The sequence below is a fragment of the Lepisosteus oculatus genome, chromosome 14 (genome assembly GCF_040954835.1).
Source record: "Lepisosteus oculatus isolate fLepOcu1 chromosome 14, fLepOcu1.hap2, whole genome shotgun sequence".
Taxonomy (NCBI): domain Eukaryota; kingdom Metazoa; phylum Chordata; class Actinopteri; order Semionotiformes; family Lepisosteidae; genus Lepisosteus; species Lepisosteus oculatus.
In genome coordinates, this window is record NC_090709.1 from 46,620,299 (window position 1) to 46,691,854 (window position 71,556).

General features: G+C 44.7%; 1 protein-coding gene, 1 long non-coding RNA gene, 4 other non-coding genes and 2 pseudogenes across 9 annotated transcripts; 3 read left to right on the forward strand and 5 right to left on the reverse strand.

Moving 5' to 3' along the window:
- The first annotated feature begins 8,902 nt into the window (after positions 1–8,902).
- trnak-uuu (transfer RNA lysine (anticodon UUU)) lies at positions 8,903–8,975 on the forward strand. Its single transcript has one exon. It is a non-coding gene; the product is annotated as a tRNA-Lys (tRNA).
- A 16,281-nt stretch (positions 8,976–25,256) lies between these two features.
- trnat-agu (transfer RNA threonine (anticodon AGU)) lies at positions 25,257–25,330 on the forward strand. Its single transcript has one exon. It is a non-coding gene; the product is annotated as a tRNA-Thr (tRNA).
- A 1,012-nt stretch (positions 25,331–26,342) lies between these two features.
- trnal-aag (transfer RNA leucine (anticodon AAG)) lies at positions 26,343–26,424 on the reverse strand. The gene has a single exon. It is a non-coding gene; the product is annotated as a tRNA-Leu (tRNA).
- A 5,330-nt stretch (positions 26,425–31,754) lies between these two features.
- LOC138218438 (5S ribosomal RNA) lies at positions 31,755–31,873 on the reverse strand (annotated as a pseudogene).
- Positions 31,874–37,639: 5,766 nt separating this feature from the next.
- On the forward strand, positions 37,640–37,810 carry LOC138243666 (U1 spliceosomal RNA). Its single transcript, XR_011192314.1, has one exon. It is a non-coding gene; the product is annotated as a U1 spliceosomal RNA (small nuclear RNA).
- Positions 37,811–38,450: 640 nt separating this feature from the next.
- Positions 38,451–38,564, reverse strand: LOC138219192 (5S ribosomal RNA; annotated as a pseudogene).
- A 24,480-nt stretch (positions 38,565–63,044) lies between these two features.
- On the reverse strand, positions 63,045–66,511 carry LOC138242992 (uncharacterized). 2 transcript variants are annotated; one of them, XM_069198496.1, is made up of 4 exons: positions 66,425–66,511; positions 66,056–66,136; positions 63,710–64,078; positions 63,045–63,264 (listed from the first exon to the last, which is right to left on the reverse strand). In XM_069198496.1, the coding sequence occupies exons 1-4, from the start codon at positions 66,479–66,481 to the stop codon at positions 63,079–63,081; spliced, it is 693 nt and encodes a 230-aa protein (XP_069054597.1). In that variant the 5' UTR covers positions 66,482–66,511; the 3' UTR covers positions 63,045–63,078. The 2 variants fall into 2 exon arrangements, with proteins under 2 accessions (XP_069054597.1, XP_069054598.1); XM_069198497.1 differs by lacking the exon at positions 66,056–66,136.
- A 627-nt stretch (positions 66,512–67,138) lies between these two features.
- Positions 67,139–69,046, reverse strand: LOC138242998 (uncharacterized). 3 transcript variants are annotated; one of them, XR_011191866.1, is made up of 3 exons: positions 68,971–69,046; positions 67,830–67,897; positions 67,139–67,201 (listed from the first exon to the last, which is right to left on the reverse strand). It is a non-coding gene; the product is annotated as an uncharacterized lncRNA (long non-coding RNA). The 3 variants fall into 3 exon arrangements; XR_011191865.1 differs by lacking the exon at positions 68,971–69,046 and adding an exon at positions 68,578–68,622; XR_011191864.1 differs by lacking the exon at positions 68,971–69,046 and adding an exon at positions 68,565–68,607.
- Positions 69,047–71,556: the final 2,510 nt, after the last annotated feature.

The following is a 71,556-nucleotide window of genomic DNA, read 5'->3' on the forward strand; positions in this document are numbered from 1 at the left end:
CACTGAGCTCGAGCTGTTTTGCAAGGAAGAATGGGCAAGAATTTCAGTCTCTCGATGTGCAAAACTGATAGAGACATACCCCAAGCGACTTGCAGCTGTAATCGCAGCAAAAGGTGGCTCTACAAAGTATTAACGCAAGGGGGCCGAATAATTTTGCACGCCCCACTTTTCATTTTTTTATTAGTTAAAAAAGTTTCAAAAATCCAATAGATTTCGTTCCACTTCACAATTGTGTCCCACTTGTTGGTGATTCTTCACATAAAATAAAAAATTTATATCTTTATGTTTGAAGCCTGAAATGTGGCAAAAGGTTGAAAAGTTCAAGGGGGCCGAATACTTTCGCAAGGCACTGTAAAGACACTACTCTAGGTGAGGCTTGAACTCAACCTCAGCATGACTCTGCTGTGCACTGCTGTATAAGTGCCACACGCGAACCGATTGCGCCACTGGAACTGTGCAAGGTGCGCAGGAACAGGGTGAAAACGGTTTCGGTTGTGGATCCATCTATACATGGGGAACACTAAAATAGCAAGGAAAATACAAGAAAAGAAACTGAAAGAATTGTGCTAACAGCAAAGGGGGACGGAGGGAGGTGGTAGGACAAGTAAATCAACCTGGCAGATTATTTGTATCGACATTTTTTGAGTCAATCAGCAAACAGATTTCTCTTCATGTGCCTTAAACTGTGCGGTTTGTATCTTCGTTGTAGATAGGTTTCTTCAGAAGTCCAGTAAACTGACAATAATGGAGAACTAGCTGACGCACCCCATCGTGAAGACCTTCTGTAAGGTGATTACACGTTTCATTTTCAAGTCGCCTCCTTTACACGCAATTGCAGCCTGGACACTGAGAGAAAGTATGAGAAATGGCTTCAATTTCACTGTGAAAGCGCAGTACAGGCACGATGGCTTCACATCTCCCATCAATCAAATAAAATTGCAGTAAAGCGATCTAAATATGACTCTGAAGTACTGGGAAAGATGATTATTTTGAGTGTGCCTCCCAGGGTCTGCTACGAGGCTGAAGTTACAGTAGCTTCTTATTCGCCAGCTTCTTATGCGTGTTTTTCGTTCCACCTTAAATGGTGCTGCTGTGATGTTACGTCGCCTTTCGCCTGTAGATGGCTCTCTTTGATCAGTACTAATTCGGGTGGAATACTGCAGACATCTTCACTGAAAGGGAATATCCAAATAAATAGCGACTGTCCAAATTATATTTTTGTACGGAATATATTTCAGAAAATCGCAAACCAATTTTAAAAACTCACCACAACACGGACTTACACTGGGAAAAGGTGATTGCACTTTCTGCTTATTGCTACAGCCTTCCCCCCGATTATGAAAATGTCTCACAGTTCTGACACCGACGTGTGAAAGACAATGTAACAGACTATCAAAATCCTGAAGTACAAGAAACTTTAATGCACCAGTTTTTTAAATATGACCCTCTGATCCTGGCATGTCAAAATACATTTCGAAAAAGTATGGCACGAATTGCACGAATTGAAATGGCAGAAATTGTTGAGAATATCACTGACCTTGCCGATATTTGCAGGGGATACGAATGTTTTGCTCATGTTCAACTACAACAAGTAAAAATTGAGCTCCTTAGTCAATATCACCGGGAATGTCCAATAATAACGAACATCAGTAGCTTCAAGGAAACTTAGACTCGCACATGGAGTTTTATCTTCGAATGGAGGGTGGGAGAATTTATTTGTACTCTCGTTGCGCATTAGCTAAACTATTTTAAAAATATGACACAGATTTGTTCGAGAAACTTGTAATCGCCTTAAAGAGAGTCTTCTTGAAGATGTGCACCAGCTAGCTCTCCACTGTCAATTGACAGGACTTTAGAAGAACATGTTCTCATACAACCAACATAAAAATTACACATCTTAAGGAACATGAAGAGAAATCCGTGTACTAAATAACATAAAACTGTCGCTGCAAATTATCACCAAGCTATTTTATGTGTCTGACCACCTCTTTGCTACTTTGCAACGAGCACAAATCTTTGTTTCTTCATCGCTATTTTACTGTCTCCTTCCCCTATGTGGAGATGGATCCACAGCCGAAACTTTAGGTCAGTTCCTGTTACTCTGTCTGATTGAAAGAGCTGTATTAAAGGAACTTCCATCTCTGCAGGAACGTTATTGCTGCTCTCAACACAATATACTGCAGCCAAATATAGCGATACTGTCACTGCCTGTGGGCCACGTGTTCCTGCTGTCAGTCTCTAATTTAATGTTCATCCACACCCAGAAACATTACTGCTGTAGCACAAGAGTTATATAGTCGAAGTCCATAGAAGAAGAATCTCTTAATCTCAGAACTGTGGGTTCAGCCCCCACATTGGGTCCCTCTGTGTCAATTTGATCCCCCCAATCCTCCTAGCATGACCTGATGGCGGAAGTGAAGATTTTGATCTGAAATCATCGGCCGAACAAGAGTTTGTCTAAATCGAGGGAGATCTGCTCACAAGCAAGTATTAAACACTTCAGCATTTTCTGTTCGAATACCACACTTTGTCAAAACACTGCCGCTTCTTAAGCTAATAAGTAACGGTTTGTGAGCACGCATTGTATTGTTAATGCTTATATTAAAAAAGCATACATTCACATAATGGAATTTGGACTGAACAAAGTAGTCCAGCCCCTTTACAACATTACATACCCACTGATTAAAGCTTAAAACTACAGCAGCAGGAGTAACAATAATGGCAACAACATGTTTGGAGTTCGGCATTTCATTTATTCTGCGGAAACATCGTATGGGAATGAACTGCCTGAGATAAAAGAGTAATTGCGGCTTCAGATCATTTTTACAGAGCATTGCGTTGTTCTGTTCATGCTGACTACACGCTTTAGATATGTCATTTACTGCAAGCGTTGCTTTTCCAGGTTTTTCTGAAATTCCTCGCATTTGAGCCAGCACTAAAATATTTCATTCCCGTCGCTGAATACATCGTGGAAACGGTATTTGCAACGGAATGCTGTCACACATGAAACCTCTTTGTTATTCGGTTCTGAAGTTTAAAAATGAAAATAAAACGGGGGTCACTTCATAGGCTTGAAAGAAGTCCAAGCAGCATAAAAACCCGCGAATTCTCACAAAGGCTGCACCTTTCTTCTGCTGCTTTTATAAATCAGCCTTAAACATTTGAATGCATACCTTACTGCTGCTAATCACATTCACGTGTTTACAAAGCATTTTTCTGTCCGTTCTGTTTTTGCTAAGCAGTTTCTCCGTTTTCCTCGTACTGTGATTGTCAGCGAGCACAACAAGACTGAAAGAGTGTAAAGGCAGGTAAAAAAGACAGGGTAAAACGCCTAATTGTCGGGAGTGGGATTTGAACCCATGCCTCTATTTGGAGAGCGAAACACAAAGCTTAAAAGACACGAAGCTGTGAATTTGCTGTTTTAAACCGCTCGACTATCCTGAAAAAATGTGTGCTGATTGCACCAGTCGCATCCGATTTTCCGTAACTTTAGGACAATTGATACGACTGGACGAACACAATTTGTGGCGTTTAGCATGACATGGAAAACGGTACCGGAGCATTTGGGTCTGGACTACCAGTCTCAGAAACAGTTTTTACCCCCGCACTATTAAACTATTAAACTCCCAGCCTCTCTCACTCTCACCTCACCTCTCACCTATGATCTGAACCTCACAGTGCCTTTTTTCTTATCAAAAACCCAAACACACATTGAAAATCTACCTCTACCATACATGTCAAAAGCTCACTCCCCATCATTTCTATCCCTTTATTTCATTCTTTTGATGCATGTTTTTGCACATAACCTGTTACCTTTTTGTTGTTTTGCACACTGCCTGTTGTTGTTTTTTGCACATCGGCTGTTGTCTCTGTCTTTCTTTTGTTATACAATTGTATTGTTGTTGTGTTTTTTTCTTTGTACTACTTATGTCCGAGAGCTAGCTAAATAGCATTTCGTTATACCATATACCTGCGTATGAGTATAATGACAATAAACTTGAACTTGAACTTGACTTAGTCTTGCAGGCAGTATATTATTTTATATTATTTATTTACTCATTTTAAAAAACACGGTCTTCTCGTTCCTAAGTCAGATTCTTAGTGCTTTAGTTACTTCCAACCTGGACTGACAGCTCACCAGATCTGTTTGTGATCAGACCATGGAGTGGGGGGCTGTACCAAGCACACGTCATTCAGAAGATGGGTGTGAAGAGAGACAAGCTTTGTTGACTAAAAAACAAGGCAGGATATGCACAAATACTAGTCACTGGCAACAGTTATGTTCCCTTACTATTGAGACTCCCACATTGCTAGTTTTTTTGAAGACTTTGAAACAGGCACAGGTGGGCCACGGCACCTTCAAGCAAGCATAGGAATAATGTTGTACAAATTATTTTTTTTCTGAATCTGGTTTCCATCGCCTGGAGGTAGTGTAGCGGCGAGGCTTAATAATAAGGCAGAATTAAGTGTTTCTGAGCTTCCCAAATGAGGCCCCATTTCTCTGTTCATCTCTGTGGTGCAGCCACAGAGAGACTATTCATGCAGGGTGATTTAAGGTCCTAGGACAGCTCCCAAAGGGGGATGCACTTAGCTAAGCCTGGCTATCATGATCAATGGTCATCCATTGGCGCCTATCCGTCTAGGGAGTGCCAGTTGGACATCTGGACTGCATTACTAAGTGTCAGGAGTAAGTGACTCATATCTCACCTTGATCAACCAATCAGGGACTGGTAGGGCCGAGTAACCCACGTGGGACTCTGATGCCCATGGAACTTTCAGCCAATCAATGAGCTGAAGTTCCTCCAGGTAAAAACAGGCAACACAGAGAGCCTGAGAGATTCAGTGAGATTCAGTAAGATTCTGGAGAGGATTCTGTGGACTGTTCTAAAGGGAATTCAAAGGAGAATTCCAGGGCAGGACGGCCCAAGAGCAGAAGGCTCCCAAGGGCAGGACATTCTCGCAGCGCGCCTCCTGACCATCCTGAGACTCAGCCCGGACAACCACGGAACGGCCAGTGTGTCTGAGTGCCAGAACTTTCCTTTGTTCTAAGAGTCTAGAGTGGAGGTTGCCAGAGAGTAACCAGCAGCAGGCCTCGTGAACAGGTCGGAACTGTGGACAGCTGAATCACTATTCAGAACTAGCTCTTCATCAGGAACGAACCGGTCCTCATCCTGACTTGCTGGGACCCACAGTCATCTTTTCTCCTGTGCACAAACTTTGCTAGTTAAAGCCAACACTAACTAGCCGGTCAGTGAGCATCAGCAGCGCACCGTCGCAAGCCGCACAGCACAGCCTGGCACCGAGCCAGAGAGCGCGGATTGGACAGCAACAAGCCTGCAACTGTTTCTTTGTGCCCGCAGGAGATCTGAATCCCCAGAGATTGGATGAGTATTCAACTTCAATGCATTACAGCTCGAGAATTCAATTGTTATCCCAACCAGTTGATATCAATTTAATTCCTAAGAGTTATGTACTTGTTTTGAGTATTTAATGTAGAAGTTATAACCAAGTGCATTTACGAAACGGTCTTAATGAATGATATACTGAACGTATGTCCTCTTGGTGTGTGTAATACTTTGTAACTGACTGAATATACCTTTTGTATTCTGATAACCCTCTCGATAAGATCTGTTAGTTTTATATGCATATTCTATGTATTAATAAATGTATCCTCGTGTATTAGTACCTGTGTGTGTGCGTTGTTTGAGTTATATCGCATGGTTGGATTCTAAAGCCATCAAAAGAATCAACTTTGTGATTTACTGCTACAATTAATAATTGTTCCAGTAAATGCCCAAACCCTACAGAACTGGTGCCTTCAGAGAGCCACTACAGTTACATATTTGGCGTCCCTGAGCCGGTTTTCTTACAGTAGCAACAACAATAAAAGGGATACTTAACAAGGAGATACGCTGTAGCAGTGTGACTCCAACAGATGCTCCTGAAGAGGCTGGAGGTTTAAGCCAGCTCCTTAGAGCGCTCGGCCGTGTTACTTTCAACAGCGGCTCTTCAGCTCTTGTCGTTTGACCTAGTGGTTTAATAACATGTGGAAATGACCGCAACTTCGTTTTCTGAGATGCTTTCTCTCACGTGGTGAAATCTCAACCTCTTTGGCATCTCTGGCTTTAGTTCTTCTGTAGAGAAGGCTTTCACACCTCTGCTTATAGTGCCCTTGAAGTCATTTTATTTTTACAGGAAGACGCATTCCCTGATGATCTCTCCTGTTTTAGAAATGCTTCATAAGGCGTGTTTGATTCAACGGCCAAACTATACTAATTGTACAATGCAGATCTATGCGGCATTCGTACTGTCTTTGACTGGGATTCTGAAATACGTCTTGAAAAGGTATTCAGATTTTCTTGAACCTATAATAAAAACACAGACCTGAAACTCCCTAGCTTCCAATCTCTGATGTTGCTGTCCTTAAACTTGGACGTGATGTTCTGCAGACGTGCAGTGTCCCTTTACTCTCGTTGTTTTCAAAACGACCTCCGTTGTCGGGCGCAGTTAAAGTGGAACTGGCCTGACCGCACAGGAAAGTACGGAATGATAAAATGTTTCTACGGCTCAAAATGTCCCTTTAGACCCTCGTCATGTTTCTGTGAGGAACGGGCAGGTAGAGAGGTTTAACAGATGCTCATGATGTTTTACACGGGGTGTTACCTGTTGTAGTGTTTCAAAAGATGTGTTAGCGGACCACAGATTATCTTGAAAAGATTTGGGTTTGCACTGGCTGGGATTCAAACCTGACTCAATTATTTGGAAGGCGCCTGTACCACCAACGCACTCCCGAGAAGCACCTGCAAATTATTACAATCCTCTCTCTCACCTACAAAGTTATGGAGACACAGACTTCCAATGAAAACTCAAGGCTCCACTCAAGGCTTTATTCACTCAAGGCTCCACTCTTTTGTTGTGATGTCATTTTAATTAATATTAGCTTTGATAAGGTGTCATTTTGCCTCTTAAAGTAAAGTCTGCTCCTTTCTTCCTGGTATAGAAAGAACGTGTTCCATCTTTGTTTAAAAACACCACTAAAAGTAAATTATTCAGCTCTACCGCCTGTGTGCATTGACAAGACATCTCAAAAGGACATATTAAATAAGAACACGATCCTTCCTGTTACCATTCCTGTGGTTGGGGCATTGTTTCACCCTTTTACGTTAAATCATCAGTACTGCTGTTTTTCTATGCATAGTTTAATCAAGAGCACTTAAAAGATGCAAAAAGCTTTCAAATAAAATAGAATTGAAAGACAGTCGAGTAAGGAGGTAGAAAAAAGCACTCCCCCGTCTGGGAATCAACCACCGTCGCCCATGTAACTGGATACAAAAATAACAGATTAATTTGTGCCCAGTCTCTTGAAGCTTCGATGCGATTATTTTTCCTTGTTTATTTCTTCATTCCTATGAATTTACTCTGTAGTAGAAGAAACGCGAAAGTGGGAAACTGCAGGCATTCTTCGTGATTGGTGTGATCAGTGAGCATTTGCACATCTCTAAGTCTGTTCCACAAACTTTTTCCATCAGGGATGTAGCTCAGTGGTAGAGCGCATGCTTTGCATGTATGAGGTCCTGGGTTCAATCTCTGGTATCTCCAGGTGCTTTATGTTATAGTACTCACATCGCAATCTTCTGTTGAGTGAGAACTCTTTGCTCGTGTTCAGAGAGAGCCAGGTTTACAAAATTAAATGCAGGCACACTCGACGTGCTGCAGAGTTGCGCTGCTGTTTTAAATGTACCTCATTTAGTTCTGTTAAATCCTAAATTATTTGAACTAATAATTTAGTTCAAATTCAGGAAATCTAGAGATTGCTTCACACTTGTCGTGGCTGTTGCAGAAAACACCTGTTGAATCTCACCCGGGATTTCCTGAGAGATTATTCAGCGAGCGAATCCTCCTTCTGAACTCCGCACTAAACTAAACTAAACTGAAAGCTTCACGAACTTCTCACTGCGTGTCCTGCGTGTCCTGTACTGCTCTCGTGTAGATGTGAAGCACAGCCATAAACACACTTTGAACTTTTTCAGTTTGTTAAGGAAAATGCAAAGAGCATGATAAGTATTGATCGTATAAAATATCCATGGCACAACTGGAGAAAGTACTGAAGGACTACACATCGACTTTTGATGATTACAAGAGATTCAAGAAACACAACCGTCCGCACCTGGGTTTGGATCCTGAACGCTAGAGTTAAAAGAACATAAGCGACGTTTATGACCTATAAACTCTCTAAATTGTCTTATAGTTTATGAAATAAAACAATTTCTCAATAATTACTTACTGATGATAGACGATTTATTGAATTTTAACAAAATCACAATTACAAACTTTTTCAGTTAAACTGTTATTCACATACTCTAACGTAAATAAACGTTAGTGTCTTCCGGTGTGTGAGCCAATTTCTCCCAAAAATATGCGTTAGTCTGTCGGGAGGCTGTGCAGGGTGTTAAGAAATAGAATTTCTAAAGACAGGCTCCTTAAGCTTAACATCAAGGCAGAAAAAATGCTGTTTTCTCTACAGAAATGCTCTTTACATTTCAGCACTGTTGCAACTCCCTTTATAAAGGGTGTGCACACGTATACAACCAAGGCATTGAAAGATTTTTTTAAATTATTGTTCCAAAAATGTTTTTCTTTTGTTTTTTTTTTTGTTTTCTTTTTAATGTTGTTGATTAAAAGATTTTATTAAATGTGAAAAAAGGTCAAAATGCTATTGAAAAAAAACAGTAATGTGAGGAAAGATGGGTTGTGGGAGCCCCTTAACTACCCATGTCATGCTGTATTTCTTACTCATTCTACTTCTGTCAGTGGTCATTCCAGACGGGTCAAGTATGACTACTCTTCGGCACAAGAGACACGTGACTTGCGAGGATCCCGACAGTGTTGAATTTCTTTCAGGGCCCGGATAGCTCAGTCGGTAGAGCATCAGACTTTTAATCTGAGGGCCCAGGGTTCAAGTCCCTGTTCGGGCGATTGTGCCATTCCTAAGTCTATTGTGAATGTCATTCTAAGTAGTCTTTTATCTTTCACTCTTCTAGCTGTACTGTGGTTATTTTAAATGTCCATTACTTGTATTTACAGTAGTGTATTTAGTGTTTCGTTTCACAAACCGAAAATGTTCAAGTAGATCTTGTCACTCTACTCCACGTAATCATCTAAATTAAATCACAGTAGAGTACAGAACACGCAGTGAGGAGCTCACACAGTGAGTACTCTTGAATACGACAAGAGGAAAGGCACACTGCACATCTGCAGAACATCACGTCCGAGTTTACAGTGAGAGCAGAGGTTGGAAGCGACGTAGTTTTTTAATACTCGCTCGCTGAACGATCTCTCAAGAAACCTCGGTTGAGATTTAACGGGTGTCTAATAATCACGTTCAAAAAGGTGACGATAAGATTTTTTTAAACTAGGTAGCCTTAATGGCAACACGGTGTGAGTAGATCTTAAAGCAGCTGCAGACAGAGTACCTGTAATGGCACCACAGTGCTTTGAGTTCGGCTTTTCTTATTTCTTCTGCAGAACCAGTGGTTTCGGAATATACTGATCCACATAAGAAGCGCTTTCTGTTTCTGATCATTTTTATTGAGCGTTGCTCTAAACTTTACATTTGCTCGGGCTAGTTTTCCCATGAAAAAAAGACATATCCCTAATTACATGATTTCACTTTTTTTCTTATCAACGAGTAGAAAGAAATAAAATACATACTTCATTATAAGTACCACAGGCAAGATGGCTGGTGGTCTAAGGCGATGCGTTCAGGTCGTAGTTAACCTTGGAGACGTTTGTTAAAATCTCACTTCTAATAAAGAGTTCTTTCTCGTTAGAGTAGAAACGATAGAAGCCTTAAGCGGGAAAAAAATCACAACATCTCGCATTTCACGTGTTTCATGTTAACTGTCTCAGTGGTTGCCTCGGTGATTGATGGCTCTTCTCCCTCGCAGGGTGACGGCAAACACCAGGGTAAAGTTAGCTTGAAGTTCGAAAACGATTTTGGCACGCCTGTAGCGCTTTCACGAAATCTCTTAGAGTTACAAAAACACTTGCTTTGTGTATAAAATACATTGTGGATGCTTTCTCAGCCTTTACTTTTTCGTTTATATGACATTTTTTTGACCAAGCACGAATATTCTTTTGTCCAGATCTCCGCAATGGAAGCACAGAACACCTTCAAACCAAAAGCATTTTAAAGACCACGACTCATGGATATTTCCACAGACTTTACATCAAACTATCAGTGAGCTAATTATCTTTTTTTAAACCTCCGGTTTTTCATCGATGCGTAATTACGCACGAACTGGAACCCGGGGGACCGCTGTGTGCACACGTTCACAACGCGAGAAATACTATTCAATACGGCTTCATGCGAAAAACCCGTATATGACCACAGGAAGCAGAACAGCACAGTCTCCAATTACCCAGACTGTAAGCACGGGAATAAAGCTTTGTTTGATTTCTGAAACCCTTCTTTTACGCCCTGTTTTCGTTCAGGTAAGGGTCAACTATATTGAAAATACTACTGACAGCAGGAAGATTAAAATATTCTTTACTCAGCAGCTTATTAAAAACAGATCCCATGATGTTCAAACCGATTTTTTACACAGAACACTGACACAGCTTTGCATTCTGAATCTCTTTTTCTCATGCTTTTATTTAATATAGCACAATGCACTGGGATAGGGGTATTCTGTTCACAAACCAATAGCATTTAAATCACAGAACCCACAATGCTGCAAGTGTTTTGCACACTAAACAGGTCCTCTGACTTTTCCCAGCTTTGTTTTGGGTTGTGGAACCTTTATTTTTAATGATTTTTTTAAAATAACACTACAGGTAATACACTAGGATAGGTGGGTCATCTTCATGGCTCAAAAGCATTTCAAATACTACAGCCACACTGCTGTACCCAAGTGTTTTACACACCAGACAGGCCCCCGAACCTCATACAACCTTGCTGTGGCTGTGGCCCCTTTCTTTATTTTGCAATGATTTTCTGAAGATAACACTACAGGTAACACAGTCCGATAGGTGGGTCTTCTCCATGGCTCAATAGCATTTCAAATACAACAGCTACACTGCTGAAACCAAGTGTTTTACACACCAGACAGGCCCCCTAACTTTAGTTAGGTCCGCGTGACAGGTCCTATACTAACGAGGAAGACATCGATCTCTCCGACACCCGGCATCGTGTCCCGACCCAGCGTGCTGGAAGCCGACGCGTGCTGTGATTCCTTTACGGAGCAGAAATGACAACCGAGGAGCCGAGAGATCATTTCAGCATTTCGTGTCTGAACGGAAAACACAAACGACCAACTCGGAATGACTTGCCTTTGACGCTTATCAAACCGTTCTTTGTGCGTCGAACAGACCCACTCACCTCTTAGTGTGGCGGGATCTGCACAGTGCATGTCGCAGCGCTCCCTGCTTTCACTTCAATGCGCGTCCTGATGTCGAGTTGTGTGCCGTGCGGAGGCTCTGAAAGCGAGAGCAATGAAAAGGTGCACGACGCTGTCAAAGAAAACAGAGAAGTGAAAGGCAGTCCTTTCTCTAAGGAGGTAAAAGAAAAGCTACTCCCCAGCGGGGAATCGAATCCCGGTCTCCCACGTGACAGGCGGGGATACTTGTCACTATACTAATGTAGTATTTGGGCACTTAAGGGGACAATTATTAATTGTAGCTGTAAATCACGAAATTGATTCTTTTAATGGCCTTAGAATCAAACCATGCGATATAACTCAAACAACGCACACACAGAGGTACTAATACACGAGGATACATTTATTAATACATAAAATATGCATGTAAACATAACAGATCTTATTGTGACGGTTTTCAGAATACAAAAGATATATATTCATTCAGTTACAAAGAGTTACATATATCAAGAGGACATACGTTCAGTATATCATTCATTAAGACCGTTTCGTAATTGAACTTGGTTACAACCTCTACATTAGATACTCAAAACAAGTACATAACTCTTAGGAATTAAATTGATATCAACTGGTTGGGATAACAATTGAATTCTTGAGCTGTAATGCATTGAAGTTGAATACTCATCCAATTTCTGGGGATTCAGATCTCCTGCGGGCTCTCTGGCTCCGTGCCAGGCTGTGCTGTGCTGCTTGTGACGGTGCGCTGCTGATGCTCACTGACCGACTAGTTATTGTTGGCTTTAACTAGCAAAGTTTGTGCACAGGAGAAGAGATGACTGTGGGTCCCAGCAAGTCATGAAGCGCTAGTTCTGAATAGTGATTCAGCTGTCCACAGTTCCGACCTGTTCACGAGGCTTGCTGCTGATGCTAACCTCGGGTGGATCCTTTGGTTACTCTCTGTCAACCTCCGCTCTCGACTCTTAGAACAGAGGAAAGTTCTGGCACTTGGACACACTGGCCGTTCCGTGGTTGTCCAGGCTCAGGATGGTCAGGAGGCACGCTGCGAGAATGTCCTGCCCTTGGGAGCCTTCTGCTCCTGGGCCATCTTGTCCTGGAATTCTCTTTGGATTCCCATTAGAAAAGTCTCAGAAGTCCACCGAATCTCTGTGTTGCCTGTTTTTAACTGGAGGAAGTTCAGCTCATTCATTGGCTGAAAGTTCCATGGGCATCAGAATCCCACGTGGGTTACTCGGCTCACCAGTCCCTGATTGGTTGATCAAGGTGAGATATGAGTCACTTACTCCTGACACTTAGGAATGTAGTCCACATGTCCATCTGGCACTACCTAGACAGATAGGCGCCAATGGATGACCATTGATCAAGATAGCCATGCCTACAGATGCAGCCATTCAAAATGCGCGGGCGATACCGCATTATTTTGCGGTACGCTGTACGCAGTCTACCGCAAGCTAAATACCGCGAGTTACCGTAAATTCTCCTATAATACGACAAGCAAAATAATAGTATCCGGAATTTCCGCAAGGTGGAGCTAATAAAGCTCAACCTTTCATGTTTGAGCTGTGGCCATCAAAGTCTTTAACGAAGATATTACTAATAGTATTAATAATGAATGACCTTGGACAAGCTGTAAGTGTAAACTCAAAGTATTGCCCTGGTCAACATTCTTTTTTTCATTGACCGTCTTTGTAAAAGTAACACCACAGCATTTCGCAATCACGCATTTGTTTCCAATCATGCAAAGTACAGTAATTTTTGAGAATCGATTCACCATGCCTTTCACATGCTCGTAAAAGAGATTGATTTAGGAACATAAACATATTACCGTATGAAAACTGTACTGTATACAGTATGTATATGTATATTTAATGTCTTAACTGTGCCCGTTTAAGTATTGAATATTCATATCTAATTTTACCACTGAAGGGAAATGTTAGTAGCTGAGCATAAAAAGAATAGGAGCATACTGCAACGCGTGTGAAGGCCATAAACTATATTAATTTTGGAACATAAACATACAGTATATGGCTGGTCTCGGTACTTTAAAGAAAACACACACGAAACATGGTTTCATTATGACCAGAATCGGTCTTGAGATATTTTTAACTTGATTTACGGTATTTGAGAGGTACAGTGCCTTGCGAAAGTATTCGGCCCCCTTGAACTTTTCAACCTTTTGCCACATTTCAGGCTTCAAACATAAAGATATAAATTTTTTATTTTATGTGAAGAATCACCAACAAGTGGGACACAATTGTGAAGTGGAACGAAATCTATTGGATTTTTGAAACTTTTTTAACTAATAAAAAAATGAAAAGTGGGGCGTGCAAAATTATTCGGCCCCTTTACTTTCAGTGCAGCAAACTCACTCCAGAAGTTCAGCGAGGATCTCTGAATGATCCAATGTTGTCCTAAATGACTGATGGTGATAAATAGAATCCACCTGTGTGTAATCAAGTCTCTGTATAAATGCACCTGCTCTGTGATAGTCTCAAGGTTCTGTTGAAAGCGCAGAGAGCATCATGAAGACCAAGGAACACACCAGGCAGGTCCGTAATACTGTTGTGGAGAAGTTTAAAGCCGGATTTGGATACAAAAAGATTTCCCAAGCTTCAAACATCCCAAGGAGCACTGTGCAAGCGATCATCTTGAAATGGAAGGAGTATCAGACCACTGCAAATCTACCAAGACCTGGCCGTCCCTCTAAACTTTCAGCTCAGACAAGGAGAAGACTGATCAGAGATGCAGCCAAGAGGCCCATGATCACTCTGGATGAACTGCAGAGAACTACAGCTGAGGTGGGAGAGTCTGTCCATAGGACAACAATCAGTCTTACACTGCACAAATCTGGCCTTTATGGAAGAGTGGCAAGAAGAAAGCCATTTCTCAAAGATATCCATAAAAAGTCTCGTCTAAAGTTTGCCACAAGCCACCTGGGAGACACCCCAAACATGTGGAAGAAGGTGCTCTGGTCAGATGAAACCAAAATCGAACTTTTTGCCCACAATGCAAAACGATATGTTTGGCGTAAAAGCAACACAGCTCATCACCCTCAACACACCATCCCCACTGTCAAACATGGTGGTGGCAGCATCATGGTTTGGGCCTGCTTTTCTTCAGCAGGGACAGGGAAGATGGTTAAAATTGAGGGGAAGATGGATGCAGCCAAATACAGGACCATTCTGGATGAAAACCTGTTGGAGTCTGCAAAAGACCTGAAACTGGGACGGAGATTTATCTTCCAACAAGACAATGATCCCAAACATACAGCAAACTCTACAAAGGAATGGTTCACAAATAAACGTATCCAGGTGTTTGAATGGCCAAGTCAAAGTCCAGACCTGAATCCAATCGAGAATCTGTGGAAAGAGCTGAAAACTGCTGTTCACAAACGCTCTCCATCCAACCTCACTGAGCTCGAGCTGTTTTGCAAGGAAGAATGGGCAAGAATTTCAGTCTCTCGATGTGCAAAACTGATAGAGACATACCCCAAGCGACTTGCAGCTGTAATCGCAGCAAAAGGTGGCTCTACAAAGTATTAACGCAAGGGGGCCGAATAATTTTGCACGCCCCACTTTTCATTTTTTTATTAGTTAAAAAAGTTTCAAAAATCCAATAGTTTTCGTTCCACTTCACAATTGTGTCCCACTTGTTGGTGATTCTTCACATAAAATAAAAAATTTATATCTTTATGTTTGAAGCCTGAAATGTGGCAAAAGGTTGAAAAGTTTAAGGGGGCCGAATACTTTCGCAAGGCACTGTATGTCTTAACACCGATACTACAGTGCATAAATACTGCTCACGTATATGTTTCTAGGTTTATATTATGAATTTCATATGTTCAAATTACTTTTGAGCAACTAATAAGAAGCGCGAAACAGTATACGTTTTAGTTTCGTTTTGTGCTGGGACTCTGCTTTTAACAATGTGGCCGTGGATTGATTAGAGATATCAAGTTCGTCTTGTAAAAATGTTACGAGTACATCATCTATCAACAATTACACAGGTTCTGTTTCCATATTGCGGATTTTGGTTACATAATATTATTTTCTAGATTTCACGTTGTGAATATATGATTTGGGCAAACAGAGACGCAAAGAAGTACATTATGGGTTGTTGTTTTTTTTTGCAGTTTTATCTAGAACAAGCGATGCTTAAACCTTTGTCTGATTCTTGTGAAACTATCCACACGACAGTTATAGTACCTAGGAGTTGACTTCAGTGATTTCACTGATGGGATGTTTCTAAAAATCCATCCACTGTAAAACGTCTTCTCTAGTTGTCCTGCATATGTATTCGCTAATGAAGCTGTGTGTTCTGAGCCTGGATCTCTACATTTCTGTATGAACCAGCTTAGAGGGCTAAAGACAGCTTGTGTTTAAATTGAGTGTAAGGTAATTTATGCTTCTAAAGTCATGGTCAGCATTTATTATTGTACTGTGCTGTCAACTTTTTCTGTGCCTAGTCACATTATTTTATAGCATTTTTATAGCATTGTCAGATCTGGTGGCGCTGTGTGTTAGTTTCCTGAGTCCCATGTCACATGGTCTGTGATTGAATCCCATGGAACTATGACTTTATTTTTTAACAAACATTTCTTTGAAAAAATGAAACGTTTCCCTTGGTCAGAGATTAAATAAAACCTCACTAGCACTAAACAAATTTATATTTCTAAATATCACAACATGTTTGAATTTAAGTCTTTTTAATAACAATGAATAGTCACCTATGCGTTACAAAATAAACATTTATATTGATTTGAATCGCGTTTTGATTTAAATTGTAAATGCGTGTTTAAATATATGTGTTTAAAAGCGATATACTGTATAAAAGCGCTGATTCTTATAGAGTGTGTTCCGCCGGGGATTCAAAAAAATTTCTTTTTTAATCGCGTATCTAAGGAAAATTGCAGTATAACTTTGTTCATGCACAGTGACATGTTACATTATAATTTGGGTGTCTCCTCTTGCCAGAAAGCTCTAAATTGCAACGTAAATTGAAAAAATGCACTTGGAATCTGTCCAAGCCCTCCTACGAAAATTATTTAAACTGCTTTAAGTTGAAAATCGAGGTGGATTTTGAGGATGATATGTTTTTGGTTGGTATTATGTTTATATGGTTGTTTTTGTTGGTTGGTTGTTATTATGGTTATTAATAATACAATCTATAGTTGAAATCTGAGCCTAAATAAAAAGAAAAAGCTAGTGATTAGGTTTATGAGCAATCTAATTACTTATTCATTTAAAACGCTATATAAAATAAAGTTTATTATTAATTTGCTAGACAGAGCGGTGAACATTATTATGCATAAGACAAAGATGATGAAATCTGTGTACGCTGTAAGGTTTTTACTTCTTAAACTTTTAAAATACACGTTTCGAAAAGAAAGAAATCCTCTTCCTGGTACAGTACTGTATGTATAGCAAACCAGCACGTCTTTTTTCTCCAATCAGAGGGGTGTCAGATGGTGTCAGCCAATCACCATTCTGAAGCCCTACCATAATCTCTGGTATGGGGAGACCCCAGAATTCTGTCCCATAGTTTAGACAGATGATAGATACTTTTATTGATCCCATGAGGGAAATAAAGTCAATCATTTTCATGGTTAAAAGCAAAGGAGATTGTCTGTTATAGTGGACATAAAAACAAGAGTTCGCTGGCATTATATCCTAGAAGACACAGACCAGGAGAATGCCCGCCAGCATAAAAGAAAATGCCAGATGAACTGGGCGTTTGCCCAGCGTAGTTATAGTGGACATAAAAACAAGGGTTCGCTGGCATTATATAATTATACGAATTACACGAATATTATTATATCTTATTAATTTCTTGAGATACACAATTCTTTTAATACAGTCTTTGCTGTGCTCTAGAGGATCCTTGTGATATTTCGAGCTCTTGGTGAATGATAAGTGTTGCAGTTTAAATCATTTTCGTAGTTAGAAATTATGGAACGCTCTGTTAAAAACAAGGGAGTTTTTATGTCCGTTGCAGTTCTTTTGAAACTGAACTTGTTTGAATTGACTGAGCTCCTTGCTGTACCACACAATGTCTGTTTTTTTTGTGCTGTGCTACTGTACTTCCTACATTGAAAATACCCGTGAAACCGGTTTAATTCGTCACAGCCAGCCCTCCCGCAGAGAAGGGGGTTGTACTCGTTAATGTCTTAGCTCAAAGCGGAAACTTCTTGGAAGATTACAGATTTTAATCGTCTTTTTTCTGAACCAGGGAAAATCTGATCATGTTTCTCTATAACAATAATAAAAAACTTTATTTTACATATCACCTTTAAAAGTGGCATCTCAAAACAATACAGTAGATGTAAACCACAGATTACAAAGTAAATACCCAGACAAAAGCAAACGCGTTTTTAATAAGATGCTTTGATCTGAAGTACTGTACCGTATACTAGTTTGTCACTCTTCTCATCCCCTCTTTGCTAAATGGCTTTTGAATCGAGTCACATGAAGACAGAGGTGAAACAGCCCTACACAGCCCTGTCGTAGTACACGAATATAATTATATCTTATTAATTTCTTGAGATACGCGATTTTTTTAATACAGTCTTTGCTGTGCTCTAGAGGATCCTTGTGATATTTCGAGCTCTTGGTGAATGATAAGTGTCGCAGTTTAAATCATTTTCGGAGTTAGAAATTATGGAACGCTCTGTTAAAAGCAAGGGAGTTTTTATGTCTGCAGTTCTTTTGCAACATGAATATAATTATATCGTTATTAATTTCTTGAGATACGCAATTCCATATTATATTCCCTTTTAATCAAATTCTAAAAGTATGCTTGTTGACTCTGGTATCACGTTAGTTAAAGACTTTGATGCTTAAAATGTTTAGGGAGAAATGGAATACTGGTGTGTATTTTTTATTTAAAGTACAGAGACCAGCCATATACTGTATGTTTAAGTTCCAAAATTAATATAGTTTATGGACTTCACACGCGTTGCAGTATGCTCCTATTCTTTTTATGCTCAGACACTAAGATTTCCCTTCAGAGGTAAAATTCCATATAAATATTAAATACTACAATGGACACAGTAAAGACGTTTACTGTAAATCTTTCTACAACAGACCAACGGACCACGAGTGCCCCTGTCGGTCAACCAATCACGAACCGCCGTACCCTGCGTCATCTTGCGTCACGATGCGCGACGCCGTAGCCAATTACCTCCGGTACGTGTCTGTACCGCGCACTTTGAATGGCTGCATCTGTAGCTAAGTGCATCCCCATTTGGGAGCTGCCCCTTATCAAAAGAAAACATCTTTAAATCAGCCTGCATGAATAGCTTCTCTGTGGCTGCACCACAGAGATAAAGAGAGAGATGGGGCCTCATTTGGGAAAGCACAACAACACTTAATTCTGTCTTATTAATAAGCATTGCCGCTACATATCCCCCCTTTTTGAAGGTCACAAGGTCCTGAGGCGTTGTTGCCTTCAAAACAAAACACAGTTAAGTGATGTCCCTTGTCATTAGAACATTAACCTTAAATGTCTACATTACTCCTCAAGAATTCATACCGGAACCAGCATTGGGAACAAACAGGATGAATAACATCTGGAGTATGTATAAACACGGTAGGAGACATCATCTCAGTCTAGGCATTACACATCGGGAAGTTCACTGTCAATATCTGATACCTCTGTAGGCAGATATTTGGGAAGAAGTAACTTCATTTCTTTTGACATGCTACCCGGAGTACATCTTGATGTAAGAGTACAGCATTCAGAGTACATCCAGTCATGACCCAGCTACCCGGCAGTAGTGTTACAATAACAACAGTTCCTGTTCCCAACTACCTGATAAACCACGACACCTGTGTTGGGCACCTGCCAGGGTGGGTTGGAGGTTTGTTCCATTAAAGCAAACTAACTACCTGTACCTCTTCAGGGCGTAGTGTTACTTGGATTTCTATCCAATTCAATAGTGTGGCACCTGAAGGCATCCACGACCTCCAGTTTGGTCTTATGTTGTCTGGTTCCAGACCGTACAGTGTTAAGTTACCATGCTGTACTATGGCCTCCTCGGGAACTTGCAGGAAACTGTTGGTTAGGTGGCTGCATTGTGGTAGCTGTATCATGCCTGTCACAAGTCATAGTGACAGTTAAGTGAGATGTGCTGACCAGCCATTTACTTCCCACCTGCTCTTCATGGAGTTCATTAACCTCCCTCTGCTCGTTAGTAGCTTTACACCCTTCATTGGTGAATCATTTAGACACAGCCAATGGATAGCTTTGGTAGCCATACCCATCTCAAGATTAGGAACCAAATTCAATATTGGATTGCCTTCTGGGTGAGCTATGAGCGATGGGGTGGTTAATGTCACATACTCCTCTACTGAGAAGAGTGGAATCAAGTTGGTTGGGAATTGTGCCATGGCTAGACTGGCTACAGTGGCACTAAGCTCCCTTAACAGGTCTTGTGTCAACATTCTGGCCTGTTGCACACAAGCATTAACCCACTGTATAACACCGGCAATCATGTCCACTGGTTGGGGGATAAGGTTTAACCCTGTTGCATAGGAAATTGCCTGTAGGGTTTTCCCTAAGCTTTCCAACTTTTGCTGCTGTTGATACAGTCTGTCACTACCCTCTGGCATCTCTGACACCTGCCTTCTTGGGGCAGTCAGGGTGAGAGTGCCAGTAGCAAACAAACCTACCAGAAATAGCAAATGCACAACAGTGGCGGCAGCAATCAGTCCTTCCAAAAGTCTTTTAGGGTGGCTGATCCCAGTCATCTCCTTCTGAGTGACTGTTGCCTTTCTAAGCTGGCGCAGCGTGTACATGGTGTCTTTCTCAGTATGCCATGTGGCATCTTGGGCACCAACATCCTGGAAATCTGTGGAGATCTGACGCAGCTGCTGATGCTGCTCCTCCAATTCCAGGGTATCTGCTTTTTCGATTTGTTCATGCCGATGCTCTAGGAACCCTGCAGGGGGCGGTGCAGCTGTGGAGCACGCCTGACCCTCGGCTGAGTGGTCATTTGGAGCACCTGAGTGATCTGGAATTGTTACCCCATTTTCACTGTTCAGGTCCACCCTGCACACTTCCTGATTGAGGAATCCCTCTATCGGCATGTTTACAGTTGTTCGCTGGGGGCCGGTGTAGGACACCTGCTCGCTCCCCCCTTCTCTCGCTAGGGGTTCAGGGAGCTGCCCCAGCACTGAGATAGCCAGTTCACAGTCTTCGAACTCGCTTTCACCCACCAGGCCCATGTCAGTGCAGGCGGGGATTCTGACACCCCACTTTTCCGTGTTCTGCACTGGCAGGCGGGTGGCTTGACCATCCAGCTCCAGTCTGGCTGAACCACTGTTGGTCAGACTCAGACTGACAGACTGAGCTGGTGGCTGTAGGAAAACCGGCTTGGCTTTCATTCCCTGTCCCTTCTGGGGGACTGGGTGTGTTGGAAACCCTGCCGTTGAGGCAGGAAAATCAGGTCGGTCTCACTCACTACCTGGTAGTTGTGAGAAATAATGTTACCTGACTGCAGTTTCCCTGGGTCACTGGGTGGCCCAGTGACAGCTGCTCAAGCAGATCCTCACTAATAGAGGACCTCTCAGTGCTAAGGGTGAGGGCTACATCACCAACCTGCTCTCCTGCCATCTGGATCCCTTCCACTTCCTCTTGGGTGCCAGGGTGCACAGGGAAAGTTCCTTTTCATCGCCAGGTGGGGAGATCTGCTCCTCTTTAGGGATGTAAAAGGGGTGTGCTTCACCTGGTGGATCAGGCGGCTGCTTGGAGCACCACTCCTATGGCATGGAGGCTGTTGTGACCTCAGCCGGGACATGACTTCCCTGTATATCCGGGGAACAAGAAAATATTTGTATTTCTTCTCCAGAGTGAACAGAAGGAATCTCCACATAGGCTTCTGTTTTCGGTGGGCACTGTGTGAACAAACTCTGCCTCTTGGCCCCCCTTTCCTTCTGTACAGAAGGCTTAGGAGCCTTCACCTGTTTCTACACCTTGCCTTTCTGGTGATCCACCAAAGGTTCCTCTCTGAGTCGCATGCCCTTTTCTTTTTCTACCGGTTTGAGCTTGCTGTATGACATCAAACACCTTTCAACCTCAGTGTCAATCAATGTCTCGCTGGGTAAGACATCTCCCATGGCAGCCTTGAGGTAAAAGCTTCCTGCTTTTCCTCTCTGTTTTACTGCCTGCTCTGTGACTTCAGGGGTGGAGTCAGCACTCGCTTGGGAGTGGCTGACCTCATCCAGGCAGGAACCCTTCCGCTCAATCAGACAGACTGAGGGAGGGAGAGGGGGCGGGTCTCCGCCTCCTCCAGTGGAGAGTATCAGCTCATTCACGCTTCCGGCAGCCTTGGGGAGCGGTTGTCTCTGTCCTAATAAAACTTGTTCAAGCCTGGCCAGGCGGGCGGCTACTGAATCCTTTTGTTCAGCTTTATCTAGCCCTTTCCCTCCCCCGGTGTTCTCATGGCACTTAGGACGCTGGGTGCGGTCCTGTGTGCCTGCTTTGGAACGGGGCTTAGCCAGCTCAGGAGCCTGTGCTCCTTCAAGCAGGGGGGAGTTAACCCTGCTGGCTCTGACGGCGAACACAGTCGCTTTAACAGCTTTTTGCTCAGAGCGACTTTGGACATCATACTCCCAGGCTTTCTGCACGAATCTCTTAATATCAGTCATTTTCATGGTCTGTGCATCTGTATGCATTAAGATCATCTTTCTGACTGACCGGTGGAGATTCGCAATGAATAAACCCTTGAAATGTGTATTCTCTTCGCAACCCTCATCATTTCCCCCTGCAAAATAAGTTCTAAGTCTCTCGTAATATTCGCGAGGGGACTCTGCTCTCTCGTGCTTAATGTTAAGGACGGCGGCTATCGCGGCAGTCGGGTCAATAAACGCACTGTATTCTCGGATAAGTGCTTGACACAGCTCTTCAAAGTCATCACAGACTTTCTTCATCTGCCTAGCCATCCACTCATGTACAGCTCTGCTGCTAGTTTTCCTGACCAGAAACACTTTCTCCTGTTCTGTAGCGTTTGGCAGGTACTGCAGGGTATACCTGAGGTCTTGAATATAACTCTCGATATTATTCTCTGACACTGCAGGGTCAATTCTCTCCATGTCCTTCGCTAGCTCTCTCAGAGAATGGAGGTTTATTCTCCTAGCTTCTCCGCTGATGGAGATATGACGGAGATCGTGGTCAGACCTGTCGCTGCTAGAGAGAGTGCTTAATAGCGACTCGAATTCAGACCTTTTAGCAACCATCGTTAAACTTAAAGAGTATTACTTTTAAGTACGAAATCACAGTTCTACCACAGAAAACCACAAGATCAAGTATGCAATCAACCCGGTAGATCGCAAAAGATCACAAAACAATCAAGCACTGCTTAAAGAGCAAGGGGAACTTTTTTCCTTTCGGCTTTCAGCACACTGTATTGTCGTGTATGAAACCCGCGGCATTTTATATTGAATAATTATGCTTGGTTGACTCATTTCAGTCTTATCATAGCCCAGGTATGACTGAAATGAGTCCAGGGACGCCAATAAATGTAGTGTGCTCTCTGAAGGCACCAGTTCTGTAGGGTTTGGGCATTTACGGGGACATTTATTAATTGTAGCCGTAAATCACAAAATGATTCTTTTGATGGCCTCAGAATCAAACCACGCGATATAACTCAAACAACGCACACACACGGGTACTAATACACGAGGATACATTTATTAATACATAGAATATGCATATAAACCTAACAGATCTTATTGAGAGGGTTATCAGAATACAAAAGGTATATATACAATCAGTTACAAAGAGTTACATATATCAAGAGGACATACGTTTAGTATATCATTCATTTAGACCGTTTCATAAAGTGAACTTGGTTACAACTTCTACATTAGATACTGAAAACAAGTACATAACTCTTAGGAATTAAATTGATATCAACTGGTTGGGATAACAATTGAATTCTCAAGCTGTAATGCAGTGAAGTTGAATACTCATCCAATCTTTGGGGATTCAGATCTCCTGCGGGCTCTCTGGCTCCGTGCCAGGCTGTGCTGTGCTGCTTGCGACGGTGCGCTGCAGATGGTCACTGACCGGCTAGTTAGTGTTGGCTTTAACTAGCAAAGTTTGTGCACAGGAGAAAAGATGACTGTGGGTCCCAACAAGTCAGGAAGAGGACCGGTTCGTTCCTGATGAAGTGCTAGCTCTGAATAGTGATTCCACAGTTCCGACCTGTTCACGAGGCTTGCTGCTGATGCTAACGTCGGGTGTATCCTCTGGTTACTCTCTGGCAACCTCCGCTCTAGACTCTTAGAACAAAGGAAAGTTCTGGCACTCAGACACACTGGCCGTTCCGTGGTTGTCCAGGCTCAGGATGGTCAGGAGGCACGCTGCGAGAATGTCCTTCCCTTGGGAGCCTTCTGCTCCTGGGCCGTCTTGCCCTGGAATTCTCCTTTGAATTGTCCAAAAAAGTTCACAGAATTCTCTCAGGCCCTCTGTGTTGCCTGTTGTTACCTGGAGGAACTTCAGCTCATTCATTGGCTGAAAGTTCCATGGGCATCAGAGTCCTACGTGGGTTACTCGGCCCTACCAGTCCCTGATTGGTTGATCAAGGTGAGATATGAGTCACTTACTCCTGACACTTAGGAATGCAGTCCAGATGTCCATCTGGCACTCCCTAGACAGATAGGCGCCAATGGATGACCATTGATCATGATAGCCAGGCTTAGCTAAGTGCATCCTCCTTTGGAAGCTGTCCCTTATCAAAAGAAAACATCTTTAAATCAGCCTGCATGAAGAGTTTCTCTGTGGCTGCACCACAGAGATGAACAGAGAGATGAGGCCTCATTTGGGAAAGTACCGCAACACTTAATTCTGTCTTATTAACAAGCATTGCCGCTACACGGGTTTGCTTCAGCCTTTGATAAAAAAAGTGATCTGATCTGAAACTATCCAGCTTACAATCTCTGAGGTAGTTGTCACTAAACTCGGACATGATGTGGCACACATGTGCCGTGTGCCTTTACTTTTGTAAAAAACTGGTATCGGGAAAAGTTTCTTAATATTTCTTTTGATTAGCATGCAAGAAAATGTGATCATTACCTATGGAATTTCCCGCCAGCGTGGAGCTTGAATTCACAATCTTGAGATTCAGTGTTCAAGAGTCACAGAAGAGGTCGGCCTGGTCTTCAGTTTGCCAACGATAAGCTCCGGCAGTGCTTCTCTGTAAAGCAAATTGTTCGGATCGGTTATGTGGGACGGCACTTCGATACTAAGATCTTTTGCAGCACACGCATGGTTTCCCCCTTCACGCAAAAAACATAGACAAAGGAAGCTCTCTTGTCTTGGGCTGCTGACTCCCGGATTTAAAGCGCTCTGGGTGCCAGCTAAGTCTCTAACAAGGACACTATAAAGACAGGAATTACACTTTGCTCACGTCACGCATGGAATGGCGAGGCTACTTGTTCGAATATTATCTAGTCTCACCTCATATGGTGCCGATTCCTGGTTTTCATTTAAGAAAGAGCACTGCAAACACCGTAAACAGTGCAAAACGTGTGATGAAAGAAGTCTTTTCCCCCCTTTGTCTAAAGCAGAACACAGCGGAGTCATGCCGAGGGTTGTGAGATCAAGATTTCAGTGGAGCACTGTCGTCTATGTCTTTAGCTACATGAGTTGGACATCCTCTTGTACACGGAAAGCAGATTGAGATCCTCTGACATGAAAAGTGCCAGATAAAAGCCATTTCTCATCCTTTCTCTTAGTGGTGGAGCTATCGCATGTAAATGAGGCAACTTGCAAGGCGAGCAGGCTCGGTGCACACCGAACGCAGATGTCTCAGAGCAGTTGAGACGTGTCCAAGTGGCTGTCAAAGAACAGCACTTTGCCGGCACTGTGGCTTAGTTGGCTAAAGCGTCTGTCTAGTAAACAGGAGATCCTGGGTCCGATTCCCAGCGGTGCCTTTCTTCCTGTCTTACTGTACAGAATTTATCCTTTTGGGCAAATCCCATGCCTTTTAATTCCGATGAATGCAAGTGTTCGTTTCCTTTCTGGAACAACTTGTTTTGAAAGAAATCTATACAGCTTGCGAAAGATGAAACACAAATCTTGCTTATCAGTGAAGAAGAGGTACTCCCAGCAGGCCAGCTAATACTAGCAACGTTTTTTTTTCACCCTAACCCAGAGAATGGAGAAAAGCGAGGCGCCTGTGGCTCTGCAGTGTAATCAGTTCGTGAGTTCGGCAGTTAGCTGAAAGAGTGGTAAATGGAGCTCGCCCCAGCCCGTCCTTATTCTTTTAAAGAGGATAAAAAATTAACTTCGCCGCCATTATTACCAGCTTTAAAAGACTGCCATGGGCACAGAAAAAAACACACTACAGATGACTTTTCTGGAACCGAAGCAGAGATTCCTTTACGAACCAACTGATAAAGCTCAGCCAGTGAATACTGTTATCAGAATGTGAAAGCACGATCAACTTTGTAACTGCAACCACAGGAAAAACAGCAAGAAGCAGGCTCCATTCCCCATTTAAATCTGTTGTGTGAGGCATGCTTTTTGCACGCATGAAGTAAATCCCACGATCGCTTTTGAACTTGGACAAAGTACTTCCAAAGGAGCGCTATGCGCAAAGATTTAACAAGCTCAACCCCCGCCGAGATTTGGTGTGAAGAATCAGAACATTCAAGTTTCGCAGACAGAAGCAGCACGCCAGCACAGCCAACATTAAAACGGAGGGCACACTACGATTTGCATTGACACAAAAGTGATCTGGGCAGACGTCGTTCCCTGCATAACGCAAAAAGTGGCAAAGCGCTTTTGGGTTGAGAGGACGCAAGAAGGTTTTTGTTTTGTGCCTTGATGTCAAGCTGAGAAAGTATCTTTAAACACTTTGCTTAGTTTCTCGAGAGACTGCCAAAAAGCAGTTCCCTCCCTTTCGTCTGAAGCCAGCTGAAAGGGGGTCTTGACAGAAGCACCTGACAGTGGTGGGATTCGAACCCACGCCCCCAAAAAGACTGGAGCCTTAATCCAGCACCTTAGACCGCTTGGCCACGCTACCCGCTGTGTGCTGTCTCTTTGTCTCATTACTTGCCCGGAGGAGGCCGGGTGAGTTTTGCTCTTGTCGCCCGACTTAGTGGCGTTATGACCGTGGAACCAAGTGCACCTGCTTTTTCTGAGATGCTTCCCCTCTCATGGTGAGATCTCGACTTCTTTAACACCACTGGAGAAAGATCTTCTGTGGAGCAGGTTTCAGACCTCTGCGTACAGCACCCTTGATGTCATTTTATTTTTACAGCAGCCGCATCCGGAAAGTTGTGTCTTTTACGTTTTATTTGAACAACAAAACTACATACAATACAAACAAGAGCACATATAACGTATCAAGAAAATCGTCAGGGGCACATGCTATAATACAATTACACTTTATGAAAAACAATTACACAAGGTAAATAAAGATAAGGTCCGCACAGCTTGTTCTTACATTTCGAAAGAGTCCGTAAATACCCCTTTACGGCTATTTTGAACTGTTCAAACGTAGGACTCTTCCCAGATCATTTCACTTTATACCACATTCCTAAACGAGGATGCTTCTCCTGTTTTAGAACTATTTTGGGCGGTATGGCTTATACAACACACCCACAGTATTCTAATGGTGGACTGCAGATCTGTGCTATAGTTCAGTCGAATTCGAAGGATCCAGCAATCGTACTGGATTTGACTGGGATTCTGAAATGTCTCTTGCAAAAGTATTCGGGTTTGCTTGAACCTTTGCTAAAAAAGTGATCTGATCTGAAACTATCCAGCTTACAATCTCTGAGGTAGTTGTCACTAAACTCGGACGTGATGTGGCACACATGTGCCGTGTGCCTTTACTTTTGTAAAAAACTGGTATCAGGAAAAGTTTCTTAATATTTCTATTGATTAGCATGCAAGAAAATGTGATCATTCCCTATGGAATTTCCCGCCAGCGTGGAGCTTCAATTCACAACCTTGAGATTCAGTGTTCAAGAGTCACAGAAGAGGTCGGCCTGGTCTGATGAACAGAGAGATGAGGCCTCATTTGGGAAAGCACAGAAACACTTAATTCTGTCTTATTAACAAGCATTGCCACTACATATCCCCCCTTTTTGAAGGTCACGAGGTCCTGAGGCATTGTTGCCTTCAAAACAAAACACAGTTAAGTGATGTCCCTTGCCACTAGAACATTAACCTTAAATGTCCACATTACTCCTCGAGAATTCATACCGGAACCAGCATTGGATACAAACAGGATGAATAACATCTGGAGTATGTATAAACACGGTAGGAGACATCGTCTCAGTCTAGGCATTACACATCAGGAAGTTCACTGTCAATATCTAATACCTCAGTAGTAGATATTTGGGGAGAATTCACTTCCTTTCTTTTGACATGCTACCTTTGACTCATTCGTGCTACCCGGAGTACATCTTGATGTGAGTGTAGAGCATTCAGAGTACATCCAGTCATGATCCAGCTACCCGGCAGTAGTGTTACAATAACAACAGTTCCTGTTCCCAGCCCCCCGATAAACCACAACACCTGTGTTGGGTATCTGCTAGGGTGGTTTGGAGGTTTGTTCCATTAAAGCAAACTAACTACCTGTACCTCTTCAGGGCATACTGTTTCTTGGATTTCCATCCAATTCAATAGTGTGGCACCTGAAGGCATCCACGACCTCAAGTTTGGTCTTATATTGTCTGGTTCCAGACCGTACAGTGTTAAGTTCAAGCTGTACTATGGCCTTCTCGGGAACTTGCAGAAAACTGTTTGATTAGGTAGCTGCATTGCGGTAGCTGTATCATGCCTGTCACAAGTCATAGTGACAGTTAAATGTGGTGTGCTGACCAGCCATTTACTTCCCACCTGCTCTTCATGGGGTTCATTAACCTCCCTCTGCTCATTAGTAGCTTTACACCCTTCATTGGTGAATTGTTTAGACACAGCCAATGGATAGCTTTGGTAGCCATACCCATCTCACGATTTGGAACCGAATTCAATCTTGGTTTGCCTTCTGGGTGAGCTATGAACGATGGGGTGAATGTCACATACTCCTCTACTGAGAAGAGTGGAATCAAGTGGGTTTGGGAATTGTGCCATGGTTAGATTGGCTACAGTGGCACTAAGCTCCCTTAACAGGTCTTGTGTCAACATTCTGGCCTGTTGCACACAAGCATAAACCCACTGTATAACACCGGCAATCATGTCCACTGGTTGGGGGATAAGGTTTAACCCTGTTGCATAGGAAGTTGCCTGTAGGATTTTTCCTAAGCTTTCCAACTTTTGCTGCTGTTGATACAGTCTGTCACTACCCTCTGGCATCTCTGACACCTGCCTTCTTGGGGCAGTCAGGGGGAGAGTGCCAGTAGCACACAAACCTACCAGAAAAAGCAAACGTGCAACAGTGGCGGCAGCAATCAGTCCTCCCAAAAGTCTTTTCGGGTGTCTGATCCCAGTCATCTCCTTCTGAGTGACTGTTGCCTTTCTAAGCTGGCGCAGCGTGTACATGGTGTCTTTCTCAGTATGCCCTGTGGCATCTTGGGCAACACCATCCTGGAAATCTGGGGAGATCTGACGCAGCTGCTGATGCTGCTCCTCCGTTTCCAGGGTATCTGCTTTTTCGATTTGTTCATGCCTGTGCTCTAGGAACCCTGCAGGGGGCGGTGCAGCGGTGGAGCATGCCTGACCCTCGGCTGAGTGGTCATCTGGAGCACCTGAGTGATCTGGGATTGTTACCCCATTCTCACTGTTCCGGTCCACCCTGCACACTTCCTGATTGAGGAATCCCTCTATCGGCATGTTTACAGTCATTCGCTGGGGGTAGGTGTAGGACACCTGCTCGCTCCCCCCTTCCCTCGCTAGGGGTTCAGGGAGCTGCCCCAGCACTGGGATAGCTAGTTCACTGTCTTTGAACTTACTATCACTCACCAGGCCCATGTCAGTGCAGGCGGGGATTCTGACACCTCTCTTTGCGATGTCCTGCACTGGCAGGCTGGTGGCTTGACCATCCAGCTCCAGTCTGGGTGAACCACTGTTGGTCAGACTCAGACTGAAAGACTGAGCTGGTGGCTGTGAGAAAACCGACTCGGCTTTCATTCCCTGTCCCTTCCTGTGGACTGGGTGTGTTGGCAACCCTGCCGTTGAGGCAGGAACAATCAGGTCAGTCTCACTCACTACCTGGTAGTTGTGAGAAATAATGTTACCTGACTGCAGGTTCCCTGGGTCACAGCAGAGGGAATCGGCATCTGGGATCAGGTGTGTCCACAGCGCAGTAGTCTCAGCGTCCAGCTGGACCTCCTGTCTAACCTGTGAATGTTGCACCAGGGACACCTGGCGGTGGCCCTGCGACAGCTGCTCAAGCAGATCGTTACTAATAGAGGACCTCTCAGGGCTAAGGGTGAGGGCTACATCACCAACCTGCTCTCCTGCCATCTGGATCCCTTCCACCACTGCAAGGTGGTGGTCCTGACCCCTCTTGGGTGCCAGGATGCACAGGGAAAGCTCCTTTTCATCACCAGGTGGGGAGATCAGCTCCTCTTAAGGGTTGTAAAAGGGATGTGCTTTACCTGGTGGATCAGGCGGCTGCTCGGAGCACCGTTCCTGTGGCATGGAGGCTGTTGTGACCTCAGCCAGGACACAACTTCCCTGTATATCCGGGGAACAAGAAAATATTTGTATTTCTTGTCCAGAGGGAACAGAAGGAATCTTTACATAGGCTTCTGTGCTCGGTGGGCACTGTGTGAGCATAGTCTGCCTCTTGGCCCCCCTTTCCTTCTGTACAGAAGGCTTAGGAGCCTTGACCACAATTTGCCTTTCTGGTGATCCACCAAAGGTTCCTCTCTGAGTTGCATGCCCTTTTCTTTTTCAACCCGTTTGAGCTTGCTGTGTGACATCAAACACCTTTCAACCTCAGTGTCAATCAGTGTCTCACTGTATAAGACATCTCCCATGGCAGCCTTGAGGTAAAAGCTTCCTGCTTTTCCTCTGTGTTTTACTGCCTGCTCTGTGACTTCAGGGGTGGAGTCAGCACTCACTTGGGAGTGGCTGACCTCATCCAGGCAGGAACCCTTCCGCTCAATCAGACAGACTGAGGGAGGGAGAGGGGGTGGGTCTCTGCCTCCTCCAATGGAGAGTATCAGCTCATTCACGCTTCCGGCAGGCTTGGGGATCGGTTGTCCCTGTCCTAATAAAGCTTGTTCAAGCCTGGCCAGGCGGGCGGCTACTGAATCCTTTTGTTCAGCTTTATCTAGCCTTTTCCCTCCCCCGGTGTTCTCATGGCACTTAGGACGCTGGGTGCGGTCCTGTGTGCCTGCTTTGGAACGGGGCTTATCCAGCTCAGGAACCTGTGCTCCTTCGAGCAGGGGGGAATTAAACCTGCTGGCTCTGACAGCGAACACAGTTGCTTTAGCAGCTTTTTGCTTAGAGCGACTTTGGACATCATACTCCCAGGCTTTCTGCACGAATCTTTTAATATCAGTCATTTTCATGGTCTGTGCATCTGTATGCATTAAGATCATCTTTCTGATTGATGGTTGGAGATTCGCAATGAATAAACCCTTGAAATGTGTGTTCTCTTAGCAACCCTCATCAGTCCGGGCTGAGTCTCAAGATGGTCAGGAGGCGCGCTGCGAGAATGTCCTGCCTTTGGGAGCCTTCTGCTCCTGGGCCGTCCTACCCTGGAATTCTCCTTTGAATTCCCTTTAGAAAAGTCCACAGAATTCTCCACTACAGGCTCTCTGTGTTGCTTGTTTTTACCTGGAGGAACTTCAGCTCGTTCATTGGCTGAAAGTTCCATGGGCATCAGAGTCCCGCATGGGTTACTCGGCCCTACCAGTCCCTGATTGGTTGATCAAGGTGAGATATGAGTCACTTACTCTTGACACTTAGGAATGCAGTCCAGATGTCCATCTGGCACTCCCTAGACAGATAGGCGCCAATGGATGACCATTGATCATGATAGCCAGGCTTAGCTAAGTGCATACCCCTTTGGGAGCTGTCCCTTATCAAACGAAACCTTAAATCAGCCTGCATGAATAGTTTCTCTGTGGCTGCACCACAGAGATGAACAGAGATGGGGCCTCATTTGGGAAAGCTCGCAACACTTAATTCTGTCTTATTAATAAGCCTTGCCGCTACATATGTATAGTTATACAAAAAACAAGTGGTTTATAGACTCATCTTCATTTGCAGATTTAGAGGCAGCTTCGATATTCGTTTTACAAACGGTTTTTTTTTTTTATATGGGTCACACACATGCCATAGCAACAAAACATCTCTAGAGATGAGGCTGTAGATCACCTTTCCATCCTCCAGGTTTTCCTCCCAAAGCCTACGGTACCAACAGTGACCCCTGCTGGCTGAGAGAGCAGAAGCTTGCAGCACCTGGTATTCCCAGGCAGTCTCCCATCCAAGTACTAACCAGACCCATCCCTTCTTAGCTTCCAAAGTCAGACGAGATCGGGCACATTCAGGGTGGTGTGGCCACAAGCAAAAGCCATGGCGCCTGACTCGCTACTTGAAGCTGTGTGTGGCTGGGGCTCCATGCCCCTCGAGCGGGACTGAAGGATCGTTCGTGTGCAACTCTTTGGAAAGGAGCTTCTTTCCAAATCGCATTGCGTACCTGGATGTTGGCGAACGTGCTCCCTTGTGTTGGCTTGTCCCGCACTGGAGGAGAACAAACAAACTGCTCGGAGGAGCACAAGGCAAGTCTTCACAAGACAAAAACCTCCAGTGCACAACACTCAAAACATTTCTGGGCTGTCGCGTGTTTATTTCAGCACATAAAGCGCACCAGTCCAACACGTCGGCCGGGCGCGCGGCGCCTCCGCCCTCTTGTGGCCTTGCGGCGTCAGAGCAAGAGGCTCCTTCTCGCTGCCTTACCACTGTGTTGCAGAGCCCTGAGAGGGAACCTGGAGCGCACACTTTGTGGGGGGCGGGGGACCGCGTTCGCGCTCTGCCCCCGGTCTCTTGCACGAGTACTAAATCTCACGGCGCCAGCCAGCGGCCAGGAGACAAGTACAATATCGCAGGACAGGGGGGCCTCGTCATTGATTGTTACATATGAGACGGGGATTAGGAGGAGACCCCGACTGATTGGTAAAGGGGAACACTAACACCAGAGTGACACCCCCGGTGTCTCTTTTTGAGAGATGCCCTGGGATTTCTTAATGGCCAAGGAGGGTCGGGACCTCGGTTTTACGCCTTCCCCGAAGGACGGCGCCTGTTTGTGCAGCAGAGTGTCGCCATCAAGATGCTGGGGCATAAGAAAGCCACACAGACCGCAGGGTGAGCGCTCCCTACTGGTCTCAGTCACACCTCTTGCAGGAGCAGCAGCAACCTGAGCTTTTCCGGGGGGAATCTCCCATCTGGGTGCCAGCTAGGCTCACACCTGCTGGGCTGCCGTGGGTGAGCCCAGTCGAGAGTCGCAGGGTGAGATCTAGTCACCGGGGAGAAACGATACAAGCGAAGGATTACTCGGCTCCCAGCACTTGAAAAGACCGACAAATGACTCGTTCCCGCCGGAGCTGAACGTACCTGTATGTGTCATGTCGTCTACTTCCCCTGCCCCGCTGTGTTTGCTGTATTGTCTCTGAAGCCGGCCCCCGAGACGAGACGGGCTGTTCCTGTGCCCCAGTTAACACTTTACAGGTGCCATTCCCCGTTATTGTGGCCATTGTCGGTGGTCACACGCGATAAGATAAGGTGGAGGAGAGCGGGGCATGCCTAGCGCCAGACATTCGAGGAGGGGGCTGTGCGAGGTGAGGTGAGGTGCGACACGCCGGAGCCCCGACGCTGCTAATGCGGAGCACTTGTTGAACTGGCATTGAAAGGACGTGTGCGCACTGAGCGAGCCTTCCCTGCGGCGGATCATGGAAACTTTCTCCCCGCGCTGCAGAAGTTGTGTGGGCTGCAGCGGTGCCGAGAGAACAGCACAGAAGGCAGCAGGCTCTTGAGAGCGGGTAAGAGACGGAGCCTTGTGGGCAGGCGAGCAGGCCCGTTTTTTGGAAATTGCTGAAAAGGCTCCGGTGTTTGTTCGGTGTGTGGCAGGCGCACGACGCGAGCTTGCGTAGCGATCTGCCGGTCTGGTGTTATGCAAATGAGGCCGAATTGCGTCCCGGGACATGCTGCGAATGCGCATTGGCGACTGCAGATGTGTAGGAAACGGCGCGCTCGTTTTCTCGTTTTGCCCACCCTTTTGAGTGTTAGTGTGGCGTGTGAGTGTGCGAAAGAGTGGGCCCAGCAGGAGGCAGTGGCGTGGGGGGGCGAGGAGCTGGGCTTGGCTGCGCGCTTTGTGCTGTGGGTGCGGGCCGCTTGCAGGGCCTTATACAACTTATACTTACCTGGCAGGGGAGATACCTTGATCATCCTGTAGGTGGAGTAGTTGGATTGTTTTCTTGTTTTGTGGAAGCAGTGTTTGTTTTGCAGTTTATGAAATGGCAACTTTTGGATCCCGCAAGAATGCTGTGCGTTTTGAGCTTTTGGATGACCTCTTCATGGATCATATGCAGTTCAGCAGAAAAGTGTTGCAGAAGGAACTTGGCTTTGAACCTCGGCACTTGGATTTCATCTTTGCTCTCCCAGGTCAGAAAGCATTTGAGGTTGTATTTGCTACCTATCCTCTGTTTGAACAATGTGTGGATGTGTTTGAGGCAACAATGTGTGGATGTGTTTTTAAGAACTGCCCTCACGCCTACGCCAATAAACTCAAAATGAGAAAGGATGAGGCAGTGCTTGTTTCAGCCAAACCAGCCCGAAAAGCCAAAGCAAACAACAAGTCAAACACAGAACCCTTGTTGGACAAAGGCTCTCAGCCTCCAGCCAAGATCAGTCCTGCTGTGGCTCCGGGGCCAGTGGAAGAGAAATCCACTACGCCCCCACAACTGCAGACTGCAGCAGAAAAGCACGAGGGTTTGTAAACCTCCGAGAACAGCGAGGACCCCTCCCCCACTCCTGCTCCTCAGAACAAGGGCCAGTGTGGGGCGCCCTGGTGGAGCGGGTCCATCGAGGATACCCAGGATTCAGCGGAACTGCTTTTCTCAGACTCTGCAAGTCCTACAGATGCCCTCCTCTCCTCCATCCAGTCCATCACGGAGGATCTGCAGCAGATGGTGGGTGAGGGGGAAGAGGAGACTGGTGCATCGGCTGCACCCCATTACCCTCAGTGCTCCCAGGAGGTGGACTTGAGGAATAGGAAAAATGACTCTGTTTTCTCCCCAAGTGAGGAGGAAGGACAGCATGGCGATGGGGACAGCTGGAACCCCTCCACCCCTCCCTCAACCCCCTTCCTTGAGATGGACCCAGTGAAAGCTTTTACTGCTGCCACCCTGATGAAGGCTCATTCAGAGGATGGCTGGCAGGAAATTGGTAAGAAGAAAAAGAAAAAGAAGAAGGTAACAGGTGAGACAGAAGAGAAATGTGTTTTGTAAAGACTGGTTCCACTTTCTTATGTAATATGGCTCTAAACATAATTTCTCTTAACACCAGAGGTATCAATGACAGAGTTAAATGCCAGTCTGTCTTTGATTACCTCCAGCAGAGTGAGGGAGATGTGTTGATGTTGCAGGAGTGTGCTTAAGCCTATCAAGAGAGGTATAAAAGCTTTGAAGATAGGTGGGATAAAGGGCCTTCTGATTGGTCGGGGGACAATAACAACAGAACCTCTGGCTTGGCCATTCTTTTCAAAGGATGGGCATTCAAATTGAAAAGTATTCAGAGGGTCATAGATGGCAGGTTGCTGTGTGTGGATGTGGAATGGGGGACCGTTAACCTGCGGCTAATCAATGTGTATTGTCCTACTGATGTTGGAGGAAGGGTGGAGCTACTCAAAGCACTCTCTCCCCTATTGTTAAGTAGCACAGACGTGATAGTGGAAGGGGATTTTAATTGTATCTTAGAGCACACAGACAGGCAGTCTAGCTCTCCGATAAAATTGGATTCCAGCTCACTGGCCCTGCAAAACTGAGTTCAAGACTTTAAACTCTCAGACACATATAAATGTATTATCCTACAACAGCAGGATATACATGGTCAGGGAGGAATAGCAGCTCCAGAATTGACTATTGCTTTGTCTCACAGAGAGTGACAGTTGTTGGGGTCACTCTTCAGCCTGTCTTCTTCTCAGATAATCAGGCTTTAGGGTGTAGAGTGGAACTCCAGGGCGGGACTGTCTTTGGCCCAGGCCTCTGGAAACTCAACACAAAGCTGCTAGAGAACGAGGGGGTAGTATCCCACTACAAAAAGAAACTATCACAGTGGCTGTCCTTGCAGTGTCTGTACGGGTCAGTAGGAGAGTGGTGGGAGGAGGTGAAGGTGAGGACAAAGGCCTTTTTCATGGCTGAGGGAAGGAAGGCTGCTGCCAGACGGAGAGGAGTGCTAGCCAGGAAACAGAGGCAGCTGCAGCGTCTCTACACGATGCTGCACAGTGGCTTCGATGTGCTCGAGGATATCACCCTTTTAAAAAAGGACATCCGGAGCATAGCCGAAGAAAGTAGTCGAGGAGTGCTGTTAAGAAGCAGAGTGCAGTTCTTGGAAGAAAATGAGAAGTGTACTCGCTTCTTTTTCAGGAAAGTGGTAGGCTCCAAGTCTGTCATGGAAAGTGTAGTTGATGAGGAGGGACGAGAGAGAACAGAGCCGAGTGCTGTCCTCTCCTGCACGGAGGCCTTCTACTCAAGACTGTACAGCTCTACAGAGGTAAAGGATGAAGAAATTCATTTTTTTACCTCAAAGCTAGAAAACGTTTTGAGTGAAGAAGATAGGGAAGTACTTGAGATGGATTTGACAGTAGAAGAGCTGAAACAGGCTATGGAGAGCTTACAGAAGGGGAAAACTCCGGGTGCTGACGGGCTCCCTAAATAATTTTATTGCACCTTTTGGGATCTGCTTCAGGATCCGCTACTGCTCCTATTTGAGGAAAGCTATAAGACAGAATTGCTGCCTGACTCCTTAAGAGAAGGCACTATCTCTCTCTTGTTTAAGAAAGGAGCAAAGAATGACATAAAGAACTGGAGACCCCTCAGCCTGTTAGGCGTGGACACTAAGATCCTGTCCAAAGCCCTTTTCCTGCGCCTACAAAATATACTGGAGGGAGCCAAAAGAAGGACATGATCTCAGGCTGCAAGAGAAGAGAATTAAGGTCCTGGGGGTGTATTTTGGAGAAGAGATGGGAACAGTAAATTGGCAGAACAAATTGCCAATCTTAAACAAAAAACTGATGCAGTGGAAGGACCGAGACCTCACCATGACAGGGAAGGTGCTGGTCATCAAAGCCGAGCTCTTGCCTGTCTTGAATTTTCTGGCTTCTACCTTCCCAATCCCACACCGTGTTGCGGCGGTGCTGAGGTGATTGATGTTTCAATATCTATGGGGTGGGAAGCAGGGAAGACTCAGAAGGGAAATAATGTACAGGCCGCTACCCTCAGGGGGGAAGTCTGTCCCAGATATTGCTATGAAGCTGCTGTGCATTTTCCTGGCCTCTGTGCTGAGAGGCTTTGCAAAAACACCTGCAGCGCGTACCTGGACTTATTTTTCCAGGCTCTGGGTAGGTAGGGAGGTGTTCAGAGTGTGGGGTGTCAGACCCAAGCTGGATGTCCCACTCTCTGACACATGCCCTGCAATTTATGGGACAGTTAAAAGTTTTCTAAGATCTCACCCAATTGGCCATATTCCCCTCCGAGATGTCAGCGTCCTCGCTGCGTTAGGGTGGGCTGCGGCGAGGAGGAGACTGTGACCCATCTCCTGTGGTCCTGCTTTTTTGCTAAGGCCTTCTGGGCACAGTTTGAAGATTGGTTGCAAGCTCTCTCGCCCCAATTTACCCTGACCGCTGCTTTCGTCATATATGGCATCTCTCCTGTCAAACTTCCTCCTGACGTGTTTGACAGGATCTGGGCCATGGTGAACAGTGGAAAAGACGCCCTGTGGAGAGTGAGGAACATGGGGCTGTTCAAAGGCATCAAGGTCCCAGTCAAGGCAACAGGTAGCCTGGCCCTGTTCAACACCCGAGAGAACTATTACCTCAGAGATCTGTGGAGAGAAGGGAGGGAGGAAGCAGAAAATCTGTGGGAAATAGAGGGCATAGGTTAATATCTCAAGAAACTGTGAAAAACATTATCATGTTTAAGTAAAGAATGTGATTTGCACCAGAAAAAAAGAAATTGTTGCTATGTAACTGGTACCGTGTCAAAATGTAATGAGATGTGATCATATATACTGTTTTAAGTATGTATATTAATGTAAAGCTTTCTAATTTGTGATGTCCTGTATTTTTTTTGTGAAAAGAAAATAAAGTTCTTAAAAATCGAAATTGGTTCACCCAGAGCGAGGCTCGGCCATTGCACTCCGGCTGTGCTGACCCCTGCGAATTCCCCAAATGTGGGAATCTCGACTGCATCATTTCTGGTAGTGGGGGACTGCGTTCGCGCTATCCCCTGATGTGCTTGGTCCAATATCAGATAGGGAAGAGTTACGACACCACGAGCTGCGATAGGATCCCAGTTCGAAAGGAGTCGATGCCACTGCTGGTTCCCAGTTTCTTTTAGTTAGAGGTCCGGAGAAGCATTTCAAGCTGGTTACACTACTCCTTCTGGACAATCATTCCCCTTTCAAAGTCGTTTTGCTGTAGTCTGCATTATTTAGGCTGATTATCGAGGTTAGCCTTTATTTGGTCATGGGGGCCTCGGTACTGTATGCTAATTCTCAAGACAGTTTCACCCGTTTTCTGATTGCTAGGTTCTGTACCAGTGCAGACATGTCAAACAGTGAATGGCTTTACCTCTATTGTATCTGTGCTCAATGAATGAAATCAGTAATAAATGAATATATGTATAGTTATACGAAAAACAAGTGGTTTATCGACTCATCTTCATTTGCAGATTTAGAGGTAGCTTCGATATTCGTTTTACTAACGGGTTTTTTTTTATATATAACATATAACCACATATAACATATAACATATAACCATAGCAACAAAACATCTCTAGAGATGAGGCTATAGATCACCTTTCCATCCTCCAGGTTTTCCTCCCAAAGCCTACGGTACCAACGGCGACCCCTGCTGGCCGAGAGAGCAAGAGCTTGCAGCACCTGGTATTCCCAGGAAGTCTCCAAGTTCTAACCAGGCCCAACCTTGTTTAGCTTCCAAGATCAGACAAGATCAGGTACATTCAGGGTGGTGTGGCCGCAAGCAAAAGCCGTGGTGCCTGACTCGCTACTTGAAGCTGTGTGTGGCTGGGGCTCCGTGCCCCCTGAGCGGGACTGAAGGATCGTTCTTGTGCAACTCTTTGGAAAGGAGCCTCTTTCCAAATCGCATTGCGTACCTGGATGTTAGCGAATGTGCTCCCTTGTGTTGGCTTGTCCCGCACTGGAGGAGAACAAACAAACTGCACGGAGGAGCACAAGGCAAGTCTTCACAAGACAAAAACCTCCAGTGCACAGCACTCTGAAAACATTTCTGGGCTGTCGCGTGTTTATTTCAGCACATAAAGCGCACCAGTCCAACACGTCGGCCGGGCCCGCGGCGGCTCCGCCCTCTTGTGGCCTTGCGGCGTCAGAGCAAGAGGCTCCTTCTCACTGCCTTTCCACTGTGTTGCAGAGCCCCGAGAGGGAACCTGGAGCGCACACTTTGTGGGAGGCGGGGGACCGCGTTCGCGCTTTGCCCCCGGTCTCTTGCACGAGTACTAAATCTCACGGCGCCAGCCAGCGGCCAGGAGACAAATACAATATCGCGGGACAGGGGGGCCTCGTCATTGATTGTTACATATGAGACGGGGATTAGGAGGAGACCCCGACTGATTGGTAAAGGGGAACACTAACACCAGAGAGACACCCCCAGAGTCTCTTTTTGAGAGACGCCCTGGGATTTCTTAATGGCCAAGAGGGTCGGGACCTCGGTTTTACGCTTCCCCCGAAGGACGGCGCCTGTTTGTGCAGCAGAGTGTCGCCATCAGGATGCTGGGGCATAAGAAAGCCACACAGACCACAGGGTGGGCGCTCCCTACTGGTCCCAGTCACACCTCTTGTAGGAGCAGCAGCAACCTGAGCTTTTCCGGGGGGAATCTCCCATCCGGGTGCCGGCTAGGCTCACACCTGCTGGGCTGCCGTGGGTGAGCCCAGTCGAGAGTCGCAGGGTGAGCTCTAGTCACTGGGGAGAAACGATACAAGTGAAGGATTACTCGGCTCCCAGCACTTGAAAAGACCGACAAATGACTCATTCCCACCGGAGCTGAATGTACCTGCATGTGTCGTGTCGTCTACTTCCCCCACCCCGCTGTGTTTGCTGTATTGTCTTTGAAGCCGGCCCCCGAGACGAGACGGGCTGTTCCTGTGCCCCAATTAACACTTTACAGGTGCCATTCCCCGGTATTGTGGCCATTGTCGGTGGTCACACGCGATAAGATAAGGTGGAGGAGAGCGGGGCATGCCCAGCGCCAGACATTCGAGGAGGGGGCTGTGCGAGGTGAGGTGAGGTGCGACACGCCGGAGCCCCGACGCTGCTAATGCGGAGCACTTGTTGAACTGGCATTGAAAGGACGTGTGCGCACGGAGCGAGCCTTCCCTGCGGCGGAGCGTGGAAACTTTCGGCGGAGTTGTGTGCGCTGCAGCGGTGCCAAGAGAACAGCACAGAAGGCAGCAGGCTCTGGAGAGCGGGTAAGAGACGGAGCCTTGTGGGCAGGCGAGCAGGCCCATTTTTTGGAAATTGCTGAAAAGGCTCCGGTGTTTGTTCGGTGCGTGGCAGGCGCACGACGCGAGCTTGCGTAGCGATTTGCGGGCCTGGTGTTATGCAAATGAGGCCGAATTGCATCCCGGGACATGCTGCGAATGCGCATTGGCGACTGCAGATGTGTAGGAAACGGCGCGCTCGTTTTCTCGTTTTGCTCACCCTTTTGAGTGTTAGTGTGGCGTGTGAGTGTGCGAAAGAGTGGGCCCAGCAGGAAGCGGTGGCGTGCGGGGCGAAGAGCTGGCCAAGGCTGCGCGATTTGTGCTTCTGGGTGCGAGCCGCTTGCAGGGGCTTGTACAGCTCATACTTACCTGGCAGGGGAGATACCTTGATCAGCTTGTAGGTGGAGTAGTTGGATTGTTTTCTTGTTTTGTGGAAGCAGTGTTTGTTTTGCAGTTTAAGAAACGGCACCTTTTGGATCCCGCAAGAATGCTGTGCGTTTTGAGCTTTTGGATGACCTCTTAATGGATTGTATGCAGTTCAGCAGAAAAGTGTTGCAGAAGGAACTTGGCTTTGAACCTCGGCACTTGGATTTCATCTTCGCTCTCCCAGGATAGAAAGCATTTGAGGTTGTTTTTGCTACCTATTCTCTGTTTGAACAATGTGTGGATGTGTTTGAGGCAAAAAGAGGGAAAGTTCCTGCCCTTGAGAAGATCAACTTGCAGCCTCTGACACAGAGAGAGAGGAAAACGATGCATGTTGTTATGTTCTCGGAACTGGCAAAGTCAGAGGACATTCACACCTGGCTTAACCAGTACTGCACCGTCCACCATGGAACTGAGGTTAGAGATGTTGACGGTATAAAAACAGTAGCAAGGAAATTCGAGGTTCGCTTGCTACCGGACAATGTAAATGGAGGCTTAAGGCACCTGCCCTCTACAATGTGGCTGGGTGCCTGCAAAGGCTATGTTTTTTATGTGGGACAACCAAAGGTGTGTCAGCGCTATGGAGCTGTGGGACACCTGGCATCGTCCTGCACTGTGAAATGCTGCAAGACCTGTGGCAAACAGGGACATTTAGCCTCTGACTGTTCAATGCTGCCAAAGTGCAATTTATGTGGCTCGGAAGGACACGTTTTTAAGAACTGCCCTCACGCCTACGCCAATAAACTCAAAATGAGAAAGGATGAGGCAGTGCTTGTTTCAGCCAAACCGGCCCGAAAATCCAAAGCAAACAACAAGTCAAACAAAGAACCCTTGTTGGACAAAGAGTCTCAGCCTCCAGCCAGGATCAGTCCTGCTGTGGCTCCGGGGCCGGTGGAAGAGAAATCCACTACGCCCCCTCAACCGCAGACTGCGCCAGACAAGCACGAGGGTTTAAAAACCCCTGAGAACAGCAAGGACCCCTCCCCCACTCCTGCTCCTCAGAACGAGGGCCAGTGTGGGGCCCCCCGGTGGAGCGGGTCCAGCGAGGATACCCAGGATCCAGCGGAGCTACTTTTCTCAGACTCTGCAAGTGCTACAGATGCCCTCCTCTCCTCCATTCAGTCCATCACGGAGGATCTACAGCAGCTGGTGGGTGAGGGGGAAGAGGAGACTGGTGCATCGGCTGCACCCCTTTCCCCTCAGTGCTCCCAGGAGCTGGACTTGAGGAAAAGGAAAAATGACTCTATTTTCTCCCCGAGCGAGGAGGAAGGAGAGCATGGCGATGGGGACAGCTGGAACCCCTCCACCCCTCCCTCTACCCCCTTCCTTGAGATGGACTCCCTGAACGCTTTGACTGCTGCCACCCTGATGAAGGCTCATTCAGAGGATGGCTGGCAGGAAATTGGTAAAAAGAAAAAGAAAAAGAAGAAGGTAACAGGTGAGACAGAAGAGAAATGTGTTTTGTAAAGACTGGTTCCACTTTCTTATGTGATATGGCTCTATACATAATTTCTCTTAACACCAGAGGTATCAATGACAGAGTTAAATGCCAGTCTGTCTTTGATTACCTCCAGCAGAGAGAGGGAGATGTGTTGATGTTGCAGGAGTGTGCTTAAGCCTATCAAGAGAGGTATAAAAGCTTTGAAGATAGGTGGGATAAAGGGCCTTCTGTTTGGTCAGGGGACAATAACAACAGAGCCTCTGGCGTGGCCATTCTTTTCAAAGGATGGGCATTCAAATTGAAAAGTATTCAGAGGGTCATAGATGGCAGGTTGCTGTGTGTGGATGTGGAATGGGGGACCGTTAACCTGCGGCTAATCAATGTGTATTGTCCTACTGATGTTGGAGGAAGGGTGGAGCTACTCAAAGCACTCTCTCCCCTATTGTTAAGTAGCACAGACGTGATAGTGGAAGGGGATTTTAATTGTATCTTAGAGCACACAGACAGGCAGTCTAGCTCTCCGATAAAATTGGATTCCAGCTCACTGGCCCTGCAAAACTGAGTTCAAGACTTTAAACTCTCAGACACATATAAATGTATTATCCTACAACAGCAGGATATACATGGTCAGGGAGGAATAGCAGCTCCAGAATTGACTATTGCTTTGTCTCACAGAGAGTGACAGTTGTTGGGGTCACTCTTCAGCCTGTCTTCTTCTCAGATAATCAGGCTTTAGGGTGTAGAGTGGAACTCCAGGGCGGGACTGTCTTTGGCCCAGGCCTCTGGAAACTCAACACAAAGCTGCTAGAGAACGAGGGGGTAGTATCCCACTACAAGAAGAAACTATCACAGTGGCTGTCCTTGCAGTGTCTGTACGGGTCAGTAGGAGAGTGGTGGGAGGAGGTGAAGGTGAGGACAAAGGCCTTTTTCATGGCTGAGGGAAGGAAGGCTGCTGCCAGACGGAGAGGAGTGCTAGCCAGGAAACAGAGGCAGCTGCAGCGTCTCTACACGATGCTGCACAGTGGCTTCGATGTGCTTGAGGATATCACATTTTTAAAAAAGGACGTCCGGAGCATAGTGGAAGAAAGTAGTCGAGGAGTGCTGTTAAGAAGCAGAGTGCAGTTCTTGGAAGAAAATGAGAAGTGTACTCGCTTCTTTTTCAGGAAAGTGGTAGACTCCAAGTCTGTCATGGAATGTGTAGTTGATGAGGAGGGAAGAGAGAGAACAGAGCAGAGTGCTATCCTCTCCTGCACCGAGGCCTTCTACTCAAGACTGTACATCTCTACAGAGGTAAAGGATGAAGAAATTCATTTTTTTACCTCAAAGCTAGAAAAAGTTTTGAATGAAGAAGTTAGGGAAGTACTCGAGAGGGATTTGACAGTAGAAGAGCTGAGACAGGCTATGGAGAGCTTACTAAAGAATTTTATTGCACCTTTTGGGATCTGCTTCAGGATCCGCTACTGCTCCTATTCGAGGAAAGCTATAAGACAGAATTGCTGCCTGACTCCTTAAGAGAAGGCACTATCTCTCTCTTGTTTAAGAAAGGAGCAAATAATGACATAAAGAACTGGAGACCCCTCAGCCTGTTAGGCATGGACACTAAGATCCTGTCCAAAGCCCTTTTCCTGCGCCTACAAAATGTAGTGGCCTCACTGGTAGGGAAAAAACAGACTTGTGGGATAGCAGGACGCCTGATGAGCGACAACCTGGCCTTGTTGAGGGATGTCTGTCTGTACTCAGAGGATCGCTCCCTCCCTCTGTGCATTTTAGGTGTAGACCTAGAAAAGGCCTTTGACCGCCTAAACCGGCAGTACTTAACATCGGTACTTGAGCACATGAAGTTTGGCCCCATCATGAGAAAGTGAATTAACCTGCTGTACACAGGTAGCAACAGCAGAGTCATGGTTAATGGCAATAGATCATGCCCCTTTGAAGTCTGTTCAGGGTGAGGAAGGGCTGCCCATTATCCCCCTTGTTATTCGTTTTGGCTATGGAGCCCTTAGCCTGTGCCTTGCGTCAGGATCAGGCCATTAATGGGATACCAGTGCCTGGAAGTGGGGGAGGAGAGGTAAAGACATCTCTATACATGGATGACGTCACCCTGCTCCTCTCTGACAATGCCTCAATTAGCAGAGCTCTGCAGTGCTGTGATCGTTTCTCTTTGGCTTCCTCTGCAAAAATTAACAAATCTAAGAGTAAGATTTTTTGTCAGAACTGGAGGGAGCCAAAAGAAGGACATGATCTCAGGCTGCAAGAGAAGAGAATTAAGGTCCTGTGGGTGTATTTTGGAGAAGAGATGGGAACAGTAAATTGGCAGAACAAATTGCCAATCTTAAACAAAAAACTGATGCACTGGAAGGACCGAGACCTCACCATGACAGGGAAGGTGCTGGTCATCAAAGCCGAGCTCTTGCCTGTCTTGAATTTTCTGGCTTCTACCTTCCCAATCCCACACCATGTTGCGGCGGTGCTGAGGAGATTGATGTTTCAATTTCTATGGGGTGGGAAGCAGGAAAGACTCAGAAGGGAAATAATGTACAGGCCGCTACCCTCAGGGGGGAAGTCTGTCCCAGATATTGCTACGAAGCTGCTGTGCATTTTCCTGGCCTCTGTGCTGAGAGGCTTTGCAACAGCACCTGCAGCGCGTACCTGGACTTTTTTTTCCAGGCTCTGGGTAGGTAGGGAGGTGTTCAGAGTGTGGGGTGTCAGACCCAAGCTGGACGTCCCACTCTCTGACACATGCCCTGCAATTTATGGGACAGTTAAAAGTTTTCTAAGATCTCACCCAATTGGCCATATTCCCCTCCGAGATGTCAGCGTCCAAAAACTGGAAGATTTCGTTGCACCCCAGAACAATAGGCAGACCCCTGTGGGCATTTTAACATCAGCCCAAACAAGGAAGGTGTGGAAACACACATCCTCTAATTTCTGTGCAACATTCACAGAGATTTAGCCTGGAGTGTCGTCCACCAGTGCTTACCGGTACGAACTTTCTTGTACCGTAGGGGCCTCACCCCCAGCCCTCGCTGCGTTAGGGTGGGCTGCGGCGAGGAGGAGACTGTGACCCATCTCCTGTGGTCCTGCTTTTTTGCCAAGGCCTTCTAGGCACAATTTGAAGATTGGTTGCAGGCTCTCTCGCCCCAATTTACCCTGACCGCTGCTTTCGTCATATACGGCATCTCTGCGGTCAAACTTCCTCCTGACGTGTTTGACAGGATCTGGGCCGTGGTGAACAGTGGGAAAGACGCCCTGTGGAGAGTGAGGAACATGGGGCTGTTCAAAGGCATCGAGATCCCAGTCAAGGCAGCAGGTAGCCTGGCCCTGTTCATCACCCGAGAGAACTATTACCTCAGAGATCTGTGGAGAGAAGGGAGGGTGGAAGCAGAAAATCTGTGGGAAATAGAGGGCATAGGTCAATATCTCAAGAAACTGTGAAAAACATTATCATGTTTAAGTAAAGAATGTGAATTGCACCAAAAAAAAGAAATTGTTGCTATGTAACTGGTACCGTGTCAAAATGTAATGAGATGTGATCAAATATACTGTTTTAAGTATGTATATTAATGTAAAGCTTTCTAATTTGTGATGTCCTGTATTTTTTTGTGAAAAGAAAATAAAGTTCTTAAAAATCGAATCGGTTCACAGCAAACACAGTATTTGTGGTTGTTATCTATGTTTTTGGTTGGTATTATGTTTATTTGGTTGTTTTTGTTGGTTGGTTGTTATTATGGTTATTAATAATACGATCTATAGTTGAAATCTGAGCCTAAATAAAAAGAAAAAGCAAGTGATTAGGTTTATGAGCAATCTAATTACTTATTCGTTTAAAACGCTATATAAAATAAAGTTTATTATTAATTTGCTGGACAGAGCGGTGAACATTATTATGCATAAGACAAAGATAACGATCCTGATCAGTTTAGAAATCTGTGTACGCTGTAAGTTTTTGACTTCTTAAACTTTTAAAATACACGTTTCGAATAGAAAGAAATCCTCTTCCTGGTACAGTCGCATGAAGAGAGAGGTGAAACAGCCCTACACAGCCCTGTCGCAGTACACGAATATAATCATATCGTTATTAAATTCTTTAGATACGCGATTCCATATTATATTAGCAGAAAAGCGTAAAACTACCACTTTTTCACACTCTATTTCACATGTTAGTTAAATACTTCGATGCTTAAAATGTTTAGGGAGAAATAGAATACCAGTGTGTATTTTTCCTTTAAAGTACCGATTCCTGGAATCTGACTGGCTGACACCCTTCTGAAGTGGTTCCATAAAATCTGGTATACGGAAAAGAAAGTGTTGATAAAAAAGCCTGGATTCCCATGTATCTCAGAGAGCGAGTGAACAGAAAAAGGAACAGCTGTTACACCCAGGTTTTGCGCTCTCTCTGTTGAATGAATGAAAGCATTTTATTAAAAACGCGTTTGCGTTTGTCTGGGTATTTACCTTGTAATCTGTGGTTTACATCTACTGTATTGTTTTGAGATGCCACTTTTAAAGGTGATACGTAAAATAAAGTTTTTTATTATTGTTATAGAGAAACATGATCAGATTTTCCCTGCTTCAGAAAAAAAGACGATTAAAATCTGTAATCTTTGCACTTGTACGGTATGTCATCGGAAAATACAATCAGTTTCTGCTTTGTGTAAGGTGTCAAAAAGTAATCTAAGTGGTGAGAAAGCTGTGCTCCTCAAAGGGCTTTACAGGATAAAAACAATAAGAACAATAGTGGCTGGGCAAACAATTTTTTTTATAGAAATACAAAATGAGATACTGTATAATGATGTGCATGAACAACGTTATACTGCTATTTTCCTTAGATACGCGACTAAAAAAAATTAATTTTTTGAATCCCCAGCCGAACACATTCCATAAGAATCAGCGCTTTTATATTTCGCCTTTAAACACATATATTTAAACACGCGTTTACGATTTAAATCAAAACGCGATTTAAATCAATATAAATGTTTATTTTGTAACGCATAGGTGACTATTCATTGTTATTAAAAAGACTTAAATTCGATCATGTTGTGATATTTAGAAATATAAATTTGTTTGGTGCGAGTGAGGTTTTATTTAATCTCTGACAAAGGGAAACGTTTCATTTTTTCAAAGAAATGTTTGTTAAAAAATAAAGTCATAGTTACATGGGATTCAATCACAGACCGTGTGACATGGGAGTCAGGAAACTAACCCACAGCACCACCAGTGCAGTCACATGCTGAGGGCTTAAAAAGCACTACAGAAACATTATCGACAGACAATGTACAGATTTGATAAAGTTATAAAATAATGTAATTAGGCACAGAACAAGTTTACAGCACAGTACAATAATAAATGCTGACCATGACTTTAGAAGCATAAATTACCTTACACTCAATTTAAACACAAGCTGTCTTTAGCCCTCTAAGCTGGTTCATACAGAAGTGTAGAGAACCAGGCTCAGAACACACGGCTTCATTAGCGAATACATATGCAGGACAACTAGAGAAGACGTTTTACAGAGGATGGATTTTTAGAAACATCCCATCAGTGACATCACTGAAGTCAACTTCTAGGTACTGTAACTGTCGTGTGGATAGTTTCACAAGAATCAGACAAAGGTTTAAGCATCGCTTGTTCTAGATAAAACTGCAAAAAAAAACAACAACCCATAATGTACTTCTTTGCGGCTCTCTTTGCCCAAATCATATATTCACAACGTGAAATTAGAAAATAATATTACGTAACCAAAATCTGCAATATGGAAACAGAACCTATGTAATTGTTGACAGATGATGTACTCTTAACATTTTTACAAGACGAACTACAACATTTAAAAAATGACTTGTATGTACTTGATATCTCTAATCAATCCACTGCACTGCATTAAAACAAAACGAAAACTAGAACGCCCTGGGCATACCGTTTCGCGCTTCTTATCAGTTGCTCAAAAGTAATTGGACCGTATGAAATGCATAATATAAACCTAGAAACATATACATGAGCAGTATTTACATAGTATCGGTGTCAAGACATACCTCTCAAATACTGTAAATCAAGTTAAAAATATCTCAAGACCGATTCTGGTCATAATGAAACCATGTTTCGTGTATGTTTTCTTTAAAGTACCGAGACCAGCCATATACTGTATGTTTATGTTCCAAAATTAATATCGTTTATGGCCTTCACACGCATTGCAGTATGCTCCTATTCTTTTTATGCTCAGGCACTAAGATTTCCCTTCAGTGGTAAAATTCCATATAAATATTCAATACTTAAACGGGCACAGTTAAGACATTAAATATACATATACATACTGTATACAGTACAGTTTGCATACGGTAATATGTTTATGTTCCTAAATCAATCTCTTTTATGAGCATGTGAAAGGCATGGTGAATCGATTCTCAAAAATTACTGTACTTTGCATGATTGGAAACAAATGCGTGATTGCGAAATGCTGTGGTGTTACTTTTACAAAGATGGTCAATGAAAAAAATAATGTGGACCAGGACAATACTTTGAGTTTACACTTACAGCTTGTCCAAGGTCATTCATTATTAATACTATTAGTAAAATCTTCGTTAAAGACTTTGATGGCTACAGCTCAAACATGAGAGGTTGAGCTTTATTAGCTCCACCTTGCGGAAATTCCGGATACTATTATTTTGCTAGCGGTATTTACCGGTAACTCGCGGTAGACTGCGTACAGCGTACCGGAAAATAATGCGGTATCGCCTGCACATTTTGAATGGCTGCATCTGTACTAACCAAGCCCATCCCTACTTAGCTTCCAAGATCAGACGAGATCAGGCGTGCTCAAGGACGTGTGGCTGTAAGCGAGAGCAAGGCTCACTGGCTCCCTTCTTATAGAGAGGACAGCTCCGTCACCTCTTTTACGACGCTGCTTTTTTTCCCTTGCGTTTTTCTCTTCTTCCCACGTTCTCTCTCTTCACTGCCTTCGTCCCCGCTCTATTTCACTTTAGCCTTTCACTCTTGCTTCCTTCCAATGAGGACGGAGCTGTGGGAGAAAGGGCGCTATAGAGGATCGCTGTGGAGAGCTGCTGCTGTGTTTTGACATCTGAGCTCTGTGGAAAACGATCTCAATACAATTCTGAAAAACGCGACTCCCAGAACGCCAGCCGTACAAGTCTCCACAGCGGAAGCGCTGTGTCTCTTTTCAGCTGGCGATAAACCTAAAACTGTTCATGATCAGAATAAAAAACGCTCACGCTAATACACAAGCACTCCTGTCTCGCCAAAGCTGACAAATAAACAGACGGAAAAGCCGCACTGCACGTGTGAACAGGGGAATGAGCGAGCGAGCGGGGATAGGGCGCCTCCTGCGCTTAAAAGCTTACAGTACCTGGTCTTTCACTTGTATCGGCAATGCTTGTTAATAAGACAGAATTAAGTGTTGCCGTGCTTTTCCAAATGAGGCCCCATCTCTCTGTTCATCTCTGTGGTGCAGCTACAGAGAAACTACTCATGCAGGCTGATTTAAAGATGTTTTCTTTTGTTAAGGGACAGCTCCCAAATGGGGATGCACTTAGCTAAGCCTGACTATCATGATCAATGGTCATCCATTGGCGCCTATCTGTGTAGGGTGTGCCAGATGGAAATCTGGACTGCATTCCTAAGTGTCAGGAGTAAGTGACTCATATCTCACCTTGATCAACCAATCAGGGACTGGTAGGGCTGAGTAACCCACGTGGGACTCTGATGCCCATGGAACTTTCAGCCAATGAACGAGCTGAAGTTCCTCCAGGTAAAAACAGGCAACACAGAGGGCCTGAGAGACTATTCCGTGGACTTTTCTAAAGGGAATTCAAAGGAGAATTCCAGGGCAGGACAGCCCAGGAGCAAAAGGCTCCCAAGGGCAGGACATTCGCGCAGTGCGCCATCCTGAGACTCAGCCCGGACAACCACGGAACGGCCAGTGTGTCCGAGTGCCAGAACTTTCCTTTGTTCTAAGAGTCTAGAGCGGAGGTTGCCAGAGAGTAACCAGAGGATCCACCTGAGGTTAGCACCAGCAGCAAGCCTCGTGAACAGGTCGGAACTGTGGACAGCTGAATCAGCTGAATGAACCGGTCCTCTTCCTGACTTGCTGGGACCCACAGTCAATTTTTCTCCTGTGCACAAACTTTGCTTGTTAAAGCCAACACTAACTAGCCGGTCAGTGAGCATCTGCAGCACAGCACAGCCTGGCACCGAGCCAAAGAGCCCGCAGGAGATCTGAATCCCCAGAGATTGGATGAGTATTCAACTTCAATGCATTACAGCTTGAGAATTCAAATGTTATCCCAACCTGTTGATATCAACTTAATTCCTAAGAGTTATGTACTTGTTTTCAGTATCTAATGTAGAAGTTGTAACCAAGTTCACTTTATGAAATGGTCTAAATGACTGATATACTGAACTTATGTCCTCTTGATATATGTACAGATGCAGCCATTCAAAATGGGTGAGGTATTTCGCGGCATACCGCGACACGCCCACCGGGGTATCACGCAGTTCACGTGTGTCACGTGACTAACTATCCGGCGTCGCCTTGTAAAACCGCCAGGGGGAGCTTAACCTCTCATGTACAGCATTTGAGCCTTTAATTTTGAACTGTGTATTACAGCATGTTAATCATCAGTCATTAAAATGTTGGTATATTTTATGAAAGCAAGATTGCTCAGTTGGACAAAAGTACACAACCTACCTTTATCAGAAATATTTATGCATCAAAACCTTTACTGAAGATATTACTAATAGTATTAATAATGGATGACTTTGGACAAGCTGTATACTCAAAATATAATTTCTTTAGCACATTTGTACAAGCACTTGGAATCTGTCCAAGCCATACTTTGTCAGGCATTTTGTTTTACTTCAACAGGCATAAAAACTTCCTTGCTTTTAACAGGGCGTTTCATAATTTCTAACTACGAAAATGATTTAAAATGCGACACCTATCATTCAACTAGAGCTTAAAATATCACAAGGATCCTCAAGAGCACAGCAAAGAGTGTATTAAAAGACACTTGTATTTATCAATGCTTTCTTTTCCGTATACCAGATTTTATGGAACCACTTCAGAGGGGTGTTCCAGGAATCGGCACTTTAAAGAAAAAAATACACACCAGTATTCCATTTCTCCCTAAACATTGTAAGCTTCGAAGTCTTTAACTAACGTGATACCGGAGTCAACAAGCATACTTTTAGAATTTGATTAAAAGGGAATATAATATGGAATCGCGTATCTCAAGAAATTAATAACGATATAACTATATTCATGTTGCAAAAGAATTGCAACGGACAATGAGTTATTTCAAGATGAAAAAGAAAACATACACGAAACATGGTTTCATTATGACCAGAATCGGTCTTGAGATATTTTTAACTTGATTTACAGTATTTGAGAGGTATGTCTTAACACCGATACTACAGTGCTTAAGTACTGCTCACCTATATGTTTCTAGGTTTATATTATGCATTTCATACGGTCAAATTACTTTAGAGCAACTAATAAGAAGCGCGAAACGGTATGCGTTTTAGTTTCGTTTTGTGCTGGGACCCGTGGATTGATTAGAGATATCAAGTACATACAAGTCATTTTTTAAATGTTGTAGTTCGTCTTGTAAAAATGTTAAGAGTACATCATCTATCAACAATTACACAGGTTCTGTTTCCATATTGCGGATTTTGGTTGTGTGTTACTGTAGTTTCCTGACTCCCATGTCACATGGTCTGTGATTGAAACCTGTAAAACCGGTTTAATTCGTCACAGCCAGCACTCTTCAGGTGTGAGGGTCTTCTGCTCAGAATGAAACGCTAAAATGTTTGTGTATATTCTAATGGTAGTGGGGGCAGGGTGTTTGGGAACAGGTTTGGTTGAAATTGCATTGGAGATCTATGTTCTTCACACCTGAAACATTTTCTCTGAAAGCATTTTCTTTGCAGTTTAACCGATCTTGTTACAGCATGTTACAGTTTACTATTATTAACCATATTAATTTTAAGTGCTTAATGTAAAATCTTGTAAAAATATATTTTCATTGTTCAAATATACATTAAGTCTGACTATCATATAATAAGTTAAATACAAAACTAAAGAAAAAATAGGGTTAAATATAATTCATAATATTTTGCTAACAATGTTAACTGTTTATGAATAATAAAATGTATTAACTAAGGAGTAGGATGGCACAGTTGTTAGTATGTTTTTTGTTTTGTTTCTTTTTCATAAATACAACAGTAGTACCTGATGTCTCAGTGGCTTTCAAAATTAAATTATGCATGCAAACCTGTGAACTAGAAAGATAACTAAGATATCCATCCATTATATTCCATAATATCCATGAAATATATGGCGCTGAAATATGTGTGACGCAGTGGTGGCCTGACACGGTGAGGTGCCCTGGCAGCTGTATGATGCAGTGGTGGCCTGGCACGGTGAGGTGCGCTTGCAGCTATGTGACGCAGTGGTGGCCTGGCACGGTGAGGTGCGCTGGCAGCTGTGTGATGCAGTGGTGGTCGGGTATGTAGAGATGCACTGACAGCTGTGTGTTGTGACGCAGTGGTGGCCTGGCACGGTGAGGTGCGCTGGCAGCTGTGTGATGCAGTGGTGGCCTGGCACGGTGAGGTGCGCTGACAGCTGTGTGGTGTGACGCAGTGGTGGCCTGGCACGGTGAAGTGCGCTGGCAGCTGTGTGGTGTGACGCAGTGGTGGCCTGGTACGGTGAGGTGCGCTGGCAGCTGTGTGGTGTGACGCTGTGGTGGCCTGGCACGGTGAGGTGCGCTGGCAGCTGTGTGATGCAGTGGTGGCCTAGCACGGTGAGTTGCGCTGGCAGCTGTGTGGTTTGACGCAGCTGGTGGCATGGCACGGTGAGGTGCGCTGGCATCTGTGCGATGCAGTGGTGGCCTGGCACGGTGAGGTGCGCTGGCAGCTGTGTGGTGTGACGCAGTTGTGGCCTGGCACGGTGAAGTGCGCTGGCAGCTGTGTGGTGTGATGCAGTGGTGGCCTGGCACGGTGAGGTGCGCTGGCAGCTGTTTAATGCAGTGGTGGCCTGGCACGGTGAGGTACGCTGGCAGCTGTGTGGTGTGATGCAGTGGTGGCCTGGCACGGTGAAGTGCGCTGGCAGCTGTGTGGTGTGACGCAGTGGTGGCCTGGTACGGTGAAGTACGCTGGCAGCTGTGTGGTGTGACGCAGTGGTGGCCTGGTACGGTGAGGTGTGCTGGCAGCTGTGTGGCGTGACGCAGTGGTGGCCTGGCACGGCCCACAGGCACTTAAACTTAATATGGTCAGTAACAGTAAACAGTAACATGGTCAGAAGGAGCACGTACAAACGTTTCCGAAATAACCACATGTAAGACTCTGATGCTTAAAATGTTTAGGGAGAAAGTGGAATACTGGTGTGTATTTTTTCTTTAAACTACCAATACCAGCCATATTCTGTTATAGTCTGTAACGTAGGGATTTCTATATGTCTTTATTTAGTGGTTACATTAGTGACAAAGGCTAATCTTTTAGCTTCAGTAACGTGTACATATCTCCCCTTTGTATAAAACGACATGGTTGAAAACTGTTCCAGAGCCACTGTTCTTTCATCAGTGAAAAGTACATCATGAAATGCCTCTCCCTGTTCAATCCACTGGAAAAAAGAAAAGGAGCATAAAGCTTCTGATGGTCATAAACGATATTCATTTAGGAGCAGCATCAGAGGTATGTTTTTAACTGCACTGCATTGGAGAGAATACCATAGTGTGTTTGTTTTTTACTCCCTGGCGGAAACTGGCTTCCAGAAGAATCAGTATGGCTCAGAGATTAAATAAAACTTCACTCGCACCAAACAAATGTATATTTCTAAATATCACAACATGATCGAATTTAAGTCATTTTAATAACAATGAATAGTCACCTATGCGTTACAATATAAACATTTATATTGATTTAAATCGCGTTTAAATCACCTTTAATTAAAACCCATAAATAAAGCTGATACTGTTTAGACTTTTAATTATTTAAAACTGTATTAAACCAGCACGATACACAATGCGACGTAAATCGCTATCTTTGTCTTCTGTGTAATAATGTTCACCTCTCTGTCCAGCAAATTTACAATAGTAATAATAATGAACTTTATTGTATATGGCGCCTTTAAAGGTGGCTCTTCAAAGCGCTTTACAGGTTAAAAACAATACTGTTAGGCTGGGAAAACGATTTTTTTTTTAAGAAATACAAAATGAGATATAATAATATGTTCCGGCTTAGACATTAACGAAGAGCATAACGCGTGTACTGTATACACTGCAAGTACAACCCCCCTCTCTGCAGGAGTGCTGGCTGTGACGAATTGAACCGGTTTCACGGGTATTTTCAAAGTAGGAGGCGAGATTTCCAGCGAAAGACACCTCCCCCCCCTCAAAAACCCAGTAAGTACAGTACTTACTAGTTAAAGGCTAGGCTCCTCAATGAAATCGCTTTAACATGCTAATGCGTTGGTGTAACAGTCTGGGCGTGGCAAGCTTCTAATTTCAACCCGACTACGGCGAAAGGAACCCTTCTTTCATTAGAAGACAATGAACATATTTTAGCCCTGAATGAATTAATAGCAAACATGGTTTACATAAAAGACATTTTTCCAAGAAAGTTTAGCCTTTGTCACTAATGAAACCACTAAATAAAGACATAAATATAAAAATCTTAAGATTTTTAAAATACATGACTTTGCTAAAATTTATTTGAAAATAAAAACAATTACAACCGCCAGGGGAGAGAGAGAACAGGGGAGGGATGTTGGTTTTGCATAAGGGGCGGGGCCATGGAAATTAGGTCTGTTTGGGAATGTGTAGTTACATGTTCTGGCTGTTTGTGAATTATCGTTGTTGAGTATGGAGTGTTGAGGTATTGATTTTGTGTAATGCTTTATGTTGAAAATTGAGGTGGATTTTGTTTATGATAAACAGGATAAACTGGGATGGGAGGGATAAGGGGCGGGATTATGATAATTGGAGGACTTTGCGAGAGTAAAATGGTTTGATATATTTGATTTTGTATTGTGGTTGTTATCTATGTTTTTGGTTGGTATTATGTTTATATGGTTGTTTTTGTTGGTTGGTTGTTATTATGGTTATTAATAATACGATCTATAGTTGAAATCTGAGCCTAAATAAAAAGAAAAAGCAAGTGATTAGGTTTATGAGCAATCTAATTACTTATTCGTTTAAAACGCTATATAAAATAAAGTTTATTATTAATTTGCTGGACAGAGCGGTGAACATTATTATGCATAAGACAAAGATAACGATCCTGATCAGTTTAGAAATCTGTGTACGCTGTAAGGTTTTTACTTCTTAAACTTTTAAAATACACGTTTTGAATAGAAAGAAATCCTCTTCCTGGTACAGTATGTATAGCAAACCAGCACGTCTTTTTTCTCCAATCAGAGGGGTGTCAGATGGTGTCAGCCAATCACCATTCTGAAGCCCTACCATAATCTCTGGTATGGGGAGACCCCAGAATTCTGTCCCATAGTTTACACAGATGATAGATAATTTTATTGATCCCGTGAGGGAAATAAAGTAAATCATTTTCATTTTAGGAAATTATTAAATGCTCGGTTAAAAGCAAAGGAGATTGTCTGTTATGGTGGACATAAAAACAAGAGTTCCCTGGCATTATATCCTGGAAGACACAGACCGGCGCCAGACCGGTAAAATGCCTGATGAACTAGGGATTGGACAGTTTCCAAGTGCTTGTACAATCGATGGAAATGTTCAAATAAATGTGCAAAAGAAATAAACAAAATAATCATTTATTTCTTTATCATATTGGGTAGCTAATGTCCTCTCTTTGCTAGTTAGTGGCTGTGTTTCTGCGTTGGGTAGCAACGGGTGACTGTTCTCAGGCGGAAGATGTAAACAGCTTAATGTTCGTGTTAAATAATTTTTTTAAATTCAATTAAACGGGCACAGTTAAGACATTAAATATACATATACATACTGTATACAGTAGTTTGCATACGGTAATATGTTTATGTTACGCGATTAAAAAATAAATAAATAAAAATGAAATGTCCAGCACCAGCTGGATTCAAACACACAACCTGTCAGTTGGTAGTCACGCACCTAGACCAGTAGGCTACAAGACAGCTCGCATGAACAGGCAGGCGAAACAGCCCTACACAGCCCAGTCGCAGCAAACGGATGTAATCATACCGTTATTAAATTCTTGAGATACGCGATTCCATATTATATTCCCTTTTAATCAAATTCTAAAAGTATGCTTGTTGACTCCGGTATCACGTTAAAGACTTCGAAGCTTACAATGTTTAGGGAGAAATGGAATACTGGTGTGTATTTTTTTCTTTAAAGTACCAAGACCAGCTATATACTGTATGTTTATGTTCCAAAATTAATATCGTTTATGGCCTTCACACGCGTTACAGTATGCTCCTATTCTTTTTATGCTCAGCTACTAAGATTTCCCTTCAGTGGTAACATTCAATATCTACAACGGGCACAGTAAAGACGTTTACAGTAAGTCTTTCTACAACAGACCAACGGACCACGAGTGCCCCTGTCGGTCAACCAATCACGCACCGCGGTATTTTGTGTCATTGCGCGTCACGATGCACGATGCCGTAGCCAATTACCTCCGGTACGTGTCTGTACCGCGCACTTTGAATGGCTGCATCTGTAACTCTTTGTAATTGATTGTATATATACCTTTTGTATTCTGATAACCCTCTCGATAAGATCTGTTAGGTTTATATGCATATTTTATGTATTAATAAATGTATCCTCGTGTATTAGTACCCGTGTGTGTGTGCGTTGTTTGAGTTATATCCCATGGTTGCATTCTAAGGCCATCAAAAGAATCATTTTGTGATTTATGGCTACAATTAATAAATGTCCCCGTAAATGCCCAAACCCTACAAAACTGGTGCCATCAGAGAGCACACTACATTTATTGGTGTCCCTGGACAGGCTATGGTAAGACTGAAATGAGTCAACCAAGCGGAATAATTCAATATAAAACACCACGGGTTTCATACTCGACAATACAGTGTGCTGAAAGCCGAAAGGAAAAAAGTTCCCCTTGCTCTTTAAGCAGTGCTTCATTGTTTTGTGATCTTTTGCGATCTACTGGGTTGATTGCATACTTGATCTTGTGGTTTTCTGTGGTAGAACTGTGATTTCGTACTTAAAAGTAATACTCTTTAAGTTTAACGATGGTTGCTAAAAGGTCTGAATTCGAGTCGCTATTAAGCACTCTCTCTAGCAGCGACAGGTCTGACCACGATCTCCGTCATATCTCCATCAGCGGAGAAGCTAGGAGAATAAACCTCCATTCTCTGAGAGAGCTAGCGAAGGACATGGAGAGATTCGACCCTGCACTGTCAGAGAATAATATCGAGAGTTATATTCAAGACCTCAGGTATACCCTGCAGTACCTGCCAAACGCCACAGAACAGGAGAAAGTGTTTCTGGTCAGGAAAACTAGCAGCAGAGCTGTACATGAGTGGATGGCTAGGCAGATGAAGAAAGTCTGTGATGACTTTGAAGAGCTGTGTCAAGCACTTATCCGAGAATACAGTGCGTTTATTGACCCGACTGCCGCGATAGCCGCCGCCCTTAACATTAAGCATGAGAGAGCAGAGTCCCCTCGTGAATATTACGAGAGACTTAGATGAACTTATTTTGCAGGGCAAAATGATGAGGGTTGCGAAGAGAACACACATTTCAAGGGTTTATTCATTGCGAATCTCCACCCATCAGTCAGAAAGATGATCTTAATGCATACAGATGCACAGACCATGAAAATGACTGATATTAAGAGATTCGTGCAGAAAGCCTGGGAGTATGATGTCCAAAGTCGCTCTGAGCAAAAAGCTGTTAAAGCAACTGTGTTCGCTGTCAGAGCCAGCAGGGTTAATTCCCCCCTGCTCGAAGGAGCACAGGCTCCTGAGCTGGCTAAGCCCCGTTCCAAAGCAGGCACACAGGACCGCACCCAGCGTCCTTAGTGCCATGAGAACACCGGGGGAGGGAAAGGGCTAGATAAAGCTGAACAAAAGGATTCAGTAGCCGCCCGCCTGGCCAGGCTTGAACAAGCTTTATTAGGACAGGGACAACCGCTCCCCAAGGCTGCCGGAAGCGTGAATGAGCTGATACTCTCCACTGGAGGAGGCGGAGACCCTCCCCCTCTCCCTCCCTCAGTCTATCTGATTGAGCGGAAGGGTTCCTGCCTGGATGAGGTCAGCCACTCCCAAGCAAGTGCTGACTCCACCCCTGAAGTCACAGAGCAGGCAGTAAAACACAGAGGAAAAGCAAGAAGCTTTTACCTCAAGGCTGCAATGGGAGATGTCTTACACAGGAGACATTGATTGACACTGAGGTTGAAAGGTGTTTGATGTCATACAGCAAGCTCAAACGGGTAGAAAAAGAAAAGGGCATGCGACTCAGAGAGGAACCTTTGGTGGATCACCAGAAAGGCAAGGTGTAGAAACAGGTCAAGGTTCCTAAGCCTTCTGTACAGAAGGAAAGGGGGGCCAAGAGGCAGACTGTGCTCACACAGTGCCCACCGAACACAGATGCCTATGTGGAGATTCCTTCTGTTCCCTCTGGAAAAGAAATAAAAATATTTTCTTGTTCCCCGGATATACAGGGAAGTCGTGTCCCGGCTGAGGTCACAACAGCCTCCCTGCCACAGGAGCGGTGCTCCGAGCAGCCGCCTGATCCACCAGGTAAAGCACACACCTTTAACATCCCTAAAGAGGAGCAGATCTCCCCACCTGGTGATGAAAAGGAGCTTTCCCTGTGCACCCTGGCACCCAAGAGGGGTCAGGACCACCACCCTGCAGTGGTGGAAGGGATCCAGATGGCAGGAGAGCAGGTTGGTGATGTAGCCCTCACCCTTAGCCCTGAGAGGTCCTCTATTAGTGAGGATCTGCTTGAGCAGCTGTCGCAGGGCCACCGCCAGGTGCCCCTGGTGCAACATTCACAGGTTAAACAGGAGGTCCAGCTGGACGCTGAGACTACTGCGCTGTGGACACACCTGATCCCAGATACCGATTCCCTCTGCTGTGCCCAGGGAACCTGCAGTCAGGTAACATTATTTCTCATAACTACCAGGTAGTGAGTGAGACTGACCTGATTGTTCCTGCCTCAATGGCAGGGTTACACCCAGTCAACAGGAAGGGACAGGGAATGAAAGCCGAGCCGGTTTTCTTACAGCCACCAGCTCAGTCTGTCAGTCTGAGTCTGACCAACAGTGGTTCAGCCAGACTGGAGCTGGATGGTCAAGTCACCCGCCTGCCAGTGCAGGACATCGCAAAGAGGGATGTCAGAATCCCCGCCTGCACTGACATGGGCCTGGTGGGTGATAGTGAGTTCAAAGACAGTGAACTAGCTATCCCAGTGCTGGGGCAGCTCCCTGAACCCCTAGCGAGGGAAGGGGGGAGCGAGCAGGTGTCCTACACCTACCCCCAGTGAACGACTGTAAACATGCCGATAGAGGGATTCCTCAATCAGGAGGTGTGCAGGGTGGACCTGAACAGTGAGAATGGGATAACAATCCCAGATCATTCAGGTGCTCCAGATGACCACTCAGCCGAGGGTCAGGCATGCTCCACCGCTGCACCACCCCCTACAGGGTTCCTAGAGCACAGGCATGAACAAATAAAAAAAGCAGATGCCCTGGAAACGGAGGAGCAGCATCAGCAGCTGCGTCAGATCTCCCCAGATTTCCAGGATGTTGGTGCCCAAGATGCCACAGGGCATACTGAGAAAGACACCATGTACATGCTGCGCCAGCTTAGGAAGGCAACAGTCACTCAGAAGGAGATGACTGGGATCAGCCACCCGAAAAGACTTTTGGGAGGACTGATTGCTGCCACCACTGTTGCACGTTTGCTTTCTGGTAGGTTTGTGTGCTACTGGCACTCTCACCCTGACTGCCCCAAGCAGGCAGGTGTCAGAGATGCCAGAGGGTAATGACAGACTGTATCAACAGCAGCAAAGGCTGGAAAGCTTAGGGAAAACCCTACAGGCAATTTCCTATGCAACAGGGTTAAACCTTATTCCCCAATCAGTGGACATGATTGTTGGTGTTATACAGTGGGATTATGCTTGTGTGCAACAGGCCAGAATGGTGACACAAGACCTGTTAAAGGGAGCTTAGTGCCACTGTAGCCAGTCCAACCATGGCACAATTCCCAACCCACTTGATTCCACTCTTCTCAGTAGAGGAGTATGTGACATTAACCCCATCGCTCATAGCTCACCCAGAAGGCAATCCAAGATTGAATTTGGTTCCAAATCTTGAGATGGGTATGGCTACCAAAGCTATCCATTGGCTGTGTCTAAACGATTCACCAATGAAGGGTGTAAAGCTACTAACGAGCAGAGGGAGGTTAATGAACCCCATGAAGAGCAGGTGGGAAGTAAATGGCTGGTCAGCACACCACATTTAACTGACACTATGACTTGTGACAGGCATGATACAGCTACGGCAATGCAGCTACCTAATCAAACAGTTTTCCTGCAAGTTCCCGAGGAGGCCATTGTACAGCATGGTAACTTAACACTGTACAGTCTGGAACCAGACAACATAAGACCAAACTTGAAGTCGTGGATGCCTTCAGGTGCCACACTAAGGAATTGGATAGAAATCCAAGAAACAGTAAGCCCTGAAGAGGTACAGGTAGTTGAGTTTGCTTTAATGGAACAACCCTCCAAACCACCCTAGCAGATACCCAACACAGGTGTTGTGGTTTATCGGGGGGCTGGGAACAGGAACTGGTGTTATTGTAACACTGCTGCCGGGTAGCTGGATCATGACTGACAGTGTACTCTGAATGATGTACTCTCACATCAAGATGTACTCTGGGTAGCATGAATGAGTCAAAGGTAGCATGTCAAAAGAAAGGAAGTGACTTCTCCCCAAATATCTACTACAGAGGTATTAGATATTGACAGTGAACTTCCTGATGTGTAATTCCTAGACTGAGATGATGTCTCCTACCGTGTTTATACATACTCCAGATGTTATTCATCATGTTTGTTCCCAATGCTGGTTCCGGTATGAATTCTCGAGGAGTAATGTGGACATTTAAGGTTAATATTCTAATGGCAAGGGACATCACTTAACTCTGTTTTGTTTTGAAGGCAACAACACCTCAGGACCTCGTGACCTTCAAAAAGGGGGGATATGTAGCGGCGAGGCTTATTAATAAGGCAGAATTAAGTGCTTCTGAGCTTTCCCAAATGAGGCCCCATCTCTCTCTTCATCTCTGTGGTGCAGCCACAGAGAAACTATTCATGCAGGCTGATTTAAGGTTTCCTTTGATAAGGTTTCCTAGGACAGCTCCCAAAGGGGGATGCACTTAGCTAAGCCTGGCTATATGATCAATGGTCATCCATTGGCACCTATCTGTCTAGGGTGTGCCAGATGGAAATCTGGACTGCATTCCTAAGTGTCAGGAGTAAGTGACTCATATCTCACCTTGATCAACTAATCAGGGACTGGTAGGGCCGAGTAACCCACGTGGGACTCTGATGCCCATGGAACTTTCAGCCAATCAACGAGCTGAAGTTCCTCCAGGTAAAAACAGGCAACAGGGAGATTCAGAAGGGATTCAGTGTAGAATTCTGTGGACTTTTCTAAAGGGAATTCAAAGGAGAATTCCAGGGCAGGACGGCCCAGGAGCAGAAGGCTCCCAAGGGCAGGACATTCTCGCAGCGCGCCTCCTGACCATCCTGAGACTCAGCCCGGACAACCACGGAACGGCCAGTGTGTCCGAGTGCCAGAACTTTCCTTTGTTCTAAGAGTCTAGAGCGGAGGTTGCCAGAGAGTAACCAGAGGATCCACCCGAGGTTAGCACCAGCAGCAAGCCTCGTGAACAGGTCGGAACTGTGGACAGCTGAATCACTATTCAGAACTAGCTCTTCATCAGGAACGATGAACTTCATCAGTTTTTTTTAAAAGAAACGAATGTCAAAATGTTTCCAAAACGTCCACTTGTGATACTTTAGCTGCTTAGTTACACGATCCCATATTAATATAACTATCAAGTGATGTTAAATCACTACAACATGTATTTTTTTTACAATAACAGCAAGTGGTGTTTTTACTACGTATTCTTAGAAAAGGATAAAACGTTATAACTTTTTATGAATTACAGAATATAAGCTTAATAATGTTAGAACAAGCATGTTAAAACCAGAACCCATGTAAGTTACCAAGTTAAAGACTTTGATGCATAAAATATTTATGCATAATTAAAATATTTATGATGAAGGTGGAAGGTTGTGTCCTTTTGTCCACAAGAGCAATCTTTCTTTTATAAAATATACCTACTTTTTAATGTTTAATGATTGACATTCTGTAATACACAGTTTCAAATTATTAAAAATCTAAAGAGTACGCAATTTAAATTCTTAATTGTAAGAAGACTGTAAGCAGTGACTGGGATTCGAAACCAGGCGTTTTCTGGTGACAGCTCAAATGCTGTATATGAGATGTTAAGCTTTATTAGCTCCACCTGGTGATTTTACAAGGTGCTTCTAGATACTATTATCATATTTCAATTCAAATGTGGTATGATTCGCCATGCCCACCGCGTTTTACCGCCATGTACTCCACACATTTTGAATGGCTGGATCTGTAGGTGCCATTGCTCCAGGTGAGGCGTGAACACACAACATCGCCATGACTCTGCTGTGCACGCTGACTGATTGTGCCACTGGGGCTTCGCAAGTCGCAAATCAGTCCAAAGACTTTGAACAAAGAAATGGTGAAACAGGGTTTCGTCTGTGGATCCATCTCCACATGGGGAGGGGGACAGTGAAACAGTAAGGAAAATACAAGAGAAGAAACTGAAAGAATTATAATCACTGCAAAATAGGAAGAGGTGGCTGGACATGTTAAACAGTTTGGCGGTTAATTTGTGACATTTTTGGTGACAATCAGCACACGGATTTCTCTTCATGTTCCTTAAGATGTGCAGTATATATTTTCATTGTAGATTGGTTACTTCAAAAGTCCAGTAAAGTGACAGTGGAGAGCTATCCGATACACATCTTAAAGAAGACTCCCTGTAACTCGATTAAACATTTCATTTTCAAGTCAAATCCTTTACATGAAATAGACACCAACAATAGAAGGGGATGAGAAATGTCTTTTATCAAAATAAACCTGCTATTCACAGACCTCGGCCACAACATCTCCCAGGTACTTCTGCAGAATAAGGTCAAGGTCAGCTGCAGCCTGGCGGAAGCACTTGTCCACCTCAGATAAGTCACACCTGGCCATTGTATTTTCGAAGTAGGATTTCAGTGCCTCTTTCACCTCCTCATAGTTGTCCTGCTTCATGATTCCTGTGCCCTAGGAGAACAAGAAAGGTGAATATTCATCATCATCCCTCACCGATTCTCCAAATTGCCTGACTGCAGACACCACCATGAGGAGGAGCTGGAGTGACATAACATCATCAGTAGGCAGTGAGTCAAGAGAGGGGGAGTCATCCCACTGTTATCCTTATCCATGATCAAGAGTCTCACCCCCTGCTTTATGCTGTCCCTAGTGGTGATCTGTAGACAGTGTGTCTTCCACCTCACCCACCTCCTGAGGCAATAATCTTGAATAAACAGAGGGCTGGAGGCCCAGCCCGGCTCCTGTCTCTCTCCCCTTGGGGACAGGAGATTTTCTCAGAACCATGTTGAGGTGAAATGGGAGTGGGATGACGCAGGTGTCTTGGAGAGGTGAGTCGGCCCAGCCCCTGCATACCTCAGTGTGATTCAAGCAAGGGGGAGGGGTTTAAGGGACTTACCAATCCCGCGTATGCACCCTCTGATTCAAAGTCAGGCAGGACTTCATTGTACAGCGCCAGGCAGTCCAGCTGGATAGATGATATCATGTTCTGAGCCCAGGTCCGCACCCGTATCTCCTCCTCCTGGAGCAGCCCCTTCAGCTCGACCTGCAGGCCCTCCCTGAGCCGCCACAGGGCCGCTGGGGTCAGGCCCGGGTGAGCGGGTGTACCAGGGGGTGGGTGAGGGGGTGTGTGAAGGGGCGAGCAATGGGGTATGTGGGCTGCCAAGGAGGAGGTCCATGCCCTGTCCTTCTGCAGATCCCTCTGCGGGCCCTTAGGGTAGTTCCACAGCTGGGTCTCGGTCTCCTGCCTGGTGATTGGCTGGCTGGCCTGAGGGGACAGGGGCACAGAGAGGGCATGAGGAGGACAGAGAGAAAACTGAGAGGGTCTTCTCCAGGAGGACCAAGCCTTGCCCCTGGTCTCCCAGCAATCACAGTCACCATCATTGCAGCTGAAACCAAACCTTCGACAGACGTCACAGACATATCTGGCTCACAGACTTGCAGCTCTCGGCTGCCCGGGTTGAGACGCAGGGGGAGTCTGCTCCCTCTTCCTCTGACAGTCCTATCAGATGACAGCGGCAGACCTGATCCAACCCCACCTTCCCTTTCACACACAGCCACACACAGGCATGACTGTGTCACCATCATCAACACCTCCACCATTATAATCTCCACTATCTTCGTCACCATTGTAGTGTGCTCTCTGAAGGCACCAGTTCTGTAGGGTTTGGGCATTTACAGGGACAATTATTAATTGTAGCAGTAAATCACAAAATTGATTCTTTTGATGGCTTTAGAATCCAACCATGCGATATAACTCAAACAACGCACACACACAGGTACTAATACACAAGGATACATTTATTAATACATAGAATATGCATATAAACCTAACAGATCTTATCGAGAGGGTTATCAGAATACAAAAGGTATATATTCAGTCAGTTACGAAGAGTTACATATATCAAGAGGACATACGTTCAGTATATCATTCATTTAGACCGTTTCATAAATGAACTTGGTTATAACTTCTACATTAGATACTCAAAACAAGTTCATAACTCTTAGGAATTAAATTAATATCAACTGGTTGGGATAACAATTGAATTCTTGAGCAGTAATGCAGTGAAGTTGAATACTCATCCAATCTCTGGGGATTCAGATCTCCTGCGGGCACAAAGAAACAGTTGCAGGCTGTTGCTGTCCAATCCGCGCTCTCTGGCTCGGTGCTAGGCTGTGCTGTGCGGCTTGCGACGGTGTGCTGCTGATGCTCACTGACCGGCTAGTTAGTGTTGGCTTTAACTAGCAAAGTTTGCGCACAGGAGAAAAGATGACTGTGGGTCCCAGCAAGTCAGGAAGAGGACCGGTTCGTTCCTGATGAAGAGCTAGTTCTGAATAGTGATTCAGCTGTCCACAGTTCTGTCCTGTTCACGAGGCTTGCTGCTGGTGCTAACCTCGGGTGGATCCTCTAGTTACTCTCTGGCAACCTCCGCTCTAGACTCTAAGAACAAAGGAAAGTTCTGGCACTCGGACACACTGGCCGTTCCGTGGTTGTCCGGGCTGAGTCTCAGGATGGTCAGGAGGCGCGCTGCGAGAATGTCCTGCCCTTGGGAGCCTTCTGCTCCTGGGCCGTCCTGCCCTGGAATTCTCCTTTGAATTCCCTTTAGAAAAGTCCACAGAATTCCACTGAATCTTCCAGGCTCTCTGTGTTGCCTGTTTTTACCTGGAGGAACTTCAGCTCGTTCATTGGCTGAAAGTTCCATGGGCATCAGAGTCCCACGTGGGATACTCGGCCCTACCAGTCCCTGATTGGTTGATCAAGGTGAGATATGAGTCACTTACTACTGACACTTAGGAATGCAGTCCAGATGTCCATCTGGCACTCCCTAGACAGATAGGCGCCAATGGATGACCATGGATCATGATAGCCAGGCTTAGCTAAGTGCATCCCCCTTTGGGAGCTGTCCCTTATCAAAGGAAACCTTAAATCAGCCTGCATGAATAGTTTCTCTGTGGCTGCACCACAGAGATGAACAGAGATGGGGCCTCATTTGGGAAAGCTCAGAACACTTAATTCTTTCCTATTAATAAGCCTCGCTGCTACACCATCATCTTCATCACATTTCTAATAAATGATCTCCACCATCTTCATCACCATATCCTTCTTCATCATGACAATCATCATGTCCACCATCATCATCATCAACACCTTTCCATCAACATCATCATAATAACCACCTTCATTATCTACACTACCATCTGCATCACCATCATCATCCTGAGCAGAACACATTGGTTGTCTTACACTGGAAGAATCTTTGCTCAGTGCCTCAGTATCGGTTGCCCCTCTCCGGCCTTTCAGGGTCACATCCACCTCTGTCAAGACCTGTCAGCAAGTTGACTGCTTTAGTCTCACCAGCAGAAGCCAACCAAGTTTGTGTCTCAGTACAGGTTTATTCTTAGTCTAACAGTATTAATACAGTATTCTTTACATAGAGGAGGGTGGGTGTGTGGGACAAGCTGTCTAGCCATGTTGTTGAAGCCGATAGGGTGGCTTATCTTAAGAGAGAGCTGGATGAGACCCTACAGTCAGGACAGGAGGCACTACTGTATGTAGAGGGTGGTGGGTGTGTGGAACAAGCTATCCAACCATGTTGTTGAAGCCAATACTCACGTTCCTGTGGGATCTGCCCCAGGTCTCGGTGTGACACCCTTCTCTCTGCTCGGCCATTCCTCTCTCAACTTGAGTGAGTTTCTCCAGGCGGTGCTGGGGAGGAGAAAACAGAGTTACCAGCCAGTCACACAAACACACATCATCATGGGCCAAGATGACCCTACATGACAGTGGCCTGTCATCCTCGATCCAGACGCAGTGTCCAGCCCTCAGCTATCCAGCTTCATGATCCCCAACATCCCTATTGAGGGGCCAGTTCTGCTAGACCAGGGGTCTCAAGCCCAATCACAATCCCTGGAGAGCCAGGTGCATCTCCAGGTTTTCTTTCCAAACGGGGCTAGCCAATTAAACAGTTAATCTAATTATTTTCATAAGAAGATGTGGAAATAATGTGTTTAATAATATATTTTGATGTCTCTCACGGTTGAAGACTCAAAATATTCAAGGCACAGTTGGATATTTAAGGTCTGGATAAAGGTAGAGTATTAGAATATTTTTTGTTTAATTAAAAAATTAGATCAACTTTGTAACCAAGACCTCTGGGCAGGAAACCAGATGATGCACCAGACCCTCTAGGAATGGAGTTATAGACATGCTCACCCTCTCTCACACACAACCTCACACACACTCACCCTCTCACTACTACTACTACTACTACTACTACTACTACTACTACTAATAATAATAATAATAATAATAATAATGCAGACTTGCTTTTCTTGGGGTCTTTGGTCTGGCTCCTGTGTTGGCTGAGTCTCCTGTTACCTCCTTCCTGATCTGGGGGTGTCATATACAGTTCTGTTACAGACACGGCCTGGACTAGACTCACAAGCATACACACCCACAGACAAACAGATGCACACACTGTCAGGTAGAGTCTTTCTCCTCCTCAAGAGAAGACAACAGAGCCCTGCTACTGCGATGAGCTTTAATTTCAGGAGGAGGAAGAAGAGGAAGAATCACAATATGAAGAAGACCAGCAGTGGACTCACAGCTCTCTGGGTCTGGGGCCTGACTCTCAAGCTTGTCTCCAGTCTCTGGTGGGTTTGGACATCTTCTCTGTTCACCTCTGTTGACATCTGTGGACAGGACAGTTCAGTTAGACAAACAAGTTCGACCAGACTTCACTCTCATAGTCAATCAATCAATCAATCAATCAATTTTTTTCTTATATTTTGCCTTTTAATCCAGAACATCAAAGCACTTTACAAAACATGCCTGGAAAATAGAGTATAAATGTGTAATACTGTAGTTCCTGGAGTAAGTGCTTGGATAATCCAACTACCACTGTTGTTACTTCTGCTGCTACTAATATGACCATGACTACAAATTCTAATATTAATTCTGATATTAATACTACTACTGCTGTCATTACTAGTAATAGTGATAAAAACAGAGCACTCACAGCTCTCTGGACGTTGGTCTGGAATCTAGAAAGTGGTTCCATTCTCAGGCGACTCTGGACCTCAACACCTGTTGATGGGTCACTTCTGTCAGACACACGAGTGGAGCCCAAGCCCACCTACACGCACACTCACACACACTGACAGATATACACCCACACAATCACACACATTATCACACACTGACAGACACCCACCCACACATATTCACACACAGACATTACACACACACACAGACACTCACACACACTCACAGACACACATTCTTACACTGACAGACACACACACATACACTACACACACTCACAGACACACATTCACAGACACACACACAGACACAACACACACTCACAGACACGACATACATTTATATACACAATCAGACACTCACACACATACTCACACACATTCACAGACACACACATAGACTACAAATACTTATAGACACACACCAACACACACACACAGACAAAAACACACACACTCATAACTACAAATACAGTATAACTAACACTAACACAAATGCCACTAACATTAAAACAGTAACACTATCACTAAGAATTACACTATCATTATCACTGACACAAACTACTAATACACTACTAATGCTAATAATAACAGTAATGCTATCACTAAAACTAACATGACTACTAGTGTAAATACTCTAACAGTAACTCTATAATTATAACTAATATTAACATGAATACTGGCATCAAAACTATCAGAAGCGCAATCACCATTAATACTGACATGAACACTAGCATTAATATTAAAGCTACCGATTATATTCTCACTAATATTAAATATGAATACACTCGCATTAGTATTAGTCCGTGACGTCAAAGCACTCTTTGTGACGAAGGCGAGACACCTAGCTGGGCACAGTGACGTGGCACGTGTCTCCGTGGTTACCATACTTATAATTTGTAAACAGTGGAAAAATGCATTTAAACTGTTACCTACACGAATATATCAACTTGAAATATAATTTTCAAGCTCTAGAATACAATTTCTAAACAATTATTTGAATAATCATTCTTTAATTTGGGATTGAACATTATGAACACTAAACGCACTACAGGCTGTATTGACTGTTTTCTAGATATTTAAAGAATTTAAAGAAAGAAAAGAATCAGTACTCACCAATCGGTGAAGTTAATAGATGATTCTAAGGTTTTTCAGTTGAATTAATTGGTTGTCGATACATAAGTGATCAATATCTCTCCTCTGAGCGCTCAGCGCGCCTCCCTCGGTCTCGCTCTCTGATCCCGGCGCTCTGGTTGGTGTCTGTGACGTCACAGCGCTCTTTCTGACAGAGCAGAGCGCGTCTCCGATGGAGGAGACATAACAACTGGAAATGGAGAGCGACAAACCGAGGAATACAATTTATTGAACAAAAAAAATAGTTTACTTCACAGACTAATGCGTTGTAAAGCATACTCGCGTAGAGCAGAAGAGAAAGGGCACAAGTTCCTGTAATAAGCGCTTTTAAGCGTTTTACACGAATCTCCACAGAATAGAAGCCAGGAGGATCAGACTCCTGATCCTGGAGGTTGAAGAGTATCTCCTGGTTTTATTTCCACCAGAGCTCTCAGCTCCTCAGCCGGTTTGATGATTTAATTAACTGTACAACTGTTATCAGACTCTGTTTAACTGTATATTTATAAGACTCCGTGAGAGACGTGTGGGAGACGCTGAATCCCAGGGCTGGTGTGGAATCACACACAGACAGGTCTTCTGTGTGATCTGAGTCCCACTGCTCAGAGCTACAGACTTGTCAACTGGTCACTATTGTAGACAAGACCATCAGTCTGCTGCTGCTAATAATCATATTACACTTATAAGAGTAGCAATACTGCTGTTAATTAAATCAGTAAAAATAATAATAAGAGATAAACACATATTGCTCAATTTTCAGTAAAACACTTCTGACAGAGGGATGGAGGCTGACTTACAGTAAAGACAATGAATCAGGGCAGTAATACTGAAGGGCTGGAGGTCCTGGAAAGGGTTAATAGAAACTTCTTGCTTCTGACCTGGAACAGAGCCCACAGCTGCCAGATCAGTGACCCTTGAGCCCAGTTCACAGAGAAGAGAACCCGGAGCTCTTCTCTGTCTCTAAAAGGACTGTGAGGAGGGAGAAAAGGGGGAGATGTGACCTGAGTCCAGGATGTTCTGTCTGATATTATTCATATAGCAGCACTGATTGTCTGAATGTCCACTGGTTCTGAATTGTCAGGACAAAGAGAAGGAGCTTCTGTCTGTTCAGGAGGTAGGAGTTTTGGTAAAGTACTAAGGGATCCAATGCTCTGTGTGTGAGTCTGAGCTGTGAATCTGACTGAGAGGAGATAAAGATTTTTTTTTATTCTGCCTCTGATAAGTTTTCTCCTTTGCCAAGTGGTGTTACATCCCCTTCAGATACTCTGCACAGACTGTCAGAGTGAGAGAAGAGAAGAGAGAGAGATGGACAGATAAGAGCACACACAGCGAGAGAGACAGGAAGGGGGAGAGAGAGGAGAAGGAGCAGGAAGACAGTGCAGGTGTTCAGCCACACTGTGACCACAGGAGACAGGAGGCTTTTCTCAGCTGCTGAGGAGCTTAGTGCTCCTGCCCACTCAAGCTCAGAGACTCTGGCAGAAGTCAGGTCTGAGAGCTGCTCCTCATACTGACACTGGAGCTCTGAGAGTCAGCCTCCATTCTGACAGGAATAGCCCCTCCTGTTCAGTCCTGAGAGACACACTGAGAGCTGTGAGAGCCCTGAGACATCTGTGTGGGGAGAAGATCTGTCACCCTGTAGAGCTCTGAGCATTGGGCTCCCCTGTGTGCCTCACTGTACAGCAACAGAGCTCTGACTGGACTCCCTGTGTGTCTCTGTACAGGACTAGATATCTGAACACTGGGCTCCCCCGTGTGTCTTCCTGTACAGCTCAGTTCTCAGCTGCCTCATCACACTGCACTGAGCATCACAGCACAAACCACAGACTCACTGCACAGTCTGATCTGCAGTTCCAGTAAAGCTCTGACGAAACAGGCCCATTTCCTAAAGACAGGGGAGTGAAGAGATAATGCAGTTTTAATGAAGATAATATGTCCCTCTGTACAAATATGTTGTCATGTCATTATGTGAAACTTTTTCATGCTGGCCCAGCAGGAATTGTTGCCTTAAATCACCACTGTTAGGCCGTATTAACAAGGACTGATTGTTTCTAATTAATCATTATAATCATTAATTATCATTAATCATCATCATTATTAATCATTTTGTTGTTTCTTTATGCTTTGAAACTGACTCTTGCTCTTTTGCTCCTGCAGTTATTATGGTGACAAATACTACTGCTGCTATTACTACTGCAAATACTGCTACTATTACTACACCTACTACTGCTACTACAACTATGACAGCTACTACTATCACTGCTACAGATACAACTGCAACTAGTAATATTTTACTGCTACTACTAAAGCTACTAGTACTACTGTTACTACTGCTGCAGGTACTACTGTAACTGCTACTACTGCTGCCACTGCTACTACTTCTACTACTATTAATAAGGAGGATGTGAGCTGTGTTCTTACTGTTCAGTCTGGGTGTATTAACAAGTTTTTCTTTTTGTTGTTTTTCCAACTTTGAAACTGACTCCTGCTCTTCTGCTCCTGCTGTTGCAGTTCTTATCGTGAAGCTGCAACACAGCTTTGCTATAATGTTGAACTAAAGAGTTTACAGCATAA

Bases quoted from the DNA above. Each gene is read 5' to 3' on its own strand.
- LOC138242992 (XM_069198496.1), bottom strand. From the start codon at position 66,481: ATGGCCGAGCAGAGAGAAGGGTGTCACACCGAGACCTGGGGCAGATCC. The intron at 66,137-66,424 runs GTGAGTATTGGC...ACTTGCTGACAG, and splicing joins GGGGCAGATCCCACAGGAAC to GTCTTGACAGAGGTGGATGT. The intron at 64,079-66,055 runs GTAAGACAACCA...CTGTCCCCTCAG, and splicing joins TGAGCAAAGATTCTTCCAGT to GCCAGCCAGCCAATCACCAG.